The 72,089-nt window shown below is 35.5% G+C and overlaps 1 long non-coding RNA gene across 1 annotated transcript; it reads left to right on the forward strand.

Annotated features, from left to right (window-relative positions):
- The first annotated feature begins 21,099 nt into the window (after positions 1–21,099).
- LOC125173173 (uncharacterized) lies at positions 21,100–33,594 on the forward strand. Its single transcript, XR_007154945.1, has 4 exons — positions 21,100–21,169; positions 26,453–26,617; positions 31,323–31,391; positions 33,490–33,594. It is a non-coding gene; the product is annotated as an uncharacterized LOC125173173 (long non-coding RNA).
- The last annotated feature ends 38,495 nt before the right edge of the window (positions 33,595–72,089 follow it).

A 72,089-nucleotide genomic window follows, 5' to 3' on the forward strand; every position in this document is an offset into this window, starting at 1 on the left:
CTGAAAAAAAGCACAAGGTGGGATTCATTTCTGTTGAGTCTGTAATCCTCCTACAAAGACTATCCTTTACCTTAAGACAAATTCATTTGGTTTTGCAGTGTTGATGTGTTTCTTACAAAGTCATAACAAAAAATTAAAACTGGTTTAATACTAAGATTTACAATTAACTTCCTAGTAGCCAGGCCTTGCACATTCACTTAAAAAAGACTATTATTATTATTATTATTATTATTATTATTCCTTTATTACTTTAAACTTGGTAGAAAATTATTTTTTTTCAAGTTTTTAAGTTTATTTATTTTGAGAAAGAGGGAGCGAGCAGGGGAGGGCAGAGAGAGAGAGGGAGAGAGAGAGAATTCTAAGCAGGCTCCACACTGTCAGCACCGAGCCCACTGCGGGACTCGAACTCACAAACCACAAGTTCATAACCTGAGCCGAAACCAAGAGCCTGTTGCTCAACTGATTGAGCCACCAGGTGCCCCTAAACTTGGCACACAATTAATAAATATTTTCTGATTAATTCATAAGGACTCTGAGTATCATACTAGTAATTATATGGTTTTCCTATATTCCTTATGTATTTTATTTTATACAGTTGTGCTTTCTTATCCCTGGGTTGGATGTAGCATGATTTATTAAGCACTTTATTGTAGCTTTTTGATAAACTATAAGCTGTTTCACATAAAAGATGAGCTTTATTTTTTAAAGACACAGACTTATTTGTACTTGATTGTGAAGGAATCCTAAGTCACCAAGAGTCATGATGCTGAGAGCCCAGGATGAGGTGGTTTATTTTGCTCTCATTAAAGATTCTCTGGATGGCTTGCTTACAGGGTGAGGCTTTCTTTTCCAACATCAAAAATAACTCTTAGCTTCCACTGTATTATTTCACCCCCAAAAAACACTGAAGAAAAAAGAATGCATATGTTTTTGGAATAGATTTCAGAAAAACATGTGGTTAGGGATCGACTGATATCACAGTTTATACTTTTATTTTTTTTTTTAACGTTTATTTATTTTTGGGACAAAGAGAGACAGAGCATGAACGGGGGAGGGGCAGAGAGAGAGGGAGACACAGAATCGGAAACAGGCTCCAGGCTCTGAGCCGTCAGCCCAGAGCCCGACGCGGGGCTCGAACCCAGGGACCGCGAGATCGTGACCTGGCTGAAGTCGGACGCTCAACTGACTGCGCCACCCAGGCGCCCCTATACTTTTAATTTTTAAGAATAACCTCACATAGTTTGAAGTATAACAAATCCAACCATCCCACAAATGTTTGGTCAAAGTCTACAAAGACACTTTGCTGAATGGTTGAAGATGTAAAGATGAGGAAAATATGTTCTAATTTCAAGGACTAACTAGAATGTAATCCTTTCTCACATTTATCCCAAACATACAGAAAATGAAGAAGAAAGCAGAATATTTCACACACTATTAGCAAAACACCAAATGTGAGTCAATACAACACACACACACACACACACACACACACACACACCCCAAATCCAGGTATTTTACCTACATTTCACCATTAACCTTGAATCCCCTGAAACCAATAAATGTTTTAAACTCTTGACACTTCCCGCTGCCCCCATTTATACCTTTGTTTAAAGGTAGAAAGGGAAAAATAGGTATAAAGATTCCTTAGATCTCTGGGCAACAAGAAAGAGAAATATATAAATATTAGATATAGATATAGATATAGATATAGATATATAGATATAAATATATAAATATATATTAGAAATATATAAATAAGGACTGAAAAATCAGAATTCAGTCTTAGAAATAACTGGACCCTTAACACATGTCTGTTCAACCACTCAGTTAACACGTTAATCCTAAAGTAGATTAATCAAGGAAAAGGTAAGTATGGAGAAAAAAGATAAGGTATAAAGCAGGTATGCATGCAAGGTATATGTGTTTAAGTTGAAATAAAATAATGTGGTTTATCTAGCTATACATTTTTTTAAAGATACACTATTTTTTTCCCAAGAAGGTGGAATTTATGGTTATGCTAATAACATGAGTTCATCTCAAATAGTATGGTAGGATCATGCTCATTTCCTACACGGTAGTAGTTGTGGGGATAAGGGCAGGTAAGGCAAAATAGCTAGTAATAAAATATCAATGTTTTGAAGTCCAGCAGATTTGGAACTAAATTCCAGCCCTATTACTTTCCAGGCCTCTGACCTTAGAAAGTCATTTGACTTCTCTGAACTTATGTGCTGTCATCTGTAAAATGAGAAAAATGATCTTCTCACAAGATTTATGAGTCAATATGTGTTAAACTTAGGACAGTGTCTGGAAGATAGTAAGAGCTCAGTAAATGATGGAAGCAGGGTAGTAAGACTAGTGGTAATAATATGGGTCATTGGAATTGTGGACTGTTAAACTGATTTGGGATAATGACTAATGACATAAGAATTGATTTCAGTTTCTACAGGAATTTTATGGATTTACATTAAATTCAGAAAGATGCTGGCAAGTGGGGGGAAAACAACCTATTTAAAATTATTCTAGGAAAAAAAATCATTGTTGATACTGTCACTTTGCCCCACATTACCTCCTTTCTTCTACGTCTTTCTGGTCATTGTCCCCACGTACTGACTCAGCTCCATTTCTGGTCTTCCTGAGAATCCCTGCCTTGGAAATCCTATGGATCAAATATGTTTTATTGAACAATGCCTCTTCATAGTTTTGTGGTTCTCAACAATCTGGGGTTAATACCACCCAATTTTAGAATACAATCGAGAGCAGATATCACTGTGGCTGTTAGGCTGTACCTGATTTGAAGATGCCATTTCTTTGTCTGTACATTTATTTTTAAACATAGAAGTAATTCTCAAAACATTAAAATTTGCAGTTTTTATTGGAAAAGGAAACCAAAATATCTTACCCCTGAGTCCCTAAAAATAATAATTGGCTGGGCCTGAGTAAGGGTATAGGAGATACCATGGACCATCATCCATTCCCTCCTCTCTCTTTCCTGATAGAACTATATTGGTTCAGATGTACAAATGCACATAACTTTTTTTTAATGTTTACTTATTTGAGAGAGAGAGAGAGAGAGAGAGAGAGAGAGAGAGAGAGAGAGAGAGAATCCCAAGTAGGCTTCATACTGTCAGCACACAGCCCGACACACGACTATAAGATCATGACCTGAGCCAAAATCAAGAGTTGGATACTCAACAGACTGAGCTACCCAGACACCCCACAACTGCACATGACTTTTTTAACTCCAGGAAAAGTGACTCTCTCACAATATCTGAATTTTCCTTTTTTTTCCCCATAAATGTGTTTCTTCAAGGATCTGTAACCAAATATGGACTAATGAGATCTTAGGAGTCATTTTCTGGGACTTCTGGAAAAGTTTATTTCTCCTAAATCTTCTGTGAACTTCCCAAACCATCCCTGTCCTTTCTTTTGGATGCTATGTATTCATGATTATGAGGCTTGGAATGGCTGAAGCTCTCTTGCTACCATCTTGAAGATAAAGCCCTACAAAAGGAAAATAAAGCTACGGGTATTGGATGAAGAAAAAGAAAATAGTCCTGAAAATAAATCAATTCAAAATCCCACATTACCTCTGGACTTCCTGTATGCAAGCCAATAGTTCCTTTACTTCATCCATTTTTTGTTAATTGAAATGTAACTAGCATGTTACATTGGTATCAGGTGTACAACATAATGATTCAACAATTCTTGTACACTACTCGGTGCCTGGGAGGATAAATGCAGATCCCAACTTTCACCAAACAACATTGTTACAATCTTATTGACTCTATTCACTATGCTGTACTTTTCATCCTGATGACTTATTTATTTTATAACTTGAATTTCCGTTTATGTATTTCACCCACCTACTCACCACCTCCCCTCTGGCAACCACCAGAGTATGGTTTTTGTGTCTTGTTTCTTTGTCTGTTTGTCTCTTTTGTGTCTTAGATCCCAAACACGAGTTAAATCATATGGTATTTAACTTTCTCTAACTTATTTCACCAAGCATTATGCCCTCTAGGTCCATCCATGTTGCTGCAAAAGCCAAGGTCTCATTTTTTTTTTATGGCTAAGTAATATTCACATCACATCTTCTTGAGATGTATCACATCTTCTTTATTCATTCATATATCAATGAACACTTAAGTTATTTCCGTATCTTTACTACTGTAAATAATGCTGGAATAAATGCAGGGATATATATGTATCTTTTTGAATTAGTGTTTTTATTTTCTTTGTGTAAATAACCAGTAATGGAATTAGTTGATTACTATGGTATTTCTATTTTTAATTGTTTGAGGAACCTACAGACTGTTTGCCATAGTGGCTGCACTAATTTACATTCCCACCAGTAGTGCACAAGTGTTCTCTTTTCTCTATACCCTTGCTAACACTCGTTATGTCTTGTTTTTGTTTTTTGTTTTTTGTTTTGTTTTGTTGGGTTTGTGGGTTTTTTTTTTATTCTCCCTATTCTTACAGGTGCAAGGTGCTATCTCATTGTGGTAAAGACTCCACCAAAAAACTGCTAGAACTAATAAAGTAATTCAATAAAGTCAAAGGATAAAAACATACAGAAATATGTTGCATTTCTTTTTTTTAATGTTTATTTATCTTTGAGAGACAGAGAATAAGTGGAAGAGGGGAAGAGAGAGAGGGAGACATAGAATCTGGACCAGGATCCAGGCTCTGACCTGTCAGCACAGAGTCTGGTGCTGGGCTTGCACTCATAAACCATGAGATCATGACCTGAGCCAACGTGGGATGCTTAACTGACAGAGCCCCAAAATATATTGCATTTCTAGATACAAATAATTAAATATCAAAAAGAGAAATTAAGAAAACAATCTCATTTAAAATGGGACAAAAAATAATAAAATACCTAGTAGTAAATGTAACTAGGGAGATTAAACACCTGAACTATGAAAACTATAAAACACTGATGAAAGAAATTGAAGACAACACAAACGGAAAGACATTCCATGCTCATGGACTGGAAGAAATAATATTATTAAAATGTCCAATGAAATAAAATGTCCATATTACCCAAAGCAATTTATAGGTTTAATGCACTTTCTATCAAAATACCAACAGCATTTATCACAGGACAGAACAAATAATCCTAAAATTTATATGGAACCACAAAAGACCCAAAGCAATCTTGAGAAAGAACAAAAATCTAGAAGTAACACAACCCCATATTTCAAGATATACTACAAAGCTGTACTAATCAAAACATATTGGTACCGGCACAAAAATAGACACATAAATTAATGGAACAGAAAAGAGAACCCAGAAATAAACCTACACTTACATGTCAGTTAATCTTTAAGAAAGAAGGCAAAAATATACAACAAGAAGACAGTCTCTTCAATAAATGGTGCTGGGAAAGCTAGACAGCTACATGCAAAAATGAAAATGAACCACTTTCTTATACCATACACAAAAAAATAAGTACAAAATGGATTACACACCTAAATGTGAGACCTGAAACCATAAAACTCCTGGGAGAAAACATAGGCGGTAATCTCTCTGACATTGGCCATAGATACATTTTTCTAGATACATTTCCTAAGGCAATGGAAACAAAAGCAAAAAAAAAATTATTGACACTACATCAAAACAAAACAAAACAAAACAAAACAAAAAAAAACCTTCTGCACAAAGAAATCATGAACAAAATGAGAAGGCAATCTATTGAACAGGAGAAGATGCTTGTGAATGATATATCTGATAAGGGGTTAATGTCCAAAATGTATAAAGAACTTATACAACTCAACACCAAAAAACAAATAATCTACTTAAAAATGGACAGAACTTAAACAGACATGTTTTTCCTGAAGAAGGCCTACAGATAGATGGACAACAGATATGAAAAGATGCTTAATATCACTAATCATATTACCCATTTTGAGTGGTTGCTGCCAGTCTCTGAATTAACAAAAGTGACTAAGGGAGTGGATGCATCCTGTGCATGGCTACATCTCCATAGCAACATCACTTCATATATGTGCTCTGGCCTGCTTACTGCTATTAATTACTTATCAAGCCCAGGTCAGCATTTAAATTTGTGCTTCTTATTACAGACATGTATTGAAACAAATCCTGACCAGAAAAATATCAGGGTTCATGGTATTTTAGGAGTCAGAGTGAAATGTGCTAACTGGTGACTTCTTTTAAAATAGGTGTGATGGAAAAAGATTATCCCAGGAAATACTTCCTACTTTTCTAGGTATATACAATGTTTCTTCTCAGGAATAGTATAAAATAGCACTTCTAGACAATGGCTCTGAGATCAAACTGCTTAGATATAAATCCCAATCCTTCAGCTTACCATCTGTTTAACTTGCAGTAAATGGCAACTTTTTAAACCCTCAATTTCTTATGTGAAATAGTGGAATAGTAACTGTACTAAAATTATTGGACAGCTGTAAGAAGAAAGACAGTATACGTAAAGAAGTCGACTTCCTAATTCACATGGAACATGCAACACATTAGGTTTTAAAAACACAAAAAATGACAAATTGACACAAGACAATCAATTATATGGTTTGTAGCCAACACATCTCAACAAGCAAATGGCTCCTTAAGATTCAATTTAAATCAGGGCACCTAGGTGGCTCAATTGGGTTAAGCTTCGACTTTGGCTCAGGTTATGATCTCACTGTTTATGAATTCAAGGCCCACGTCAGGCTCTGTTCTGACAGCTCAGAGCCTAGAGCCTGCTTTGGATTCTGTGTCTCCCTCTCTCTCTGCCCCTCCTCAGATTATGCTCTGTCTCTGTCAAAAATAAATAAACATTATTTTTTTTAATATTCAATTTAAATTATGGTGTATAGAACAAATAGCTACTGAAATGTAAGTGCATATTTTTCTTTATATTTTTTAACCTAATACCTTTGACCAACATTATTAGAGCTAACTTTTTGTATGAAAAAAAAAGGAAAACACACAGCATTTATATATCTTCATCTTTGTGTGCAAGTATTATATTTATTATGTTGCAGAAACAGCCATTTATGAGCTCGTCTGCTATGCATCAGAATATATATTCAAGATTTTTATCTGAGATTGGATACCTTGGACAGGTTTTGTATGTATTATATATTTCCTAGAGTGGCATTTCTTTTTTTTTTTTAACGTTTATTTATTTCTGAGACAAGAGAGACAGAGCATGAACGGGGGAGGGGCAGAGAGAGAGGGAGACACAGAATCGGAAGCAGGGTCCAGGCTCTGAGCCATCAGCCCAGAGCCCGACGCAGGGCTCAAATTCACCGCGAGATGGCGACCTAAGCTGAAGTCGGACACTTAACCGACTGAGCCACCCAGGCGCCCCCCTAGAATTACATTTCAACTAGAATAAATAAACACATAAAAATTAAACATATATGAGATTTTGATTCAAGTAATTAAAAAGAATGATATTCTTTCCAAAAGGCAGGGAATAAATTGTTAGTCACCACTAATCCACTGAACTTTGTTGCTGTGATCATTCAAGAGCTTAGCATAGGGAATTTTGCATACTTTTATTCAATAAAATTTCTTCAGACATTAAATTAATGTACACACCTTGAGCAGAATATAAATTAAATTAACCTTTTTTGTCACTGCTGCATTTGTTCTCAAAGTTTTAACGAAGAAGAGATGTGGATTGAGTCAGATGGAATGAGCACTTCTAGGGGCACCTGGGTTGCAATCAGCTAAGCGTCTGACTTTGGCTGAAGTCGCGATCTCATGGTTTGTGGGTTCAAGCCCTGCATCGGGGCTCTGGACTGACAGCTCGGAGCCGGTAGCCTGCTTCAGATTTTGGGTCTCCCTCTCTCTCTGCCCCTCTCCTGCTTGTGCGCTGTCTCTCTCTCTCTCAAAAATAAACATCATTTCTTTTTTAAAAAGAATCATTTATAAAGAGCACTTCTGTACATTCCTACTGTTTACTCGTACATGAAGTATATACATTTTAGCAGATTCAGCTTAAAGTGTAAATCAGAGATCTAGGAATTATAATTTAATCTCTAGTTCTGTTAGAAATGTATGATATAAGCAATCATATCTGGCTCTCTTAAGATAGTTTCTTGCATAAATATAGAGATAATGCTCATGACTTCTTAACCACCAGATAAAATGATACAGTAGATGGGATTATGCTATTAAAAAAAGGAATTAGAGGAAGACAAATTACGGTGACTAAAAATTAGCTGTTAATAAGTCATTATTTTGTCTAAAGCACTTGGTTATTTTTTATTTAGGTATAATTTACACAGAAAAAATTCATAAACCTTAAGAATACAGCTCAATCAGTTTTAAACAATATATACATTTAGTAAACTACATGCCACTCAAGATATACAGCAGTCCTGTCATCCTAATAAGATACCTCATGCTCTTTCCCAGTCTCCTCCACTTACTCAAACCAACCACTTTTTTTGTTAATTTTTAATTTTTTAATTTTTTTACAGTTTATAGAGGTAAAACTGATATACAAAGAATGGCTCATAATGTGCATGATTTGATGTTTGAACATACGCATCCGCCCATAATACCATCACCACAATCAAAGGAGGAGACATATCCTACACTTCCCAGAGTTTCCTTGTGTCCCATTTTGTTTTGTTTTGTTTTGTTTTGTAATAAGAACATTTAACCTAAGATATACTCTCTCAACAATTTTGAAAGTGCAAAATACCATTTTGTTTAGCTACAGGCACTATCATGTAGAGCAGATATCTAGAATTTATTCATTTAATATAACTAAAACTTTATAGCTGTTGAATAACAACTACCCAGCCTCATTTGGCCCCTGGAAACTACCACTGTATTCTCTGCTTCAATGGGTTTGGTTATATCAGGGACTTCACATAAGTGGAATCATGTAGTATTTGTCCTTCTGTGACAAATGTCATCTAGGTTCATCCATGTTGTCACAAGTGGCAGTATTTACTTCTTTTTTAAGGCTAACATTCTCTTTTATGTATTACTACACTTCATTTATCCATTCATCTGTTTCCACTTCAGTTGTTTTTATACCTTAGCTATTATGCCTAATATTGCAATGTAGATGGTGGTATCGATATCTCTTCAAGGTCCTGATTTCAATTTTTTTGGATATATATCCAGAAGTGAGATTTCTGGATCCTATGGTAAAGTTTTATTTTAAATTTTTAGATGTGTCTCCATACTGTTTTTCATAGGTGTTGCACTATTTTATATTCCCACCAAGAGTATACAAGCGTACACAATGTACGTGTCTTCACATTTTTTGCCAACACTTGTTTTTTTTATAATAGCCATCCTGTGAAGTATGAAGTGTGAAGTGATATCTCATTATAACTTAGACTTGCATTTCCCTGCCTAATTATTAATGATTTTGAGCATCTTTTTATATACCTGCTGGCCATTTGTCTTCTTTGGAGAACGTCTGTTCAAATCTTTTGCCTATCCAGGGAAGTTAGGCAAGAAAAAGAAATAAAAGGAAACCAAATAAAAAAGGAAGAAATAAATTTATATTTGTTTTAAGATGACATAATCCTATATATAGAAAAACATAAAGAGTCTACACGCACACACGCACACACACACACTCACACAAGCCTGTTAGAACTAATAAATTCAGTAAAGGTACAGGATACAAAATCAGAATACAAAATTCAATTGTGTTTCTAACATTAACAATGAACCATCTTAAAATAATATTAATAAAATAATCTGTTTTATGATAGCATAAAAAATAATAAAATACTTAGTAATAAACTTAACCAAGGAGGTAAAACACTATACATTGAAAACCATAAGACCATGAAAGAAAGGAGACACAAATAAATCAAAAGACATACCATGTTCATATATTAGAAGAACTGATATTGCTAAAATGTCCATACTACACAAAGCAACCTACAGACTCAATGTTATTCTCATCAAAATCCCAATGGCATAGTTTACATAAATTTTTAAAATCCTGGGGTGCCTCAGTTGTTTAAGCATCCAACTTTGGCTCAGGTCATGATCTCATGGTTTGTGGGTTTGAGCCCCACGTTGGGCTCAGTGCTGACAGCTCAGAGCTTGGAGCCTACTTCAGATTCTCCCTCTCTCTCGGTCCCTCCCATGCTCATGCTCTGTCTCTGTTTCTCAGTAATAAATAATGTTAAAAAAAAATTTAAAAATTTATGTGCAATCGCAAATGTTCCAGAATAACCAAGGTAATCTTGAGAAGGACGAACAAAGCATTGCACTTTCTGATTTCAAGACATATTACAAAGCTAAAGTGATTAAAGTAGTATGGTAATGACATAAAGACAGACATACAGATGAATGGAATAGGATAGAAGGCCCAGAAGTAACTCAACACATTATGATCAACAACAGATCTTTGACAAAGATGCCAAGAACACAGAATGGAGAAATGCTGGTCTTGTCAACAAGTGATTTGGAAAACTGGATATCCACATACTAAAAAAAAAAGGAATTTTCCCCTACCTTACACTATATACAAAAATCAATTCAAAATGGATAGAAGATCTAAATGTATGACCTTAAACTGTAAAATTCCTCAAAGGAAACAGGGGAAAAAGCTTCATTTATCTTTACAGGGATTTCTTGGATATGACACCAAAACACAGGCAACGAATGCAAACATAGACAAGCAGGGCTAAATCAAAATAAACAGCTCTTGAATAGAGGAGGGAACAATCAACAGAATAAAAAGGTAAATTATGGAATGGGAGACACTGTTTATAAATCATGCATCTGCTAAGAGATATATGTGAAATTTTAATATGAAAAATAAAGAAGAAACTCCTACAACTCAATAATAAAAAAAAGAAACAGATAAAGTAACCATTCTTCTGATTTCCATTACCAGAGATTTGCTCTGCTTGTGTTATAGCTTCATAGTAATGGAAACATAAAATACATAGTATTTTAGGTCTGAATTCCTTCACATAATGTTTCGGAAGTTAACCCATATAATTTGTTCCTTTTTTATTCCCAAGTAGTGTTTCATGGTATAAAAATACTATAGTTAGACAGACAGAAGTATTGTTTACAAATTTTGGCTTTCATGAGTAAAGCCACTACTAATATCTTTGTACAAGATTTTGTTGACATGTGTTTTCATTTCTCTTGGATAAGGTACTAGGAGTACCATGCTAGTTTTTAATAATCTAATTTGAACATAGACCCCAAGAGTCATGGGTATTTTAGTACCCACTTAGAGAAATTTAAATATTATTTTCTAAAACCCTTCATTCCACATTGAAGATAGCTTCTTCTGCCAAAGGGGAACATATGTCAAAGGACATGAGTATAAGCTTCATTCAGTAGCAGCTTTCCTTCCTCTGAGCTCCCTCCACATGAGGAAAACAATGGGAAAGGGCCTGTAAGTCATGACCAGCACATTAAATGGATAGTACACTCCAAACATGAGCAGAATATAGACCTGACAGAGTTGATTAAAATGTATCTTCAGAGCCAAGGGTGAAAATGGGTATGTGTTTGTATGTATGTGTTTATGTCTGTACATAATTTCCCATTTATTTATTCGTATAAATCCTCAAATTAATGGAAATTAAACCATGGAAACAAATTTGATGCTCTCCCTTAAATACCATTATTGAATTTCAGTCTATAAAAAACACAGTAACACAAGTTATCCATGATATAAAAGTACCATCACTTTTATTCCTACTTTGGCTTAAAAATAGACAAAAAATACGCGACTGGACTTTTCCCTAATCATTTTATTCAGCAACTTTTCAAGTGGTCTGTGATATCCAGTTAACAATTCTGAAAAATAATGTCTTTCTCAGCTTCATTTTCCAGATCACGGGTTTGACTGTGCAACTTGTTGGCAGAGTATATTATTTTTGTTTCTCCAATTAGCACTTTTCTTATTAATTTTCAAGTTAACATCACATTGTCAAATGTTAAGTATAAGGTATATACTTTTATTTACCCCAGGAGATAGAGCATTTTCATTTTGTGCATCACAATGTTTATAGGGGATATAATTTCATACCAAGTATTTCTGACTAACTTGGTCCTGATATCTAGGGCTTTCCTACTGCTATTAATGAACAACAAGAAGATCAACATACAGCACAAGACAGGGGTCTCTCATTTTGAAGACAGTGCAGACTGTCTGTTATAGGCAACATTTATGCAACCGCAAGTGTTTCAATAAATGCTCAAACTAAGCTGGGAGGACAACCTGGAAGATGATGACAATGAACACATAATAATTTTGGTTAAGTACAGGAATGGAGAAAAAGGACCAGTGTCCAATTACTTAGTATACCAAAGGGCTTTCCTATAAGGAGATAAACCGTAGATTTGAATCCCCCATGACTGCTGGCAGAATATGAAATAGTGCTCTTGACCTTGTGGAGTAAGAAAGAAACCAGAAATCTGTCAGACGAATGTACAGTCAGCAAATATCAACTTCTCTCACTACTGCATGGAAAGGGACACAAAGGTGAGAGGAAGGTCTTGAATCCTTTATTTAATTAATAATAAATAACTTTAATTTTTACTCAACTGACCTTCAGATCTAATGCATTTTTATGGTTAATGTGATCCTATTAGTAAACATAGTCTCCCATTACTAAATGTTTAGCAGCTCACTTTTCAGGCTTACTATAATAAGACACAGAATGTACATTACTTTGGCATAGGAGGGGACAGTTGCAACACACAGTACTACTGGGGCACCTGGGTGGCTCAGTTGGTTAAGTGACCAACTTCAGCTCAGGTCATGATCTCACGGTCTGTGAGTTCAAGACCCACGTCAGGCTCTGTGCTGACAGTTTAGAGTCTGGAGCCTGCTTCAGATTCTGTGTCTCCCATTCTCTCTGTCCCTCCCCAGCTCATTCTCTCTCTCTCTCTCTCTCTCTCTCTCTCTCTCTCTCTCTGTCTCTCAAAAATAAACATTATTTTTTTTTAAAAAAACAGTACTACTAAAATTAAGTGATTACATATGGACATATGAAATATAAGTTACTAAGATGCAGGATATTGAGCAACAATTTGGAGAAAACATGATTTGGAAATATATAAGATAATTACTCAATGAATAATTTATATTAGAAATTTCTAAACTTCTTTTTATTTTCTAAGTGAAGGCTGATAATGGACCCCACCTCATTTCTTCTGCTTCATTTTGCCGTTCAAGACTGAGCCAACTGATATTCACACCCATCGTTCAGTCCCATACAGTAACTGAACCAGTCTTGACTGGAACAAGGCATACATCAGAAGTTGAGGCAACACTATCAGGAGGATTTCAAAATCAAATCTCATCCATCAGGCCCAGGACTTGAGTTCTCTTAAGTTCATTTCAGGCAAATCAAATCTTTTTGGATCTTAACTTTTGCTAAAGTTTCAACAGCAAGATTTAACTCATTCATTTCCTGAAATCTCTCCATACTGTGTCCCACTTTTATAAACTAGCTTTCTGGAAACATGGAAGGATGTAAACAAACCTAGGCTCTGAATCTACTCTCTACCCCAGAGGAGGATGTAGCCTTGCCATTACTGTTTGTTTGTTTATTTGTTTGTTTGTTTGTTTGTCTTTAAAGAATGATGTACTGAAACAGACCCAAGCTGGCCCCTGATTTTGTTAAATTTTCAGAAATTTCATGAAATTTTTGTTGAACAAAGCCATCATTAATAATTGAGTTATATAAATGTACAATAAAGTTGATTCTATGAAAAACAAAGATAGTAAATACTCAAAACTTCGCACTTCTGTATTAGTGTCTGAGAATGGCCATAACAAATTACCACAAAGTTACCATAATTTCTGGAGGCTAGCAGCCTAGTCAAGTTATTCTCATGCTCACTGTGAAAGTTCAGGGGAAGACTCCTTCCTTGCTTTTTCTAAATTCTAGTGGCCATTGGTAACTTGTGTTCCTTGGTTTGTGGGTACATAAGTAGTCTCTGCCTCCATCATCACAGGGCCTTCTTCTCTGTGTTCCCTCTATGTCTTCATGTTTGTCTCTCCTCATAGGAACATGAGTCATCAGATTTTAGGGCCCATCCTAATTTAGCATGGCCTTATTTTAAATGCAAACACCCTACTTCCAAAAAAGGTACATCCATAGGAAGCAGGGGTTTTAGAACTTCAACATACCTTTCCTTGGGGACACAATTCAACCCACAACTTCCTAATTACAACATTTTACTGGTATATTACTGGGCTTAAAATGTACATGTTCACTTGGTAGCATACACTATAAAAAATTGGTAAACACTACAAATCAGGGCTTGATTTAACATTTCTTTACTGCAAATGTTTTCTCTACAGGGCTAGACAGTAAATATTTAAGCTTTGTACACACTATACATTCTTTGTAGCAACTATTTAACTGCTATTATACTGTGAAAGCAGATATAGGCAATATATGAACAAATAGGTTTGATAGTGTTACAAGCAAACTTTATTTATAAAGTAGGAAGTGGGCCAGATTTATCCTGTGGGCAATAGTTGGCTGAACCCTAGCTTAGACTTAAGAAAGTAATTATAAAATATTAATAATGCAGACAAATTTCAAAGTGTGTCACATATGTGGCTATTACCTTATTAATAGCACACAAAAAACTGAGGAAATATTACCTTAGTGTTTGAAAACTAGTATTCAATTCTGTAAAGAAATTGCCTACATCATTGGTGACTGAATGAAGTTCCAAAATACATGTTTTTAGTCTTGCTCGTTAATGTAAGTAAGAATGAAAACCAATATTCGAGTCAGAGCTACTACATTAATCAATTGATTACAACCATTTGATAGAACAGTTAGGTAGTTATAAGTTAGTTAGATATAAGAGTTTGGCAAAAATCAGGGGAAGAATTTTCAAGCATCAATTGGCCATGTGGAATTTACAATAATGAGTATTGCATTTTTTTTTGTTTTTGGCAAATTGGGCCCTATATATTATTAAAACTTATAATAAACTTATATAGGCATATATATGCATACCTTTTTTTTCTGGAGAGCCAGCTGTTAAACTTTTGCCAATATACCACTATCCAAACACCTAAGGTTTGTAAATACTCCTGCAAATGGCAGTATATATATTGGAAATGTAAGCCCTGATAGCATGGTGATATAACTAAAAATATACAGAGAGTGAAGTAGTAAAAAACTTTACTACTTCCTAAGATTGGTCATAACTATACTGCTCATAGTTCCATTAGCATAAATGTACATGATTAAGAAACTAGAGCCCCATAGAAAGCTACACAAAAGAATAAATCTGCATTGCTTTAATGATTAAAATTAGGACTCCCATTAGATTGCTTATCTCTTTCTGCAGATTTTTATAAGACATACTACACTACACAAGAGAAATGACTTAAAGTTGTAGTGACTATCTGAATCATACCTTAACTTGCAACATCTTTGGTATACAATGACTTGGACCTCTTGAAACTGGATCCTCTTTCTTTATCTGCTGTTCACTGGGTATCGATTCATTTGTATAGTTAGCCTTTCTAAGTTTCATTTCCTCTTTAAAGATTATTGACATACCACCTCACTGTCAATGCTCTGAGAATTAAAGGAGGTGAAACACAAAATTGCTCTTCACAAAATAAGCACCAAATAAATGCATGTTACACTCATTGCTCCCACTAATTCTGCTATTAGTAATACAATTATTAATTTTTACAGTGGGTCTTAATTTTCTGAGAATGCAGGTAGCCTTTGTCAGACTCCAGAGATGGATATAAATGATGTCTATAAAATAAAATATATATAACTCAATTTCTGTTCATTTTTTCCTAAAGTAATTTTTAGTGTATGAGCAAAAGGGCTGGCCCTTTTCGTTTGATGGCATAAAATACCTCATGGCAGAAAATGTTTTGGTCTCAAATAATTGCATCTATGAATTCAGGCAGCTACTCCAGCTAATGCCAGTGGATGGAAATGCATGTTGAATTCTATCTAATGTCGAACACTGCATGTAAAATCAAGCCATCAACTAAGAAGTGGTTATGGCATGATCATTTCTATATTGTGTGACATGTTCCTGTTGTACTGTCAACAAACATAAACTTTAATCTCCACAAAGAGAGTTTCTGTAAACTGTATGTCACACTAATGCTTTTATTTTGCATGCCACTTTTCCCCAGAGAAATTCCTTTTACCTTGATTTCTTTACCACAATTGTAATTCATTTTTGACTGACATGCTGACAAATCTATCCAATTTCTTTATATTATTGTACAGCCATTGATTATTTCAACATATTTTTTCTCTCTCTTTTTCCTTTTTAAAATAAATACTTATCCTATTTTCTGCACAGATAGCTTTGAAAATATGTTCAAGTTCAAGGGGGGAAGTACATGTCCTCAATATTAGGCTTGCCATGTCTAATTTGAAATTCTGTGTCTTGACTTTGGACAGCAGATTGAAATCATTTCTTCATCACCAAAAATGTCCTTTAGAATTTAAAATCTATCAGAATCAATATAGCATGGTTTAAAAAACTGATGTGGCCTGTCTGTCTATACATAATAAATGAGCAAAATATTGAGATAACAATGGAGTTTTAAATTCAATTTTATGTCAAATTAGGCCAATCCCAAAATGGTGAAATAGGAATTGATATTTTACTAGACATTTGGATAACATGCTACTCCCTTTCTATTCCCTTCCCTAACACGCTATTCCCTTTCTCCAAATACTTTTTCCCCCTCCTGAAGACATTCTGCACCATGTTCCTCAAGGCCACATTATAGTTCTCTGTTCATCTTCACTTCTGATTAATTTATTAGCATCGTTCTCTATACCACTTGCCTGTCTGCAGGCATTCATATTATAACCCATCAATGCTTAGCTTTCCTTCCTTTTTAAATGGGATCATAAAGAGTAGGGAGACATGGGGACTTTTAGAAATGCTTTCCATTTGGGACAATGGGTCTGTCTCTTTCTTGTTACCCTTGAAGGCAAGGACCTTAGTCACCTAAGTCTCTGCACAGTTCTATGCACATAATTTCTACAAAATGTATATTTGTTGGCTGACAAAATTAATAAAATCTCATGAAGATGTTGATTTATACTCTGGTTTCTTATGTTCTATCACACTGATTAAAAGAATGTTCTTGAGAAGATCAACTTGGTTCCTATTTTACAAAGACCCTATATTTGTCCCTACATTTTCTCCTAAAATTGATTCTTTTGTTGAAGTGTTACCCATTGTGATTATAAGCCTCCATATAGGTCATCCGTAGATGATCATTTTTAATACTGAAAAAGTGAGAGCTCTTATTCAGGCCATCACTTCACCAGTGCATTAAAACTCCCAGGTCAGTATTTATTTAAAATAAAATGAAAGTAAAATAATTTAAATAGCCCTTGTTTTATACACATATTTAAGTCAGGTTTGATAAAACAAAGATACTTTTACAGTAAGTCTCACAAATTATTTTTTTTTTAAAAATTGCCTGGATTTGACTCATTCTATTCTGGTATTTTTAAATTGAGATCATTTCTCACTTATTGTGAATTTGATATCAACTCATGAGAAAAGTGATATGCTGTCTATTACATTTATAATTTTAGAGCCCTGAAAAATAGACATATTTTCGTTGAGTTCAAAAATAAAATGGTTTATTGATTTCAACTATCCAGAGATGTTTTTGATTGTCAGGTACTCACAATTTGGTGGTAGATGTGTTGCTCCTTTTCTATGCATTTGAAATCTTAGATCAAAACTACAAAGTATCATGAAAAGGCAATAAACCACAATGGACAATTGTGCTGATGACCATTCTATGGCTGAAGAAATAAAGTATTACAGCACTAAGCTATAACTTCTAACATGATGCTTAGTTATATCTAGGCTTAACAATGTCTTTTATGTTTTTTTTTCCCTTGTGTGGCAGAAAGGGAAACAAATACAAACATTCTAGATTTAGTAGTCACATATGCTGCTCTCTTCCTCTTCATTTTCCCTTCCTTAATAAAACTTAGGATCAAGAGTTAAAGTTATATTAACAATTTTCTGGCAATCCAACAAATTCTAATTTTCTCTTTTACTCAGATTCCCTTAATTAAAAAAATAGTCATTGAATTATTAGCTCATCTTTTTGTTACTGTTATTTTGTTTTATCTTTCAGGGCTGACTTCTCTTGAAAACCAACAACTTTTAGCTAAGATGATAGAGGTACTACAAAACAGATATTTTATTTTGGCTGGAATCCACCAATGTTGCAAATTATTTTCCAAATTAGGGCATAGGTAAGCTTGCCACTCATATTTTACAATATCATAAGGTAGCATCATATTTGTTGAGTCTTTAATGTCTTATGACTCTACGGTAAACTAATGGAGATTCTCTTCTCGGAAACTGAGTGGGGAAGTCATTCCTGTAGAGTATGCCATTTCCAGACAATGTTCTCTTAATTTTTTAATGTAACTATTATCGTGATTTATAATTGCATTGAACGTTCTCTGTAATATTTTTCAGTATATGTTCATTGTTATTAGGGAAATTCTTAACTCTTTGGATAGGAGCATTCATGAACCTATTTAATAATGTAATACTTTCTTGAAAAAGGGTGCAAGCCTAACTTTTTTTAATGGATCAGATTTATACCTGCAAATATTGAAAAGCCTCCTATGTCTAAATAACTCTAACTCAGAGGGGTGTCGAATTTGAGAGCAGCTTTTCATCACTTGGCTTAGGAAGAAATACAAAGTACCTATTAATTTTATATGTCATAATTTTTAACTGTTTTCTATTTTAGAATATCCACAGCTAATGTCTGAAGTGTGACTTAAAAACATTTGTAAAAAGTTCAAGTTCTTTCTTTTATAATTGTAATTAGATTAAAAATTCTGCTAATTGGTGGATTCTAACAGAGTAGTCAGAAAGCCAATATAAGTCAGTCAGAAATGACTGAGCAGAGGAGAGCAGGTCAAAATGTGTTTTCTATACTTACTGCACTGGCTTGACTTAATAGTGACTAGTAGACTTTTTTTTTTTTTTTAATGAGAAAAATGTGTTGAAGCTGCACTGGAGCACTAGCATTTCAAAATCTTTTCTACTGAGAATTCAAGAGAAGTGGAATCACTATTGGGCTATGTCTATCGTATCTATTACCCTTGATACTGGAGGGAGGTTGCTATAAATATGTTTCAGTCTTGTATTGCGAAGCATGAGCATAGGTGAATAGTGGCGCTCCAGCATATGAGTTATATATGCCTCTTGATAATGTATTAACACAGTAATTGCAAGACAGAATTTTAATAAATTCTTCCCCTTATTCTTTATCAAATGTCTCAAAATCAGGTTTGGTTATAGTAAAGTTTTGGACATCATTTCCCATTTATCCAAATAGTTAAGGAGAAAAGAACAATCTAATGCTAGGAAATACATTTACAAAAGTTAAATATTAGTTTGGAATTAAATATTAATTTCCTTATCTTTTTAATTTATTACATACTGGAGGTATTTAATAAAAAAAGTTTAATTAGAAATTACAATCTGCCTCTCTTACCAATATTTATTCAATATATACAAAATAAATTAAAAAATAACATGAAAGTCAACAATGGGGGGAAGTCTACTGAATTACTTATAGAATAATACTAAGAAAAAGTAGAGGGATCAACTAAATAACTGTCATTGGGCATAGAGTTGTTATAATTTGGGGGCAACACAATTATGCATTTTTTAAATGAAACATGTGAGAGTTATCCTTATGGTAATAGAAATTCAAAAGATGGGGCAATGAATCCAGGTGAACTAATCAAACACATCAATTATTAAGGAACCTTTCAGACACTAGTTTACATTCATTTTGTTATAGGAAAGTGATAACAGGGCAAACAAGTTTTTGCAAGATGTTTAGTGCTAGAAGCAATACCAGAAATTTTGATGGTTGAACACAATTTCTAATTTTACCACAAGTCAGCAATGTATTCATTTCAGCTAAGTGTGAAATAACAACACACTACTTGTGCCCACAACCTAGCAAAAAGTCATTTTGGCAAAGCAAAAATGTCTACAGGAGATGAAAAATTATCTTTTGATGAAAGAATATAAAAAAAAATCCAGTACACAGCAGCAAGTTTTTGTTTTTGTTTTTAAAGACAGAGTGAGAATTAATCATGGAATTTTGAAAGGCAGGAGGAAGGAAAGTAGAAACAAAGGTAGGAGGCAGGAAAGGAAAGAAAACATCAACATGAGCTATGATGTATGCCATAACTTCTGAAGTCTTAGTTATCCTCTCAAATTTGCTATGAGATTGATAGATTTGTAGGATGGGCTCTGTCTTCAGTTGCTATTTGGGGGGCATACTAAAAAAAACCTATGATATATACTAATTAGGTATTTTATAAAACTGCTATGAAATTCAGAAGATAGATTAAAACACCAGGAAATTTATATTCTAGTAAACTATTAATTGTCTTTAGACAATAGGATGCAAATTTTCAGGTTAAACACATGAATTTGAACTATAAAAATATACTTAAAAAAAAAAACCTCTTCCTCTCATCTCTGGCCCCTAAAGTTTCTGAATTGAGATTGTCGATGCACTTAGTGTTTACTCCAGGTTAATTATGTGTGGTGGCCATGCCTCATTTTGGCATTGCATGCTACATAATTTATAATACATTACTTAATTTACAATCTGGCTAGATTGTTTTGTTCTGTAGGGAGGCTCAAATGGAACATATTTCATTATCTTAGCTCCTAGAAGAACACTGTGGAGAATGAAATGGGCTTAAATTGGCATTCCTCACATTATGCTAGGTTTCAGAAAGACAGAGTCCAGTTGCTTTTAGCTAAATCAGACAAATGGTCTTTCCAAAATCCACCAGTATAAAACCCCTGGCCTACACATAGATATCATTATATACAAAGGCTGCCTTCATTGCTGGTAAAAAAATGAACATTTTTTAGTGATGCATATTAAGAAGTCACAATCATTGCTACAAATACAGAATTAAAAAAATTTATCTGCAAAATGTCACAAGTTGAAATATTCAAGTCTAACATTCATTTCTGTATTCCTCATGTTTCAAATTCTCTCCTACATAGCATGCTTCTAGGATCTATGTCTTCTTCAGATGTTTTGTGATTTTCCTTTACAGAAACACCAAAGGGAAAAGAGAACAACCACCCGTGGCTCCCTGTATGTGGCCATGACTTTTCTGACTCTCCTTAGTGTGTAAGTTGAGGTTTCTCCTGTGTGGGTCCCCTTAGCAGGGATTCGAAACTTTCTTCAAATTTCACCACACATGATGGTGGCTGTTGACATACATAATCTGTAAGTAGAACTGTCACATAGTAAAGGCAAGCTATGGCTTTGTGTTTTATGGGGTAAAGAGAGAGAGAGAGAAAAACACATGTATCATCTTAAGAGCTGCTTCCAGTATTCATCAGAGAAGGCCTCATTTTGCTTGGAGAACATGAATAAATGCACAGAATGATAACAATCACAGCAAACTTGATATTTGGAAATAGAATATGAAACTCTGAGAACCCTAGGGCTGATGGTGAGAGGAAGGAAAAACCACTCCATATGGTTGAAAGGCCTGAAGAAAAGTGTGTGTGTGTGTGTGTGTGTGTGTGTGTGTGTGTGTCTATATGCACTTTTTTTTTTAAGAGGAAGAAGGCACATAAGAGAGTGAAAGGAAGAGAAAAGAGGAGCATAGAGAGAGAGAAGACAGGGGAGAATACTGAACTTTTATGGCAAGGATGCCAACCATGAAGCCCTTTAGGGCAACAAAAAAAGTTTTTGGAGAACTTTAAAGTCTAACATAATAATATTTTGTTATGTAGGACCTAATGTGATACTTCTCTTATTAGCAACACTGTTCTAAAGATGACTGTGCTTGTATGAGTGGGCTGATTTGTGGAAATGAGTTTCATGTCTGTGTCAACATGGTAAAGAAGAGAGACCGAATGAAGACATATCCTGAAAACCTTGATCTTGGAGATTTGCAGACATTACATTGAGGAATTTGGTATTTCGGAGAATGTGGAATTGCAGTTAGGGTCATATCACTTCTTTCTGGCATGCAGTGTAAAGCATGCATTTCCAAGAAGTCCACCTGGCATCTGACCTATGGTGTACAATTCCTTACTTGCAGGGCTCAGTGGATTGAGTGAAATGAGGTATGGAGGAGATATAAGGGGATGATAGGGACTGAGGGGACTCTGCTGTTTCCAACTCTGATGTTTCTGCGGCTCTTTAGTTTCACAGTATGTGGGCCATGTGAGAACATGGGCTCAGTGTTCCTAGAGTTACCTTTTGTTTTTCAAGAGAAGATCCAATTCTAAATATTTAGGTAAAATATCTACACCCTTTTTATCCAATAATGTCTTTGAGTCACATTGATGTGAGGGCTACCAGTTTGCAAACCCTGCATACATATTCACTGAAATCTCGCTCCTTTATGAAACCAATTAATACTGGTGATGTTAGTTCTTTTTCAGCTTATAAAAATACAAACCCAAATATTCATCTATCCCCTCCCAAATGGATGGCTCACATTTAACAGTCCAAGACTGAATTCCAAATATCACATCCACATTTCATGAAGCAATGGGAAGAAACTTGACAATGTCAGAGACAGTGTGGTATTCTCTACATTGGACCTAGAACTTTCTTCTCGCCAAGGGCAAAATAATGAAGCAGCCATCTCTTGAGGAAGAATTCCATAAGCTATCACTCGACATTCCAAATACAGACCACTGGCTTAAGCTCAGTCACATGGGTAAACGTGCCTTGGAAATGTAGTCCTTTTCTGACTGCTCACTTCCATCTAAAAATTCTATTCACTTGAAATAAGAGTGGAGAATAAATTAGGAGATGTCCAGGACAAACAGACAGCCAACCTCTATTAGCTGGTGCAAGAGGGAAACTATAATATCAACACTTTCCCATCTCTGTGACATACACTAAGACTTCTCATTATAAGGAAAGCAATCTACTTGGTTAAAGTGTTGACCTAAAGTTTCATTCAGTCTCAGTTAACATGCTGGTGACATGACAGAGCAATAAAGTTCAAAGACATTTTTTGAACATGTGCAGATATTTCAAAAAATAATGTTTTGAATTGTTAATGTTTAATTTAAAAACATCTCAAAAACAGAGAAAAGAAAAATAATCAATGTTATAGACACTCAGGTCCCCACCAGCTAGATTTAACTGATATCAGCATACTGCCATATAAGTTCTTTCTTAAAACACATTTTTATAGAAAATCACAATATGCAAAGCCCATGTGGAACTGAATTATCTGAAAATGAAGGAAGGCTCAGAATTCCACCCTTTGCACAACTCCCATTATCCCCAAACCTTTAGTGTTCTGCTGAATATTGAATTGGCAAGATTTAACAAGGCACTGACAATCAAAGATAAATGAGTACCATTATCAGATTTAGACTTCTGAATATACAACTAGGAAAAATTAATCTACAATACAACCGTACTTTTCTTCCTTCCCTCCCTCTCTCCTTTCTTCCCTTCCCTGCCCTTTCTCTCCCCTGCTTTCTCTTTTTTTTCCATTTCTTTCTTCCTTTTTCTCTTCTCTTCCTCTTTCCTTTCAAAGCAGATCTTGGTTTTATTGTTATTTATTATACATGAAAAGGCTATTTGTTCTGACTTTGTTACTCATTTACATTCTGAATAACTTCAGGAAATTTCTCAAGACATTTTGTTCTAATTCTCTACTTGAAGAAAATGATTTTTTGCAGATCTATCTATTACACACTAGAAGTGAAGTAAATCATATAAGTCATTGGTAAGAAGTCCATGGCTTTCAATTTTACATGATTATTTATAATACAACAGATGCTTTATCCTTTCATAAAGTCAAATACATTTAAACTTCATAGAAAAACAACTAAGTGGTACTAAAAAGACTAAACAGATACTAACAGAAACATGATTATGTTATAATCAACTCCAGTCTGTGACCTTCTGCACTTGGACTTCAACATGGGTCACATTTGGAAGCCTAGCTTAGTACTGCCCTGCGATTTTAAGCACTATCTATGCCATACCAGACTAACAGAGAACAAAACAAAACAAAGAAGCTACACAGAGAGATGAGACTCACAATTCTAAAATGGGAATTCATCCAGAGATTCTTTTGCCACTTTGGCCACGATACACTTAACAATGTGGAACAGTAAGATGGCTGGCATGCAGAAAGCAGGGTCTCAAAATGTCAGGGATAAGTGGCATATTTCTGTGTAGCATAGCTATAGCAAACATTTCATTTCCCCTGAAAAACTCAATTTGTCTAATTTATCTGAGACACAAGCCCCCGAGAGTTCCTGAACAAGTTTTACACAATGCATTCTGTACACTTCAAAAGTAAGACATAAATATGATATGACTTACCCTGACCTCCCTTCCAGTAATTTCTGCCTTCATGCACTCATTTCTAAAGAAAAAAATAAAAAAAAGGCAAGAAGCACTTACCGTTAGTGTGCCTAGTAGTTATATAATTTAATCCAGAATATAATTCAGAAATTAACTACTGAAAGGAAGCTTTGCTTTTTTATTTTTGACAAGTTGATGAAACTGTTTTTATATAAAAAAACCTTATTGAGGTATGATTGACATACAAAATGCTGTATTTGTTTAATGTGTACAACTTGATGAGTTTGAAGAGAAGTGTGTACCTGTGAAGTCATCACCACAATCTATATCATAAGCTCATCTATCACTTCTAAAGTTGCTTGTGAAAATTGTTTTAACATTTTCTATCATTAACTATCCACTTTACTTGTTATAAGCCAAAGTACATCAGTACACATCTGTTCAGGAAACCCAGATTGCTCCCTTTTTCTTTCAGAATTCATCTGTCTTTAAACTTTTTAGTTAAATGTAGCTCGCTGATCTACACTTCACTTTGGAATTAAAAAAAAATTCTTTAACTACATTGGAAAGAGAATACATGAACAATTTGTCCCTTTCCTGTTATTTACTTAGGTCAACACTCCTCTCCCATTTATGCTTAGTTTTGTAATTATCTCATCTCTGAATATGTCTGCATTAATTTAGAAGAAACAATCAGGCAGTCAAATTCAATATGCATTAAGAAAAATGAGATTATGAGAATTTCACACGTTAACTATATATTTTCACTTTTCAAAATTAAGGGATGAGGTGGATACGAAAGAGAAATAATGCATAAATGCTCAGATGGTGAAAAGTTAATTTTCAAAATTTAAGCTTTTATATTTGATAAATGGCTTGTATTAATTTTAAATATCAAAATTAAGCAGAAAAAATGATTGCTACCTAGTGCAGTTTGATATAAGCCTGAGAAACAAGTAAAGATCAACATTTGTTAAAAACTGGAGAGTCACCTCTTTTTCTAATTTCAATTTTATTTAAGCCAAAGTTGAGCACCCCCATGGGTCCCCACTGTTGTTGGAATACCAAGTTATGGCTGGCATAGACACACTAGCTCTTGAGCCATTGGGCACAACTGGCAATAAAATAGTATAATAAGAAGTTGGCACAACCACGTCCTTCTATCATATGGTGACAGGGAAAAGTAATGAAACCCACACCAACAACTATACCTAGGACGAAAATGCATTTACACAAAATATTTTATTTTTTTAAGGTTTTCATTTACAGCAGCCTGTTACCTGAGTGGTGCCAACAGTCCAGATCCTCATTGAGGAAAGTGAGAATTCACCTCCTGTTTCTTGGGAATTTCAGTTTTCTAATCATTTTGAAATGGTGGGTGACAAGCATGGTCACCTCCCCACTCTGTAATACACCAGCAGCCCATCTTAGAGACAGGCTCTGAGGAAGCGAACATCTCTACCCTCCATGGTAATGGATTTCATTTTGTACTTCCCCCACCACTCTGGCCGGGGTTCTTTTAAGGTGACTTGGCTCTGAACTTTTAGAAAGATGTGTTGTTTTACATTAACACCAGAAGCTCTATACATCAAGGAAAAAAACTTCAAGTGATGGGAGCTTCAAACAGATTTCTAATCTTTACAGTCCTTCAGTACTTGTATTTTAAGAATGAAGGCATAATTTATTGGGGATGAAACCGAATTGCTCGGCTCTCTGCTAATAGGATCCTCAGGGCAAAAAGGGTAGAGAAAGCACCATCATAAAAAGCAGAAAGCTTCACAATATTTTAAAATTTAAGCTAGAAACAATAAATTAATAATTATGTTTGCCATGATTATTGCCCATTAATGATAAATTGTTCTCATTGAGTAAATGGCACGATGAACTCAAGTGGCCCAGAGGATTAATAAAAGACTGCTTATATTGGCCTATGAAGCATTGGTGATTGTTCCTATTTTGTTAAGAAAGCCATCAAGCCTTTTGCAGGGACCCTCTTGTCCTTAAGTTTTTCTCTTCCTAGATTCAAGTCAATTGTCAAGATCTTTCTGTGTTTGCTACAGAACTGTAGTGGAGTCCCCATCTGGTAAAGTGAAACGCTTTTTTTTTTTTTTGTAGCCCAATCATGAAGATTTATTTTTCAATCAGGCCACATAATCACAGAAATGCTTAAACACCTTATACTGTCATTGTGGAGGGACGGAACAGCATTGTACAAAAGAATCATCACTGAAGCAATGGAGAGCCATCTGCCTAATTAGCCAGTGACGAAGATCGCCTTTGGTAAGCACAATATTAAAACTGTTTTCGGTTCTTCAAAGTGTGCTGTCCCGTCATCTTCCCTTGAAAATAATGAAAGGGAAGATACAATAACAGAGCACTAAAGTGGATGACATGTAGCAAGGGCTCCAGGCAAGCATTGTGTTTCCTCCTGTGAAAAGTACCACCATTTATTATCACTCATTAAAATTTAATTTCATATGCCATCTTTAAAAGGTCATTTTTTAAATTGGAATTTTGTAGGCAACGTTACTGACTGGTTAACTACTGTGAAAAAACAAACCTTCATAGATTTATTGTTTTAAGCTATTATTAAAGAGGCACCTTAAAAAAACAAATTATTTCCCTCTCACAGACAAGATTATTCCACTTTCTCAGTAATTTCGTTTACATAGTATTTTCAGTTGGTTTTTGCACTAGAAGCACCTTGGAAACCTAATTAGCAAAGAACAATCATTAGCATCTAAAAGGTTTAAACCTAGGGGCTCCTGGGTGGCGCAGTCGGTTAAGCGTCCGACTTCAGCTCGGGTCACGATCTCGCGGTCCATGAGTTTGAGCCCCGCGTTGGGCTCTGGGCTGATGGCTCAGAGCCTGGAGCCTGCTTCCGATTCTGTGTCTCCCTCTCTCTCTGCTCCTCCCCCGTTCATGCTCTGTCTCTCTCTCTCTCTCTCTCTCTCTCTCTCTCTCAAAAATAAATAAACGTTAAAAAAAAAATTAAAAAAAAATAAATAAAAGGTTTAAACCTATAACTTAAATATGACAAATTTAAACCAAGACGAAGATGGTTAAGATAGAAAAAGCACTAAAATGGAAAGTGGAGTTTAACATGTCCTTTATTTGCATTTACTGCAATTAAAATCTATTTTTCTCCTACTGGACTTTATTTTATTACAGACTATGATTATTTTGACTCCTGATATAAAATGGTTTTATGTAGTTGTAAAGTTGTAATAAGTGTTAATATGTATAATACCAATATAAGATAATATCTTTATTCTCCAAAAGGAAAGCATAACAAGTTTTTATGGAGCACCAACAATTGCAAACATGTATATACATTTTATTATTGAACCCTGTAAGAACACATCAGGATAGGCATTGGGCCCATTTTGGAATCAAGGAAACTGATGCACAGGAAAGATAAGTGGCATGCTAAAACCACGCAAGACAGTGGTAGAATGGGAAAATTGGAATACTAATCCAAGTTTCCCTGATTCCAATGGATTTCCTATAACCTAGGCTATCACCTGAATAAATAGATAGTATGTCTACCTGCAACAGAACAGGGGTCAGCAAACTTGCCTTGAGGAGTATAACAGTAAATATATTCTGCTTTCTAGGGCATATGATCTCTTTAACAACTATTCAGTGTCGCTGTTGCAGCATGAAGCAACTTTAGACAAATTATAAAGAAATGAGCTAGCTATATTCCAATAAAACTTTATTAATGCTTATGTATTTATTTTTGAGAGAGAGAATGTGTGTGCACACCAGCAGGGAAGGGAGAGAGAAAGAGGAAGAGAGAGAGAATCCCAAGCAGGCTCATGCTGTCAGCACAGAGCCCTACATGGGGCTTGATCTCACAAATGGTGAGACCATGACCAGAGCTGTAATCAAGAGCCAGACCCTCAACCTATTGAGCCACCCAGGCACGTCTCCAATAAAACATGATGTACAAAACTGGTGAGTGGGCCAAATTTAGTCACAGTTTTCCCTGTACTTGAATGTAAACTATGTGAAGACATACACTGTATTTTGTTCAACATTATGTAATACAATATCCAAAAAAGTAATGATTAATTAATGATGATGTTTAAAATAATGCTAGCTAATAATTGTATGGAGTTCATTATGTGTTAGTCACTTCTGCATGTAATAACTCATTATATAAATTAGTTACTGTTTTTACCCATTTCAGGAGATAAAGAAACTGAGAAATGATTAATTTATTTGTCACAGCAACTCAGCAAGTAAATGGGGGGTCTGAGGTTCAGACTATAAAAGTCCAAAATACACAATAAGTTAGTTAAATGAATAAATGATTAAATGAATGAATAAAGGAAAGATTGAATGAATCAATATAGAGAGTTAGTCCTGGGTATTTTAAGACAGAATCATTTATCTTGCTCATCCACACACTATCTCTCTTCCAAAATGTCTAGGTACAAAGCCAAATTTGAGACTGAGTGACAGAGAGAGAGAGAGAGAGAGAGAGAGAGAGAGAAAGGAAATGAAAATCTGCTATTGGGTATATGTTTCTTTATCTGAATTAAACTAGTTGTCTCACTCAAATAAGAATAAACTTTATAAGTAGGTAGGGATTTTTAGTTTTAACTGGCAAGTCCATGTTTTCCATGAAGGAATGAAGAGAAGTAAAAAATAAAGGAACAAAGAAGGAAAGGATAAAGAGACAAAAGGACAGAGTTAGGAATCAATCTGAGAGAAGTAGCAAAAGGAGATGGAAACTAGAAAAATGTCTAGTAAGAAGAAAACTTGTAAGGAATACCTTTTATTCAACAGATATTTACTAAGGGCCTAATATGTATTAGGCTCTGAGCTACACCCTGGTGATATAATCATTTAAAAAAGAAAGGAACACTATCAAGGATACTGCATTCATAAGGCTTACAGTATATTAAGGAGGTAACATGAAATAACATTCATATAAAAGCAGAATTATGACTCAAGGTAACTGCTTGAGTCATTTAATTACTTATTTAAATTAAGAGTGGTAGATCAGGGGCACCTGGGTGTCTCAGTCCGTTAAGTGTCTGACTCTCGGTTTTGGCTCAGGTCATGATCTTTCTGTTTGTGAGTTAGAGCCCCAAGTTGAGCCCTGTCCTGACAGTGAAGAGTCTGCTTGGGATTCTCTCTGTCCCTCTCTGTGCCCCTCCCCCACTCATGCTACCTCTTTCTCTCTGTGTGTCTCTCTCTTTCTCTCTCTCTGTCTCTCTCAAATAAATAAACAAACTTAAAAAAAAAAGACCTGCAGATAAATAGGAATTCTCTGTAATAAAGAGTGGGGGGAACAGCATTTCAGGAAGTTGACTAAAAGGGGTAAAGTTTCAGAGACAACAATGATGATGAATCAGACAAGAGAATGAACAGTGTAGCTGAGGATGCATGGATAGGGTGGAGATAGATGTTGGCATGAATTTGTGGGTCAGTTATAGCAGATGAGAGAGAGAAAACATCAGGTGTTGAAGTGAGAAGGTGAGAATTCAGGAGTAGAATTTTGGACATTTCAAGTTAGAGATACCTGAGAGCTATTTAAGTAGAGTTCCCCAGAAGACAATGAATCCATAAACCTATCTGTTAGATGAGAGGCATGGATGCATGATAGGAAGTAGTGAATATTAGCATTTGAATGATGTGTGTGTAAGATCACTCAGGGAAAGACAGTAGAGGAAGAAGAGTAGAACTTTAATGTTTAGGAGTGAGACAAAGACAGTACCTTGTAAAGGAGACTGAAAAGGAGTGTTCAGGGAGGAAGGCACAAAGCCACAGAGTGTCAGTAGTATATGGAAGCCAAAAGAAAAGAACCTTCAAGAAGGAAGCACATCAATTGTGTGAAATGTAGTGAGTGGTTAAGTAAGGTGGGGACTGAGAAGTGTTCTTTCGATTCCGAACATGGATATTATTGATGTCCTTAGCAAGGCTGTTTGTGAGTCATGGGTATAAAATAAGACAAGAGTAGTAAGGTAATTATGACAGTAAAAGTGTGACAGCCTTTATAGACAACCTTTTTTAAAAGCTTCATGGCAGATTAGAACAAACAGTATCTGGAGAGGAATGAAAAGACAGGAGTGGTGTCTTAATTATTCATGTTTGAATGCTGATCAGAGTATTCAGTAAGAAGGAGAGGTGAGAAAAGAGGAATAAGAGTGGCTCTGTGGAAAGATACAAAGGAAAAGAAAGCAAAAGCAAAGTACATTTGAGAAAGTAACAGCATGAGACTTAAGGAAAAAAAAAAAAAGAACAAGTGAGTAAAACTGAGAATGGACAGGGAAATCTAAAATCCAAATACCTCATGGCTTAACCTCCAAGAGATTCTCCAGGAAGCCTACAAGTTCGTACCACATGATAATTTAAGAGTAGTATAGATTACACACTCTCACTTTCTCCCACTACTTATGGGTGCAGTCAATTAAGCTTAGCAACATTACACAGTAGTAGCAGAGCTATTGCGTTTCCCATCCTGTGGGGCTGTCAGTGCGTAGAGTCATTTTCCAACTGTCAGGGCAGAGGATTCGGTCTCTGGATAGTGATTACAATCCTTTGAATGTTTATGTAGAAACTCTTACTACCCAGAAGAGAAACTATTACAACAAGTGCTATCAGCAAATGATACACTGCTTCCTTTTGCATTAACACAAGCATGACTAAGCTACCAAATAAATCAGAGAAGCATAGATATTCCTTAGGAATTATTTTCTTGAATTTAAATAGTCATTGATTGGTAGGGACCAGGTCTCTATTTGTTTTTTTTTTTTTTGTTTGTTTGTTTAATTTTAATCAAGCCCTGGGTTTTACCTGTTATTTACTAATTTATTCAAAAAATTATAAAGCACTTACTATTTATCAAAAAACTAGAGATAGTGAAATGAACAAGATTGCTCCAGCTTTCATGGAGCTTATGCGCTAGTGAAGGAGACAAGGTTTATATTTATTTTGTAGCTGTATTTTGTTGTTGTTGTTGTCGTTGCAGATGATTTGAAACAGCAATCTTGAGACTTGAGAGGAAGACAGAGTAAATACTCTTCATCTCATTTTAAAGGTAAGCTGAAAGGACTTGGGGAAGATATTAAAAAAAGATAATGGCAAAGCATAATGGTTCTCAAGGTGTGGTCCCCCACCAGCATCAACTAGGTACTTGCTAGAAATACAAATTTGTTGGCTCCAATCCAGACCTGGTAAATAGAAAACAGACAAACAAACAACTCTGGGGTAGGGGCTAACTATCTGTTTACCAAGATCTCCAGGTATCTCTGAGACACACTGAAGAATGGGAAACACTGTGGAAGAGAAAGATACTGAATTGAATTAAAAGACTGGGCTTTGAGTAACATGACTTTGGGAAGATTACTTAACTATTTGCCCTCAATTTTCTAGAAATAAATCCTATCTTGCTTGTGGCTATAAATAAATCTATGCCAGGGGTCATAAACACAAATCTCTTCAGAGATCAAGCAGGCAGCAGAGTGAATGAAGATGGACAAACATAAGAGAAAACAATAGCATAAGTAAGCTGAAAAATAGCATCTAGGTGTTAGGAGAAAAGAGTAGTAGGAACTGTATCAAACTTGTATAAACAAAACTCTTTTAGAAAAATTTCTCAAGAAAATAGAAACCCAAATTTGGATGTGTACATAGTAAATTATTAAATATGAACAAACACCATAATTTAAAATTCTACATGTGTAAAAAAAAAGTAGAAACGGATGGATGGAGGGAGGCAGAAAGAACAAGAGAGACAGGGAAAAAGAGGTTGATTTTGAGGCTGGAGGGCTAAATTTTGTGTGAAGACTATCAGAATGAACTATGCTATGTTTTAGAGGTCCACACAAGAAAAGCAATATCTCTCGGGGCGAAGGTAAGAAAGGTAAGGGTTGTGGGGGATAAGGATTGATTAGATGGCAAGATATAAACAGTAGACTTCCATAATGGACTCCTGCCATGATGATCTTGATCAAGGTCATATAGCTGGTAATTAGTGGAATCACATGTCTGACTGTGAATTAAGATATCCAATTAAGACTGTGAAGAAATGGTAGACAGTTGAAGTTTCAGTGCTCTTGAATTGACCTGCTTGGTCCCAAGTGTCAAAGAGACAGAGTTGACCAGGTAAGGCCAGGTCTGGAACTCTGGTTAAAAGAGAGGTTTCACAATTTAACCGGGCAAATGTTACATATTAAAATGAAAAGGGAAATTTTAAATACTGGGTAAATACACTATACAGGTATAGGAAGATAAGATTAAAAAGAAGGAAATGTGCTTATTGTAAATCTAGGTAAGAGGACAGTATTTAATCAGGAAGGCAAAATTAACTAGCAAAAAAGGCCCAATGAAGTCCAGGGTCATTTCTTCTTGCCCCTTAAAAATATATAGCCTAATACCTTTCTTCTTTGGCCAACCAAGACAATAAATGCAAGTAGGTGAAGAAGGGAGACACACAGGCAATTCCCATCTTTCTCCTAGGAACTGGACAAGATAACAGACAAAATCATGGCTATAACCCTCTACTTTTTTTAGTGGAAACATAACAATATGACAGAGAATACGGAGAATTTTAAGGGGATCTTTTACTATAAATGAGAACTTGAATTCTCAATTGGAATATAAATGAGTTCTTGAAGACTACTTAGGAAGCTCCCATAAACAATATCTCCAATGAAATAAATGCCTTGTTTAAGGGCAAGAAAGAGTGTGTTCCTTTCCATTTCCCTCCCTAATCCACAAACTATACAATGACACGAGATACAGTTCAAAGCAAAACTGGCAAATATGCAAATACCACCTACTTACACATGCTTCAAGATATCATTACCTGTGTCAATTGTAACAAATTTTATAAACATTATTACACAATGAACTCAACCAAGATAAGAATGACCACTTTTCTGAAAGAAAGGTTTATTAGTAGGGAAATTTTTTTATATCCAGTTCAGGTTCTGTTCTATTCTACTTGACTTATTTCATAGCCTTATTTAGGGTACAGATAGGAGGAGACAGTTTCTACTAAAATAACTCCCCATGACTGTGTTTTAAATCATATCTCAATTACAGGTTACCATCAGCAGGCATCATGTGGGGAATGTCTCAGTGAATTTGCAAAGGTCCTTTTTCCTTGGTACATCTTCCATTTTTCTCTGTAGGAGGCAGACTTCTGCTTATACTTCAAGATCCAGCACAAGTACACCTGCTCTGTGGAGCCTTTCTGGACTACTAGTGACAAAGCTGATTGCTTTCTTCCAGCTTCCATAGTGGTCTGTTACTTTGTTTTGATATTTTTTCATCATTTAATACTTGTTTATAGGGGTATCTTCTTTAGACTATGAGTTTCTCAACAGTTGTGCCCTTGCCCCATCAATCTCCTAATCTTTGGTATGTATCTGAACATCTGGCCTGTAAAATACTCACTAAATAAGCACAGATTTGAAAGAATAAGTAGATGCATGCATGAAAGTAGGATATGAAAGGCAGTATCCATTTCATAAGGTCAAGGCCAAACATCTTCCCTATGTCATGTGAATGATTTGGGCAGGTGGTAGTAATTTCCAATTGAGCTTTTTAGCTCATGGACCAGTCTACATTAGGTATATCCCAATATGCTAAAATTCCCATGGTTTATGTATGCAAAGAGAAACAGAGACAGGAAGTGTGTGAATTATTTCTACATAATAATGGAAAAGCAGTCAAGTCAGAAGATTCATTCTGCTTCCTAGTATGCCTTGGATTTCTACAATCATAATCAGATTTTTCAGAAACAAATATGATAGTTTTTTATTATTTATTTTTTTAAGGTTTTTTTTTATTTTAAGAGAGACAGAGACAGTGTGAGTGGGGGAGGGGCAGAGAGAGAGGAGAGAGAAAATCTCAGGTAGGCCCCACACTGCCAGCATAGAGCCTGATGAGGGGCTTGAACCCAGGAAGCTGTGAAATCACGACCTGAGCTGAAACCAAGAGTTGGACACTTAACTGACTGAGCCACTCAGGTGCCTCTTTATGTATGTATGTATGTATGTATCTGTGTATTTTTCACAGCTTTAAAAAAAATGATCCTATGAATTCTAGCCCTTAAATTTGTATCTGCCTTTCTACTAGGAATACAAGAACAGATTTAATGTATTCTTGCCCTGAGAAGTAAGGAAAGTGATGGGATACTATGGTCTTACATTCACCATATTTTGATAAATCTAATTCTATTTTACAGCAACTCTACCTTTGATGGACAAGGATGGGAAACTGAGGAACTCTTTCTCTTGTGAAAGTTATTGATCCTGTTTTTATACTTATCAAAATTCATTTTTAAGATCATACACATTGTTCCTTCTGTTAAACTTGGTATAAAGTACATTTTGTTAAGATAATGTTCATATTTTTCTCCTGTCTGTGTGTATACATAAGTGTACACATATTTATATGTATATAAAACAGTAAATGCCTGAGAGACTAGAAAATGACCCACAATTTGGGCCAAGGGGTGAGAAATTGCAAGTGTATGTCATTTCATGTAAGGGAAAATAAAGAAAATTGTTTGAAAAACACAGAAAAGTTGCAGGGAAATGTTCAGCTATTGTACAAGGATAGCTACTTCATTGGACATTTTTCCCCATTACTTTTATCTTTAGGTAGAATATGAAGTGTTTTGTTTATGTACAAGTTTATGTCTCAGCTTTGCTCTCTGATCCTCGTTTGGACCCAGCCATTGACACAGCTATACAGATGCTCTTGGGCAGACTCAAGGAAGGATGCAGCATACCGAACACAGTACCTGCAAGGAGTACAGAGCCTGGATGTGAACAATCCATTTCTGTCTCTCAAAGACTGAAACACTGGTATAATTCCTCCTGCACTCTTCTGCATCACTCATTCCATAAGCTTAAGAAGCTTTAAGAGAAACATATACAAGATAATGCTTTTGGTACGAAGTAAAAGGAAATCTTTATTTTCCCTGGTTTAATTTTCTAGATTTACTACCTTTCTATTTTTTATAAATATCTTTCAGTTTTTACTGTTCAAGGCCAGTCACATTTACTTCATGTTTCATTTTCTGATATCCAAATTCTCTCTGGTGCTTCCTCTAATGACAAGCCCAGTCTTCTACTGGGATACAATTTTGTTTGTGTGGCTAATTTCGTAATCCTCCTGTCCATACCCTCTTTCTTTATTGCAAAGTATCACTTGAGTCTAAGTGAGTTTTATTTATTTATTTTTTTAAGCCTTCACCTTTCCTGCTGCTCGATTTCCAGCTGAAGTTATAATCTTCTGTTTGGGATACGACAGTTGATTACTCTCGAAATGGCTGTAATATTATCTGCATTTGTTGGAATGGCAGAAGAAAACTGTGATTAAATAAAAATTGGCTTGGATTTTGCCTCAAACTTCTACTACATTAATTTAAGGGCTTAATCAAAATTTTGCTGTTGGTGTTTCTAAATGTTTTTCTCTATCACTTGCTTGGTTAGTACAAATGTGATAGACTGAATAATTGACTCCATTATTTACCAAAATCCATGCCCTTTTTCATAGAACTTTGCAGTTATTCCTACTGGAGATGGAGTGTACAACTTCTACTATGACTTGCTTTAGCCAATAAGGCATGTGATGTGCTTATACTCCTTCCTTCCATCTTTGTAAAAAGAGCCTGCCACATCAAACATGCTGGACCAAGAAAGATGAGAGATACAGAAACGTGTTTGAATTCAACCACTACCCCGGGGCCCACAGCAGCTGAGAAAGTCAACTCTGTGCCTACCTACACACAACAAACCAGGAATAAATGGTTATCTTAAATCATTGAGCTTTGGGAATTTTTATTATGAGTAATGGCTGACTAATACAACTGCCCACTTTTATGACTCTGAGGAAAAAATACATTATTACCTTCAGTCATATCATCAATTAACATTCATATAGTACTCATTGTGCACAGAAATATGCATTCTGAGAGCCATATAAGATATAGAGATTTTAGACATTGTTCTGGAAGGTTCTGGGGGAAGGGCATGACATTCATCCCATTCACTACTTTAATACCATTTACGGAGAGCTTCCTCTGTGCCAGAAACACTGTGCTACAACCTGGAAGAAAAAAATAGACAAGATGGACACCTGACCTCAATAAACATGAGGCCTAGTGGGAGGAGACAGATTTTCAAACAAAGGAGTGCTTTATGAAATTATGCACATTGACTGAATTTGAATTGTACATAGTGCATCAACTGAAGTCCAGCATATTGTGTCATCATGCTTGGGTCAGAATCTAGGCTCAACCTCTGTCTTACCTTTATAGACCTCAGTTACCTCATTTTTAAAAGGAAGTGAACTAGCCATTAGGCCCCTGCCTAATATGTAACATAAACTCAATTCTAGCTATTATTATCACTATTATCATTATTATCAATATGAGCAGTATCTTTAATATTATTCTTTATTAACAGTCAACATTTTCCTGAGCAGAGCTTGCCTAGAGACATGGAAGGCGCTGTGCCAAAGGCTAAGAAAGACTTGAAGAGTAATGAAGCAACCTTCCACTCTCAAGGAGCTCACCAGGAAAATCCCCAAGAAAAGGCCAGTAGTTATAGTGAGTAAAAAATATACTCACTAGAAGAATCATGTAATATATACCTTGTCAAGTCAAAGAAATTAACACAAATTATTTTATGTTCATATAAGCAGCCAGACCTAACCAGTTAAGAGTTTTCACCTATAGTATGAATTTGTTCAAACTTGCTGAGGATAACCCTATGTAAACTTTTGAGTGTTACAATTAAAATCAAATAGTAAGAATTTGTATTTCTTCCTTGATAAATTGACTCAGTCTAACCTGCATTCTCAGAAACAGGGCCTCAGACAATAAATCCTTATATAATTCTATTCAAGTTGTATAAACAGGTATATAGCCACAACTCTGCCATTAGCAAAGAAAAAAAATATAAAATATAATCTGGATTCCTGAGCTGGTCTTACTTACCACACTTCTAATTCAGACTAAGAGGCCATAAAACAGCCTTTACATTGATCCAAATTTCCAGATTAACCACAATATCTAATTTCTATCCAAAATATACATGCAGAAAAAAAACAAATAAGCTGTTACTAAAGTTTAGTATAAAAGATAAAAATAATCCTAAAAAGATAACACGTTGAAGAAGGTCATATGTGACTGGAACAAAGGGAAAGCCAGTTTCCTGGATTTGGCCTAGGTCATAGATAACGGTGGTTGATGGAAGGTGCTGAGTTGGGATGGGAAATGGGTAATGGCTTGGTTTTAATTAATTGATTAATTAACTAATATATACATGTAAATAAAAGATTCAGATATTTTCCCTTCCAAAACCATACATTTTGTTGATTATAAAACTTTAAAAACGTGCAAACACATACACAGACTCAGACATACACACACACACACACACCATTCACAAAACAATAAGAGATATCTTTATAAAAATAGGCAAAGGGTTAAAAAATGTAGTTCACGGTAAAGAAAATATAAAGAGTTAACACATAAAAATATGTTTGACCTTCCCAGTAACTACAGAACTTAAAATAAAATTAAAACAATATTAAACCAGTATACACTTATTTGATTACATTTTAAAATATTACATATTAACAATAGTTGATAAGCAAATGAGGAAGATGTTCTTTCATATACACAATTTTGTTGTGAAGGATTCTAGAGGGCAACTTGACACTATCAAATTTTAAAAGGTGCTTACCCTTAGCTTAGATATTCTATTTGTATTATCTGTCTTAGAGAAATATTTGTACAACTGCATAAAGAGGAGTATATAAGGCTGTTCAATGCACCTATCATTTCAGTAGAGAAAAAATGAAAAAAAATACCGTAATCAATACAGAAATGATTAAACAGACTATTTTACCAATACTGAAGAAATTGAAAAGAATGAGTGAGACTTCTATGTATGGGGATGGAAATGTCTCACATCATTGCATGAAAATAGTAGGTTTCTGAACTATATGAAAGATGTGGCATTTGTTTGGAAAATGCACACACGAAATATATTATGCTATGTGAAGATATATACGTATAAATGTATGGAAAATAGTCTTGAAAGATACTCACAAAACAGTGGTTACATCTGAGAAAGGGACTGACATTGCAGACAACTAAAAGGAGACTTCTGTATTAATCCACACTATTTTAATTTTTACAAAAAATTCCTCATAGTTTACTATGTAATTACAAATAAATAGAATTTTCACTTCTGAGCAAGATGGAATAACAAGGAATAACAATCTTTACTGAAACAACCAAAAATGGACAAAATATGGGAAACAAAAGTTTTAAGACACTAGAAATCAGGCAATCAAGGTGAGTAATCCTTGAGAGATGGGAAACAAATGAGGTGAGGCTTGTGACTAATGTCTTAACCTTTAAGACTGCTCTAACCCAATATTATAAACTGGGAAGTTTATAAACAACAGAAATTTATTTTTCACAGTTTTGGAGGCTAAAAGTCCAAGATCAGGATGCCAGCCATGGTCAGGTGAAGACCCTATTCTGTTTAGCAGATTTTTCATTATACTCTCACATGGGGGAAGGGACAAGAGAACTCTCTTGAGCCTCTTGTATGAGACACTAATCAGATTCATGAAGGCTCTGTCCTCATGACCTAATCACCTCTCAAAGGCCCACTTCCTAATACTATCAATTTGGGCATTAAGATTTTAACATAAATTTTGGAGGATACCAACATCCTCAAAAGCCTAAGCCTATTAACTTGAGAGAATTTCTGGGATGCAGTAGAAGGAGTGGGAATCCAGTAAATGCTCAGAGGACTCTCTGACTTGGATAGAGAGCTAAGATTCTAGGAGAGGCAAGATGGTGACTTGGATTCACAAGACAGTGTAACAGACAGAGGTCAACACAATGAAAACTCCAGAAATCTACAGAGTTCCTTTCAAGTATTCAGCTGAGCGCTTATCAGTGAATTCAGGAGAGGAAACTACTTGAGGCTGTAGAAAGAACCATCTGAAAGGAATCATCACACAGGACTAGGAGTAGTGCTGTTTCCATAATTCATGGGGAATCGAGTAGAGCAAAAAGAATGATCTTGCCACAGTAGTGCAGAATAATTACCACAAGGATGAGCACTGCTGTGGTCTATCTAAAGACTCTTAAAACCGGGCACCCGGGTGGCTCAGTCGTTTAAGCATCCAACTTCAGTTCATGTCATTGTCTGGCAGTTCACAAGTTTGAGCCCCACATAGGGCTGTGTGCTGACAGCTCAGAGACTGAAGCCTGCTTCAGATTCCATGTCTCATTCTCTCTCTTTGCCCCTCCTAACTTGTGTTCTCTATATCTCAAAACTAAATAAACATTTTCAAAATCACTTTATGAAGCCATCATTACTTTGATATCAAAACTGAACAAAGACACTACAAGAAAAGACAACTACAGACCCATATCACTAATAATTATAGGTGAAAAAATTATTAATATAATTTTATAATATCAAATCCAAAAATTTTTACAAGGATTTATTCCAGAAAAACAAGCCTGATAAAAAGGACCGTACTATATATAAAATCTCACTAGATGTAGAAAAAGCATTTGACAAAATCCGACATCCATTCTTAATAATAACTCTTACTGGGGCGCCTGGGAGGCTCAGTCGGTTAAGTGTCCGACTTCGGCTCAGGTCATGATCTCGCAGTCCGTGGGTTCGAGCCCTGCATCAGGCTCTGTGCTGACAGCTCAGAGTCTGGATCCTGTTTCAGATTCTGTGTCTCCCTCTTTCTCTGACCCTCCCCTGTTCTTGCTCTCTCTCTCTGTGTCTCAAAAATAAATAAATGTTAAAAAAATTAAAAAAATAATAATAACTCTTACTAAATCAGAAATAGCAGGAAATTTCCTCAACCTGGAAAAGTATTTCTATGAAAAACACATAGTTAATACAATAGTAATGATGGAAGACTGAATGCGTCCAACCTAAGATTAGTAACAAGACAAAGGTGTCCAATCTCACCATCTCCATTAAATATTTCACTAGAAGCTCTAGGCAGAATTATGAAACAGAAAAAAAATTAAGTAAAAACAATTTTTATTTTCAGATATGGTAATTTATTTGAAAATTTGATAGAAAAAAGTTAAAGAATGTACAAGTGATTTTGGCAATATTTCAGGATACAAAATCAATATCTTTAAAAAACCACAGTGCTATGCACCAGCAAAAATAAAAAACTGAAATAAAAAATACATTTGCATTACCATAAAAACATGAAATTCTTATGGGTAAATCTGACAAAAGAAACAAAAGATTTGCACACAGAAAACTAAAAACTATATTGCTGTAAGAAATGAAAGAATAGGGGCGCCTGGGTGGCGCAGTCGGTTAAGCGTCCGACTTCAGCCAGGTCACGATCTCGCGGTCTGTGAGTTCGAGCCCCACGTCAGGCTCTGGGCTGATGGCTCAGAGCCTGGAGCCTGTTTCCGATTCTGTGTCTCCCTCTCTCTCTGCCCCTCCCCCGTTCATGCTCTGTCTCTCTCTGTCCCAAAAATAAATAAAACGTTGAAAAAAAAATTAAAAAAAAAAAAGAAATGAAAGAATAACTAAATAATGAGAATGATATTTATGTTTATCTTTTGAAGATTCAATATTGTTAAGATGTCAATTATTCCCTTTTTGACCTATAGATTCAACACATAACAAACAAAATGTCATCAGGATTTTCTCACAGAAACTTACAACTTATTCCAAAATTCACTGGGAAAGGCAAAGGACCTAGAATAACCAAAACAACTTAAAAAAAGAAAAGAAAAAGAATTGTAGGGCTAACATTCTTTGATTTCAAGATTTAGTACAGAACAAAACACCCAACAATCTATGTTTTATACTATATATAAAAAATAAGTCAAAAAGTATTATAAACATAAATGTAAAACCTAAAACTATAAATTTGTTAAAGAGAAAATTTTCTGTGGGCACCTGTGTGTCTCAGTCGGTTTAGCATCTGACTCTTGGTTTCTGCTCAGGTCATTATCTCATTGTTCGTGAGTTTGAGTCCTGCATCAGGCTCTGGGCTGACGGCATGGAATCTGCTTGGGATTCTCTGTCTCCCTCTTTCTCTTTACCCCTCCCCTGCTTGCACTTTCTCTCTCTAAAAATAAATAAATAAACATTTAATTTTTTTTTCTGGATGCAGCTTAGGCAAAGGTCTCCTAAGTATGATATCAACAGCAAAAAATGATATAAAAATTAATTATACTTCACAAACAACAAAAATTTCTGTTCCTCAAAAGACACTGATAAGAGAATGTAAAGATAAATTTCATCTTGGAAGAAAATATGGCAAGTTATATTTTTGATAAATGACTTATATCTGGAATATATAGTCTTCAATACTCACTGGCCAAAAACCAAATAGCCCAATACTAAAATAGACAAAAAGATACACATAACACACACACACACACACACACACACCACATATGACAAAGAGGCATATGGAAATAGTAAATATCATTTCATTGCAGAAATGCAAAACTATAATGTGGTTGAGGTACAAACTTCCAGTTATAAAATAAATAAGTCATGAGGATAAGAAGTACAGCTCAGAGAATATAGTCATAATATTATAACACTGCATGGTGACAGATGTTAACTACACTTGTGGTGGGCACTGCAGAGTGTATATATTGTACATATTGTACACCTAAAACTAATATAACATCATATGTCAACTATACTTTAATAATAAAATTTAATAAAAAAAACTACCATATGACCCACTACATACCTATTAGAATGGTTCATATAAACAAAAACTGACAAGACTTAGTACTGTGAGGATATGTGTGAATTACCATGGAAAATATTCACTTTATGCAGAGGAAGGCAGTAAAGGAAAAATAGAGGAATCACACACAGGAGGCACAAAAAATAAAACACAATATTGTGGAAATCTTTCTATATAAATGGATGAGGTATTAGCTACCCTTTTCCTTTTGCATGCCTGTATCATATTCTTTTAATGTTGTTTCACACTTTAATTTACCACCAGCTATGATTCTTTAGATGGGATTCATGTCATTGAAATGATAAATACTGCTATAACAAACATCCATACAGATGTGCCTTTGCAATTCAGAGCTTGGTTGTTTGTTTTAAAGCACCAGATGACATACATTTTCTTCTCTCACAGAGCAGTGGCTAGCTACGGAAGAACAGTGTGGAGTGATCACAATATACAATTATGGTACTGTTCCATACTTTCAAAACCACTCAGGTTCCTTCCAAATATGAGCTAATCAAAAAAAAATTACTTGGGTAGCATTGGCAATATAGATGATCCTTCTGTTAAGGATTAAATTGTGGTTAAGTTCACATAAGCCTCAGATGTGTTGTGTTAGAGAAAATTTCTTAGCCTCAACTACTATGCACCGTGTTCATACAAGAGCTCTATGCAATAACACAAACCACCGCCAATATCATAAAAAAATGCTTTCAATACCGCCATTTATTCTGGGCTTATACACTTAATAGTGAAATATGAACTAAGCACTTCCTATCATCTCACTATGTCCTCAAGGTAGTAAATGAGAAAGACATTATTGTTACATTCTAATAGATCACAAAAGATCTGCCTAAGTTATGTAAGGAATCTCGTCCAGTCATACAGGTGGCAAGGAAAGGGGTCATAGATTCAAATATATATCTTTCTGACAGAAAAGTCACACTCTTAGTTCCAACTTTACTGTTATACTTTACATAAAAAATAATGTGGTGGGGCGCCTGGCTGGCTTGGTTGGTTAAGCATTTGATTCTTGATTTCAGCTCAGGTCATGATCTCACAATTCATGAGTTTGAGCCCCGTGTTGGGCTCCACACTGGCAATGCAGAGCCTGCTTGGGATTCTCTCTTTCCCTCTCTCTCTGACCCTCTCCTGTGGTCTCTGTCTCAAAATAAATAAATAAACTTTTTTTTTAACGTGGAATTTCAATATACAAAACTAGAAAAATACTTTGTGTAAAGGGTACAATGTTTACATGATGAAATATTCTGCACACATTGGAAACATATATTCATAATTCATTAATTCAAATAAAGCTAAACTGTAAAACATAATGATTCAAATTTTGTCCAAAACTGGGAGTGTGGGAGGAGACAGAAACAAGTCTGTATTGTTCCAAATCTTTATTTCATTTTACTTCTCCTGGGCACTTAGAAAGACTATATTTGTCAATTTATTTTGCAGTAAATTTGAGACCATGTGGAAGAAGTAATATAAACCACTTATATGCCTGGATCTTATAAACATCCTGCATGAGCCTTCTCTTAATCAACCACAGCAAACTTGTAGGCCATGTGTTTCAAATACTTTAGCTACACTATACTGGAGGCTCCAACAGACTGGGACTCAGAGTGACTCTGGGAAGCAGAAGGCCTGCCAACCTGCATTAGACATATGATGCGAATTAGAAACAGACCTTTGTTCTGTTCAGCCCTTGAAATTTGGGAATTTGTCACTGCCATGTAACCTAGACAATCTGACTAATAATTTCTCTGTTTGCAAACTATACAAAACTCTCAGGGAAGTATGTTACCATATTTTTCTCTTTTGAGAGTATGTTGTTTCTTCTTTGTCTTTTCTCTGTATTTTACACTTTCCTTTTAAAAATACCTATTTATGGAGTTCCTGGGTGGGTCAGTCAGTTAAGCATCCAATTCGATCTCAGCTCAGGTCTTGATCTCAGGGACTTGAATTCAAGCCCCATGTTGGGCTCCATGCTGAGGATGAAGCCTAGTTAAAAAAAAGAGTCAGGGAGGGGGGCACCTGGTTGGCTCAGTTGGTTGGGCATCTGACTTCGGCCCAGGTCATGATCTCACGGTTCATGGGTTCCATCGGTTCGAGTCGTGCATCAGGCTCTGTGCTGACAGCTCAGAGCCTGGAGCCTGCCTTGAATTCTGTGTCTCCCTCCCTCTCTGCCCCTTCCCTGCTCACACTCTGAGTCTCTCTGTCTCTCAAAAATAAATAATACTTCGAAAAAAACTTTTAAAAAAAGTTGGGTGGTGCCTGGGTGGTTAATTTGGTTAAGTGTCTGACTCTCGATTTCAACTCAGGTCATGATCCCACCGTTCATGAGTTTGAACCCTAAACTGGGCTCCATGCTGACGGTGTGGCACCTGCTTGGGATTCTCTTTCTCTTCCTCTCCCTTTGCCTCTCCCACACTCACTTTCCCTCTCTCTCTCTCTCTCTCTCTCTCTCTCTCTCTCTCCACTCCCCCCCAAATATAAATAAACTTTAAAGAACAAAAACAAAAACCTATTTATTATGTAACTAAATTATTTTTTAAAATTGCCTAGATATCTTTTCAGTTATTAATCAAGATGGACTCACTTGTTCAGACACAGTTTCTTTATTGCTTTTTGGGAAATATTTCAAATTTATTTATCTTTTGCAGCTTAGCATATGTTTTAATCTCAGCTCATTTGTCTTATATATTTGAAGTCTTTTAAAACTATACTAACCATTTTTTCTTTTTTTTTTTTTTAATTTTTTTTTTCAACGTTTATTTATTTTTGGGACAGAGAGAGACAGAGCATGAACAGGGGAGGGGCAGAGAGAGAGGGAGACACAGAATCGGAAACAGGCTCCAGGCTCTGAGCCATCAGCCCAGAGCCCGACGCGGGGCTCGAACTCACAGACCGCGAGATCGTGACCTGGCTTAAGTCAGACGCTTAACCGACTGCGCCACCCAGGCGCCCCCTAACCTTTTTTTCAAAGTCACCTCCACACCCAACATGGGGCTCAAACTCATGACTCCAAGATCAAGAGTCACATGTTCTCCAACTTAGCCAGTCAGGTGTCTGCTGACTCAGTTGGGAGAGCATACAGTTCTGGATTTTGAGGTTCTAAGTTAGAGCCCTGTCTTGGATATAGAGATTACTTAAAAAATAAAATCTTTAAAAAAGTGAATAAACTCTACTAATCTTCATTTATATCTATGTTCTTGGAACAAATAATTTTCCACTAAATTCCACGTGACTTTACTGTTTTCCCTATATGTTTCAGAATATTTTCATTCCATATTTTGTTTGAAAACTCTGCATTTTTTCAGTGCTTTTAGCTCCATATAGAGCTTTTATATTACAGGAAGAAACCTTTCTTAATTTTTGTGTTATTTCACCTAAGCTGTGACACTAAAAATATTCACAATTTATACCTATGAACATAGAAATGTGCATTATAATTCTCACATTCTATTTAATTAAGGAAGTCTGTAAGTACTATATATTTACATTCTAACCAAGAGGGACCAAATGAGGAGGGAGGAAGTGATGGTTGACAAGAAGGTGAGTCAATGTCAAATCAAACAGTGGCTTCCAAGAGACTCTCAGATTGTACATTGATTATTGATATCTTTCTGAATCAATAAGCTGATCAATTGTGAGGACTTCTCAAAAAATAACCCTTAAATAATTTACCTCACTGGTCCACAAAGCAGCTGTTCCAATTGTTTCCTGTGGGTTTTTTTGTTTGTTGTTTGCTTGTTTGTTTGCATACATGTGTTCATATATCTGTGCTCATGGAAGGTGGCAAGATCAGGAAGGAAAGAAGCAAAAAGGAGGAAAGGAGCTCACAAACAACCAGATCAAGAAGTCATGTGCCAGCTGGATTTCTTTTCTCAAGAGCAGCCACAGAAAAAAAAAAACAACTCATCTGATATAATCCTGCATTCAACGAAAAGAAACACCAGCTGAAAAACATCATCAAAACTCAAACAGCAGCAGAAATTATGGGCTCTTCCTTTACCTACATTACTCTGTTGCCCTCAGAACACAAAACGCTTTTGGGCAGAGTTCTTCAAAAAACCATTATTACCAAATTTGCAAAAATTCCCATTGTTTTGCAATTAGGAAATATAACATGTGTTAGAGGAAACAACTAATGATGAACTCTTTCAAAAGTGGGCTGCCTTTTAAGCAAGAGCTATTTGAAGCCATGGGTCAGGAAGAGGGATGCCCAGTGCTGATTGACTTTTTAGTCATTTTTTTTTTGAGAGAGAGAGAGAGAAAGAGAAAGAAGGAGCGCCAGCAGGAAAGGGGCAGAGGGAGAAGGAGAAAGAGAATCTCAAGCAGGCTCCATGCCCAGCACAGAGCCTGATGTGGGGCTGGATCTCAGAACTGTGAGATCGTGACCTGAGACAAAATCAAGAGTCAGACGCTTAACCAAATGAGCTACTCAGATGCCCTGACTTTTTAGTAATATTTAACCACAAGGTTTCTATGCCGAGTAAATATTCCTTGTTTCAAAATGGCAGCTGTTCTCACCCTCAGAATCATTTGCATAGTTTTACGAAATTGAAAATCAACATGGAAAATGTGGCATTCTTATATCCCCTAGTCCCAGAATGCCATGGTCACTTTATTTGCAATATCCTCATTTTAAAACCTTTGATTATCTCTGTTCTGCACCTTCTCCATTTTTAATGTGTGCTCCTCTACAGGTAGCCATGCACATCACCAAAGCCCTTAAGTGGGATGCTAGAAATGACAAGACAGAAACAAAATGTCCTTTAAGATGTAGTTTGCAAACTCTTCCTTGTTTGCTGCCTACTGTCTGTTTTTAAATAATGCACAAATCAACTTCAGTACCATGGAAATAATCAACACAGGATCAAAACCTGGAGTTTCTAGTAGAGCACAAATCAAAAGCTGTAGGAATCCAACAGCTGGAGCCTGTCTCATTATTTCCCTGTTCTTTGATGTGCTTTTCAGGAAAGTATCTTAGAGAATTACTTGCAGATATGTCTATCTACAAATTCTACATTGCTTACATGTTATAGTTTCCAACAGAGATAAATACTGTAACTGAGTTCTCATTTTCAAAATAGAACCCCCATCTTTTTTTATCTTCTATTATGCACACAATCTTGTAAATGGCAGTACTGAAAATCAGCTGCATCTAATAAGAGAATCAAGTTTGTTATTGACTCTGAGATGCTAGTTTCCATTAGATCATCCATCATAGCTTTATTATGTGATCAACTGCCTAATTAATTTTGTACTGGGGTATTTAGACAGAACACTGAATGTTTCACTGGGGTTTTGCTATAATCCTGCACCTGCGGCCTCAGAGATTTAGATATCCTCCTATCATAAGTTTATACTGTGCCTATAATCACTTCTGCTTCACTAGGATTCCAGCAATTCAGTCCAGTGAAATTCAACAATATTAATTTCAGAAACACCAGAACATTTGCATTTGTGGTTATGTTTCTTTGGATTTTAATCAGATCAAAGTCACCGCAAGATATTAAGAGCGCTAGATACAATATTTTGTTCAGACAGTTTTAGTGGTTAAATCAGACACTGTTTTGATTTTCTGTGCTTATCTGTTAATATGAACAGATGCAATCATGCTATTGTATAATGACTCTTGATTGCCAGCAGTATTTGATTTTTCAACCATTCGGCGGTGATAATTAAAGATAACGGGATATCCTATACAGTAATAATTAAAGATAGCTTTTTGGGCTTTATCACATGAATGAATGCCATAGAGGAAGAATTGGTTTCTGACATTCATTATTTGGTGAATATTTTTGGAAGTCCAAGTTTGAAATGTCTCAAAAAGAGATATTTAGGTGCAATAGATTTGGTTACATTTTAGCTGATATGAAAATGTTCACTTGTCCTGGGTGCCATACATTGAGGGTTTGTTCTGTATTTGTTCAGGAAAACACCAGCATGATTGTGCTGCTCATAAGATAGAAACATAGAAGAGTCAAATAATATGGAATCTTTTATTTCCCATATAAATAGGGATTCATAAAGGTCCTCATAAAAAATCTTTGAATATATATTCAATTTGAGAAAGGAAATAAAAGCTCTTAAAGCCCTGCCTTTATCTACTCTGTGAAAACGAGGCAAGAATTTAAGATGCTGACAACCCTTTTGATAGGATATTATGAGTCCTAAGTGGCTGAGGCTGAAGCAAAAATTTTACTAATTTTTTTTCAATTAATTTAAAGAAATGACCATGGATTATCAAAAAAGGCAATCTTTAAAGCAAGGCTGTCTGAGGGCCTTGCTGAGAACACCTGCCTCTTGGAATATATTACTTATAAGCATAGGGATGCCACATAAACTACAGGATCCCGAATTAAATTTGAATTTGAGATTTAAAAAATGAATTATTTAGTATAAGTATGTCCTATGAAATATTTGGAATATACTTATAACCTAAAAGGTTGTGTATCTAAAATTCATATTTAACTCTATGTCCTATATTTTTATTTACAAAATCTGGTAACCATATATAAACATCTATATTTTCTGACAAACACTCTCAGAGCACCTGCTGTGTTCTTCCAAGTGATATTTGATGGGTGGAGAAAGACTTAGATTAACAGCTGACATGAAGCCTTAAAAAGAGCAAAATAAGTCCTCATAGCTGGCAATTAGCAGTAGCCAGGTAACTTCCTGGGCAGAGAACCAACTTTTCCTCTGGCCAAATCTACAATTGCTTTCCTCCCTCCTGCCACCCCTCAGTGTTTAAGCAGGCAACACTTGAAGATAATACTGTTGCATGAAGGAGGGAAACGGGGGATACATTATTTTAAGGGGCTTTAATCAAGTGTCTATTGCATTTACCAGAAGAGAGAGTTCATAGTTTTTATCAGCTTCTTAAAGGATGGGTAACAAGTAAAGATTCCATATTTTTTTTTAAATGTTTTTTTTCAACGTTTATTTATTTTTGGGACAGAGAGAGACAGAGCATGAACGGGGGAGGGGCAGAGAGAGAGGGAGACACAGAATCGGAAACAGGCTCCAGGCTCCGAGCCATCAGCCCAGAGCCTGACGCCGGGCTCGAACTCACGGACCGCGAGATCGTGACCTGGCTGAAGTCGGACGCTTAACCGACTGCGCCACCCAGGCGCCCCAAAGATTCCATATTTGACCACAACTTTACCAATCTGGAAGAGAATATATATTTTGCAATGCTCTTCCCACTCCACACCCATGCTAATTAGGTTCTTGACCCAAGGGACATCTTTTCCCTTGAATTAAAGGAACAGAAAAGATTAAGCAGCTCTACATTCAGTCTAAGTTCTCTGATAAGGCAAACTAAAACCACGCCAAAGATGTAAGGGTAATACATTTGTTAATAGGCATAATGCTCTACTATAAAGAACTTATCAGTCAACGGAATGGAAATTTTATAGGCCCTTCCTCTCAAATCTCCATGCCAAGAACTTAAAAATTACCTCTAAGTGAGTGGTTCTAAAGAACCTGAATCAGAATACTAAAGTAATTAGCCTTGCACTTATCTGCTATATGAACTTCAAGAAATTACTTACCCACTCTACGCTGTAGTCACCAGTTCTATAAAATGAGTATATTAGCAAACCAACAAAACAAACATGGGGGCTCTAAGTGAACAACATATGATATGATGCAGTTAGAATTTGTAGCATTGTTCCTGGCCCATAGTATGTATTTAATTAAAATTAACTCTTTTCTTTATTCCTTGATGATTAAGAGATTCTAATTCGAAAAAAAAATCTTTAGAAAGTAATTTTGTAAAGATTTGACAAAGATTGTTATCCTTCAAATAGGACAGATTGAAAGTGGATTTGAGAAAGCCAAAAGTGCAAAATACCCCAAATCTTTACCTTGTAAAGATGTTCAGCATAAGGAAAATTGTGTTCAATACTGTATTTCTGAATATTCAATTTTTTTCATGACAGGTTTATGACATAATGGGCATATACTTTATAACTAAAATTTGCACAGATTCCAATTGAGTCAGCTGTGCTATAATGCTTGTGTTTTTTTTTAATTTTTTAAAATTTAATGTTTGTTTATTTTTGAGAGAGAGAGAGAGAGAACACAAGCTGCAGAGGGGCAGAGAGAGAGGGAGACACAGAGTCTGAAACAGGATTCAGGCTCCGAGCTGACAGCATAAAGCCTGACACAGGGCTCGAACCCATGAACTATGAGTTCATGACCTGAGCTGAAGTCAGACACTTAACTGACTGGGGCACTCAGGTGCCCCTATAAATCTTGTTTTAAATACATAAATTTGGCCCAATGCAATTGTTATACTAGGTAATAATGAGTGTAATGTGAATTGTGTTTACCTACATGCTATTTCATTTGGGTGACATGCTAGGTGAACACTGAAAAACTGCACCCAGCTGACCCATGTTGCACTGGAATACACAAGATACACACCCAAACATCTACCAGTTAGATGCTACCAGGTAGCTCATTGCCTGTGTTGTGAGACGCACCCATCCCTCTATAGCATTATAGCTTTCCTTGTGAGATAACCCTCCTTTCAAATAAACTGAAATTTTCCGATAGCCACTTCTACAAGCAGGTTTTTTCAAGTATCACACTTCTTGTAGTCTTTATGTATTCCTTAACCATTTAATATATGTAAAACTGTCCTACCATTTTTATTTGGTTCCTATTTTTTAAATTTTTTTTTTCTTCTTCAACGTTTATTTTTATTTTTGGGACAGAGAGAGACAGAGCATGAACGGGGGAGGGGCAGAGAGAGAGGGAGACACAGAATCGGAAACAGGCTCCAGGCTCTGAGCCATCAGCCCAGAGCCCGACGCGGGGCTCGAACTCACGGACCGCGAGATCGTGACCTGGCCGAAGTCGGACGCCTAACCGACTGCGCCACCCAGGCGCCCCTGGTTCCTATTTTTTAATGTTAATCACAATCATACTTATAAAATGATGTCAATAATAAAGTTATTGAGTGCTGTACCCTAACCGCATTTCCCCTATAAGTTCCCTGTTTTATTGGGTGGTTTTGCACAGCAGAGTAATTTTTAGAAATGTATATGTTGCATTACAGCAGAACTGACTGTACAGTGAAAGCACACATTTCCCATTTTGAACTAAGTTTATGCTTACAAAAAAAAGATAAATGCATTATTTTGTTTCTGATGTGTAATTTGTCTGCAGCATAAGCATTTAATTTATTGTCAAGTATATAACTTATACGTTGATTTAAGATTGGAGGATGAAAGGGTAGAGCAGAAGGTTAGTTTAAATTCCTTCCCTGTTACTGGTTTAACACCTCATTTTTATTAATTACCCAAATCTTGCGTAACATACACAGTAGGCTGCCGTCTAAGTGTCTCTATGGATACTTTAGAAGTTGAACGAAATGTAGGTAAGTATTTATAATCAGTAAACTCATTGGTTGAGTTGACAATTTCACTTTCTTCTTTCAAACAGGAACAACAACTTAAACCATTTAATTTCAATAATACGATTTAACAATTTCTAAAACGACTTCAGTTTTAACACTCATTTTCTTCATCATTTAATCACATATATACTTATTCTACTTTCAGATGAAAACAGTTCCTATCTTAGTGCTGTTATACATCAATGTTGATGGGCTCATGGTATTAAGCAGATGCTGCCATTTTCAATGTGGCATTCGAACGCTTGTCACTAAATCCCAGACTGCATGATTAATTTTGATCATGGTTCAGGATCCAGCTTAGCCAGCATCCCAGTTAGTCCACTGGTATTTCATCTGAGAAGTGATAACAAATAAAATAAAAAGCACTTGCATATAGGAGCTTTATTCTGTTTAAAAAGTGATGTGTGTCATGTATCCAAAAAGGCCAGTTAAAGCATTTCTTTGGTTTCTTGAAGCTGCTGACTGTATACTACAATGTGCCGGTTTTTAAAAATCATATATGTCCTCCTGTTATTCTTACCCATCAGGCCTGAGAAATGTCTGTGTATACTTTCCTATAAGAAACTACATAGATAATGGTGGTTTAGGTGTCCTGTTCTTCATTTTGGTCCTGTGTCTTAGGAAGAGATCAGTTCCTTTAAGGAAAAGAACTCTAGAAGCATTTGTGCTGACATTGTGCTAATACCTTTTTATTCCAACTTACACATAACAGGGTGAAACAATTTTATGACTCCATGTGTGCCCTATTGGGGTGACAGTATAAGCCTTGATTAGCTCATCAGAGATCAAACTCTTTAGCAAGTTACCGACAGATGCAGTTTTAAATCTAGGAAGTAGGTCAGGTTTATTACCTACATCAATCCTTTTATATAGTAGGACAGAGACATAAAGGGGAAGAAAGAGCATTTGTGTGCAAGAACAAGTTGACAGATACAATACAAAAATAAGTCTTATCCTTCAGAACATCACTCATTTTTTTTAATTGAACACATCTCAAGTCAGGCACTGTGCACATGCCAGGCTGCCCAGTGTAAATGTGATTGTGTCGCTTCTCATGATTATAAAGACAATTTCGCAGGACACATGGTTGGAAACCTTAAACGTAATTCTTTTTATGCTAATATGGCCCTGATAACTAAGTAAATACCAGTGTGAAATGGATTTTTAATATGGCCTGTGATTTATAATACACATATATTTGCCAGCTGAAAGGTAGGAACATCACAGCGATATGTAAACCAAAATCATTCTTAGAAGTTCCCACAGGTTTTGATGCCTGTCTAAAATTCTCAAGTGAGCATTTCTGTTAGATCATCACTTCCAGATTCAATCTCCCTCTCTCAGGCCCTTTTAGCACTTCGTTTTCCACTGCTGTTAGTGAAAAGAAATTTAGTCCCCAAACAAAACTTAGCAAAATCAACAACAACAACAACAACAACAACAACAAAGTCCTCTAACTTTCATTTTTCGTAGTATATTTGCTTGGATTTTGGAAGAAAGACAATTACAACTCAGTCTGTGTCCCTTACTCGTTAAATAATTGGTGGTAGAAATAAAATATATAGCGATTATTTCCATCAAAAATCAGGAGTTTGCTATTTATTTTGATAAATTGTGTGACACAACCACAAAACCTTTTTTTTCTCAATCCCCTTTTGCATTTAATTTATGATAAACCCCTAAAAATATAAAAAAATAATAAAATAAATTGCTCCAGATTAAAACACCTGATATCTAAATGTGCTAATCATTAGAGTTTTAAAGAACTAAAATAATAAGCAGAACTAAAACTGAGATCCATGGAGAATCACATTTCATAACTAAAACATATGAATTCTAATATGCTTTCTTGGCCAATCATGTAATTTCTATGGATATATCATAAGGAGCACCTGGGTGGCTCAGTTGGTTAAGCATCTAACTTTGGCTCAGGTCATGGCTTCACAGTTCATGAGTTTGAGCACCATTTCAGGCTCCATGCTGACAGCACAGAGCCTGCTTGAGATTCTCTTTCTCTCCCTCTCCCTCTACCCCTCCCCCACGTGCTCTCTCTCTCTCTCTCTCTCTCTTTCTCTCTGTCTGTCTCTCAAAATAAATAAATTAAAAACAAAGCAGAGCACACCCACATACTCCAATTAATGTTTCCATAATAGCCAACTTGGTGGATCCAGAAAGCCAGAATATGCTAACAACTTCACATATATAGCATATGAGTTGGGCCCATATTTTAACATGTTATTCTTTCCAAATACTGACACATGTTTCTAATTCAAAATGACAGGTATAGTTTGAATGTAATGCTGTAAAAATCTGGGGGAAAAAGATAGCAAAAATGACATTGCATATTCATACTTGTAATTGTAAATACTTTTTCTTTTTAGGTGTATGGGTTGTATTATGTTAGCCCATACTTACAAAAGCTTGTGTATTTTTTGTTCTGACCAAATGAGTCCCATCAAGGTCATGGACTTGAGAAGCCATCTGTTAGAAAGTACTGACATGCCCCATTACAAACAAATCAAAAGACATTTTCAAAGCACTAAGTAAAGCTATTTATTTGGTTAGACAATATTTCTGAAATAAATTAATAAATTCCTTTGAGTCGATCAAAATCTCAATATTTCATCCATCTAGTCCACAAACAAGTTCATGGTCTGTCAAATCCCAGTTGCCAGATTATAATCTTTGTTAGGTATCATCATTTAGAAGAATAGCAGGCAGACAATAGGGTGAAAGGAATTATTAGAAGAAAAACATTTGTAGGGATTGGGGTAGATTTTAGCCCAGAGAAATACCTTTCAGGATAACATATGTTCTTAATTTAAGTTTGTGTCTCCTTCTGACTTGTTGTTTTTCTTAAGTAATATTTAATTGGTTTCTAAGGCAATTGATAAATTCTCTTCCACCACTACTATTGCCTGGTATTTACGCCCCTTTGGTTTCTGGTAGATATGGAAAGATGTAGTTTCATTTTACTCACTATGTCAAATGTATAGAGTTGAGATAGCTCTATTCAGCTTTCTAGAGCTTAGCATCTTGTTACTTAGGCTTTACCTTTGTGCCCAATAGTTTGCATATTTTTAGGCCAATGGCTGATGGAAACTAGAGCCTATTAATACAATCTCTTAAAAAATTTTTTCTTGAAACAAAATTACATAAGGCACTTAATAAAATGCTTATTCCTGGGCTCCGACACTGCCCTACTGAACCAGATACTTAGGGTCAGAAATCTGCAATGTTAACAATTTTTTGAGTTGATTCTTATGTCTACTGCTGTTTGGAGATGATCACTTTCAGCATTTTCACAGCTCAATAACATCTCCACTACAGGCTAACAAGCAAAACCCAAATGGAGAGAATAAAGCATCATTCTATTTGTTAGTCACACTTTAGTGGAAGCAAGATAAAATACCAACTAAATGAGGTTTTGGAATTGTGCCTGGCTTTTATTAATTCCTGCCATTTTCCCCTACTATCATGAAAAATGAAAATGTGATGACCTGAACTTTGGGTCCATTATATAAACTGAATTTCTGAAGCCATTTGTGGAAAACTATTTCATAACTAGTGAAATAGAGACACATTATATGTATTCATGCATTCATTTATGCATTTACTCTTGTATCAATCACATATTAATTGTACACGGATGACATATTATGAATACATCAATTATTATTTTAAATTCTGGGCAAAAAAAGATAAACTAAAGATGATCTCTTCCTCCAGGAAGAAAAACATGTGACCAGTAATTTAGAAAACAAATGACTATAATTGATGTATGGACAAAGTGAGGTATAGACAGAATAAGCAGGAATGATGTATTAAGTCAGTTTTTGTGGGCCATGAACAATCAATGGAATATCTTTGAGGCATGAGATTTAGGCAAAGAGATTATTATGAGCAAAAGCATGAAGGTAGGAGGTATGAAGTAGGGTAGTTTCAGGAAACAGGTTAGTGTGGTTTACTGAGAAACTACATGAGAAATCATGTTAGAAAGTGAGGAGGGAATGATCAGTTCTGCAGTGTTTTTGTGTCCATGTTTGAGATGGGTTTAGCACCTTCATTCACATAAGAGCTGACATTAAAGCTGTCTAGAAAGATGAATAGGATTTGACCACCAAACATTGAAAGCATACTCTGACAGTAGAAACAGCTTAAGAAAAGGCATAAGAACATTAGATTGTCCCCTGTCACTGGGGAACAATGTAGTTTCATAGCCTTAGAATAATAATGCATGTGGTAGGGATGACATTATACAAAGTTGGAAGATAAGATTAAAGTTACATTACAGAAAGCTACAAATTATGAGCTAAGGTATTTAAACGTTATCCTCAATGGAATGGAATGGAATAGAATGGAATGGATGAAATGAAAGGTCTGTTCTAAAATTATAATTATAGTAGCAGTATAAAAAATGAATTGAACCAAATAAGGAATTTACACTTTCATAAATGAATATTACTTTGGAGAAGTCCTCCACTGAAGTAAAAAAACTACACATATATTTATAGTATTTAACATCTGTGTGTATATTTAAAAACTGCTCAAGCAAATGCAAGGCCTAATAAAATAATAAATAATTACTGGGCCAGGAAGATAAAGGTTCAGGGAGGTTATGTTGGAATTTGAGGCCACCTTTTTTTTTTTTTCTAACTTGTTTGCTGATCATTGTTTTTGCAGCCTTGTTGGGTTAAGTGGATGGATGGATATTAATATCTAAGCTGCCAGGTAAAGGAAACCTAAGGAATCTCCCTTGTTTTGAGGAGGATACTGAAATAATACATCTTGGGAATAGGTTTATTTATTTTTTTTAAATTTTTTTTTAAACATTTATTTATTTTTGAGACAGAGAGAGACAGAGCATGAACGGGGGAGGGTCAGAGAGAGGGAGACACAGAATCTGAAACAGGCTCCAGGCTCTGAGCTGTCAGCACAGAGCCCGATGCGGGGCTCGAACTCACGGACCGCGAGATCATGACCTGAGCCGAAGTCGGCCGCTTAACCGACTGAGCCACCCAGGCGCCCCGGGAATAGGTTTAAAAGAGAAATAGGCAGGGATACCTGGGTAGTTCAGTTGGTTGAGCATCCGACTCTTGGTTTCGGCTCAGGTCATGATCTCACAGTTTTGTGGGTTCGAGCCCCACATCTGGCTCTGTGTTGGCAGTGTGGAGTCTGCTTGGGATTCTCTCTATCTCTCTTCCCCCCCCACCACCTTTCGGCACCTCCCCCTGCTTGTGCCATCTCAGTCTGTCTCAAAATAAATTAATAAACTTAATAAAAAAATTGACCCCTTCAGGGACTTGTAGCTCATCTCCAAATAAGCTAAAGCCAACATATCCCAGGTTAGGAAGAAAACCTATATCCTATCTGAAAGAAGATAATATCAGAGACCTCAAATTATTTCTACAAATAATTTTATAAAAACAATGCCCAATAAAATTAAAAAAAAAATAACCAGGTATATGATCCAAAATTACATGACCCAAATCAGCAGAAATATTAAAAAATAAAAGCAGATCTACTCATGGTCCAGATACTAGAGTAGCCACTCAGAATTTAAAAGTAACCACTCTATATGTTCAAACAGAATAAAAGACTGTTAGCAGAATATTGACATAGATAGAAATTTAAAAAAATAGTGGAAATTTTAGAACATAAAAATAAAATAATTGAAATTAAGAACTCAGCAGATGGGATTAGCACAGGCTAAACATAAGTGACAAAAGAATTAGTGAACTGAATGATAACTCAGAATAATGAATGAAGCAGAGAGACAAAGAAGGAAAGTACAAAGAGGAGAACAACAACCATGAAATTTACAGTAAGAAGATCTAGAAAAATAAGAATGAGAAAAAGACAGCCATCATATTTGAGCAGATAATAGCTTTGAACCTTCCAAAAATAATGAAAATTATCAACCAAAGACATAGGAAATTAGACTTGAACTGGCATTTCACAAAAGAGGATATAAAAGTGGGAATAAACTTAAAAAAAAAGGTACTCAACCTCTTATTAATTAGGGAGGTGCAAATTAAAATCGCAATGAAAAAACACTTCACAAGCATAAAAATAGCTAAAATTAAAAATACTAACTATATGCAAGTGTCAAATAAGCATATCAATGAAAACTCTCATTCAGTGATGGTTGGAGTATAACTTGCTAAAATATCTTTAGAAAATATATTATCTCCTAAAGTTGAACATACATGCAACATACATATAACCCATAGTTATATAGTTTTAACCCATAGTTATGTTATATGGAAATCCACCCTTTAAAAATTTCCCAGTAGAAATGCAAGTACATGAGCTTAAAAGAAACGTGTATGTGGATGTTGATAGTACTATGATTTAGAGTCAATAGGGTAAACAGCTCCAACACCCATTAATATAATAATAGATAAATTTCAGCATATCCATGATGTAATACTATACTGCACCTGAATTGATTGAGATACAGCTTCCCACAACAACACAGATGTATCTCACAATGATAACCTTAAGTGAAAGAAGTCAAGCACAGTAAAAGACTTTCCATATATTTCTGTTAGTACAACCCCCCCCCCCAAAATAGGCAAAAATAAGTTATGATTATATGCAAAAACATGGTACAACCAAAGGAGTGATTACAATAAACGTCAGGATGATGTCTCCCTTGGAGATGAGGAAGAAGAAGGTAGAAAGAGCTTCCAGGGTATAGCTCATGACCTGTTTGTTGATCTGAGTGATAGTCACATGGATGTTGGTTTTATAATAATTCATTGTTTTGTTTTTTCTGTGGGTTTTTTCTGCATATTTCATACACATGCATTTTTTAAACGTATTGGTGAGAGGCTTCGAGATCAGATGTATGCTTGAATTTTAAAAACTTTCCTTTCAGATGCCTGGGTGGCTCAGTTGGTTAAGTGTCTGACTCCATTTCAGCTCAGGTCATGATCTAATGATTCGTAAGTTTGAGCCCCACATTGGACTCTGTGCTGACAGTGAAGAACCTGTTTGGGAATCTCTCTCTCTCTCTCTCTCTGCTCCTCTCCCACTCAGGCTGCCTCTGTCTCTCTCAAAATAAATAATCTTACAATAAATAAATAAATGAATAAATATCTTTTCAACATTCCAACACAGTCAGTTATAAGCTCAATTTAAAATTGTTTCAAATAATCAAAATAAATTTACTTTTGCTTATTAGGCAGTTGTTAATTTAAGTGATAAATATCCTCTTAGAGAATTTGTTAAAGTTTCTTGCTGTTTTTTTCATTTTCACTAGTATTGCTTTTCCTAAATGAATTTTCCTTACCCCAGATAAAACTTGTACCTAATATGTTAGATCGGGATTTCCCTTCACTGACTGGCCTTGGACTTTAACTACTAATCCCAAGTAGTTTTCTTGCTGTAAAGGTCAGCATTTCACAAACCGGTCTTAAAACTAATAAGTAAAGAATAATTCAGGTATTCTATTTCATTTTTGACTACACAAATGTCTTTTTTTTAATTGATCCTAAAATGTGGTTTTTACTATGTCATCCTTCTGCTCAGAAACTTCCAACATTTCACCATGGCTTAAAGAATAAAAATACATAGTTACAGGGGTGTCTGGGTGGCTCAGTAGGTTGAGCGTCTGACTTCAGCCCAGGTCATGATCTCCTGGTTGGTGAGTTCGAGCCCCGCATCGGGCTCTGTGCTGACAGCTCAGAGCCTGGAGCCTGTTTCAGATTCTGTGTTCTCCCTCTCTCTCTGACCCTCCCCTGTTCATGCTCTGTCTCTCTCTGTCTCAAAAATAAATAAACATTAAAAAAAATTAAAAAATACATAGTTACACAATTATAGAGCTAAACAGAATCTTCAGATAACCCATCCCATTTGCATGACCTCAGAGATAAGATAAGTGAAACTCACAGATATCAAGGTATAACGCCATAGATGTCATGGACACAGTCTAGAAATTGGGTTTTCCCTTTTTTCTGTTCTTTTGTACTATATCACAGCAAATTACAGAGTCTAGAATTTAAGGTCTCCCAAATTCAAGGTCCACACTAATTGTTTTCAATGCCCCAAGCCCCCCAACACATGCTATTCCCTTATAACACAGATATATTTACTATATTCTTAATGTCTTTGGCCAAGTAATTATTTCTTTAGCTTATCTGGTTGAATGAAGGTTTTGATATCATAGTATCAGTTCATGTTCTTAGACTACAACCCAAAGAATTACTTTTGCTTAAACATGAATGTATTATAAAGAAATAGAATAGCTTCCAAAATGAAGGAATCCATTACAACCAGATCTTAGTAAGTACAGGTTACATACAGGGCAGCTTCAGTAATGTAAGGAAGAAGAAACTAATAAGAATTATTTAATTTTCTATATAGGGATGAATCAGAGACAACCATTTTCCCTCTCTTATACATCCCTTCTAAATATAGATGTAAGAGAATAATTTCTTGGTGTAATTTGGGTCACATGTTTATCCACCCTTCGCTCTGGAAGGTGAGTTATCTCCAATGACAATTCTGGGCTGATGGCTCGGAGCCTGGAGCCTGTTTCCGATTCTGTGTCTCCCCCTCTCTCCAATGACAATTCTACAAAACTGCACACAAGTGGGAATGAGGAAAGGATGTAATTGCCTAAAGGAAAATCAAATTGAAGAACTCCTACAAGAAGGAAGCAATGCTTGGGACCTCTGGGTGGCTCAGTCGGTTAAGAGTCTAACTTTATCTCAGGTCATCATCTCATGGTTCATGGGTTTGAGCCCCATGTTGGACTCTGTGCTGACAGCTCGGAGCCTGGGTCCTGCTTTGGATTCATTCTCTCTCTCTCTCTCTCTCTCTCTCTCTCTCTCTCTCCCTCCCTCCCTCCCTCCCTCCCTCTCTCTCTCTCTCTCCCACTCCCTTGCTTGCTTTTCTCTCTTTCTTTCAAAAATAAATAAACATTAAAAAAAATTAAAAAGAAGGAAGCAATGCTGGGAGTCAAAAACAATAGAGGTGTACAAAGTAATCTAATCCAAACTAATTAATGAGTCCTTTTCACCATATCTTTCTTCCTTAAAAATTCCCAGTTTTGGGGCGCCTGGGTGGCGCAGTCGGTTAAGCGTCCGACTTCAGCCAGGTCACGATCTCGCGGTCTGTGAGTTTGAGCCCCGCGTCGGGCTCTGGGCTGATGGCTCAGAGCCTGGAGCCTGTTTCCGATTCTGTGTCTCCCTCTCTCTCTGCCCCTCCCCCGTTCACGCTCTGTCTCTCTCTGTCCCAAAAATAAATAAACGTTGAAAAAAAAATTTTAAAAAATTCCCAGTTTTGAAATTATAATTTGTCAAGCCCTCTAATTTATACCTTTAGGAGTCTTATTGTGAGTAAAGTGCACAAAGTCTGTATATGTAATGGAGTTACAGAAACGAGGCAAAGAAAGGGAAAAGTTAATTAAAAAATAAGTTCCTAAGTGATAATATATGTTCTCATAGTCTAATAAAGATGTAAGCTTTAAAAAAATTGTAAAAGAGAACGAAAAGAAACCCTTAACTTTTCAGGGTAACAGAACAAGGGAGATTCTTCTCAGGTTATTCGTTCCCAAAGTTTCTCTTTAAATTTTCACTGCAAGTGCTTGACTAATTCCTTCAAGTCTTGTTTGGTGGATGAGAATCCCACATAAATCAAAACTGTCTTGTCCAGCCCCTTCTGCTTTCGACACTGGGCTTTGAACACTATGCTGTGCAGTCCACAACTCTCTGGATAGGTCTGGGAACTCTGCCATGAGCCTCACTCACTAACCCAATCTTATTTTATGGCTTTAGGTTGGAGCATTATACAGCACTATAGAGCCTAGATGACATTTTTCAGTCACAATACTACTGACATATGGCATTGTCTTCATAACCCTTCCATTTGTGACAAAATAATTTTCTACTTATTTTCTTAAAACATGGGGGTTGAGTGGCTGTTGCAGCTTCTGAAATGGACACTCAACACTAATGAGCACTAGCCTATGGTGACCTATTCAGAATGGAAGACTCACAGTGTGACATTCTATTTAAGTGGGCTAAATGATTGGACATCAGTCACAGGAGTTTAAAGGTCTGGAGAGATGGCAAAATATTATTAATTCAATATCTCTTTAATGCTAAAAAAAAAACTATGGCCAGAAGGACCCTTGGACAATTTCTTGGGCTATCAGAATACCTAATTGAAGATTAATCTCTAATAACCTCTCAATGCCATTCAGAAGTTTAAATAAAGCCCAAACAAGGAAGAAATTGTCAGTTCAGTAGTGTCGTTTACAGCTAATGCTATGGAAAACTATTTAATTCATTACAGAGGCAGAGAGGCCCATTTCAATTTTTGCCCTATTTCTATCTGGCCAATTAAATATAATGCTGGATAACCACTAAAATTAGAAAATGGAAACTTCTGCACCCAGCATTAACTTCTTCAAAGACTTTCTGAGCTGGTACTTTGGGTTTCAGGCTAACCATCAATCCCAAGGGCGGCCTTCCTTTGCACTCAGGCTAGGTTAGGCACTCAATATCCTTCACAGAACTTAATAGGTCTGAAGTTGTAGGTTTTGTTTTGTTGTTGTTTTTTGTTTGTTTTGTTTTGTTTTTCTTTTTTTAAAAAGAAATTGTGTCACCACCCATAAAAAACAAACTCTATAAGGACAGTTGATTTCTCTGGCTTACTAACAGACCCCAGCACCTGAAAAAGGACTTGGTTTGATACATAGATAGGAACTTACTCATTGAAAAAAAAGAAGGAAGGAAGGAAAATAAAAAAAGAAAAACATACTTGGAGGCCTGAATTTGAAATCTATTGTAGTGTTTATATTTGTTTCTGTCCTACAAATATTATCACTCTATTAGCAGAATCTTAGAAGAATAATCTTAGGATAAAAGAACTTTTTATACTCTATAATTTCTAGCCCTTTAGAAAATATATATTGGAGGGTCACAAGGTTCTAGCATGCCACTGCTCTTATATAATCCCACGTTTGCCTCAGGAAATAGGTACAAAAGGAAAGAAGGAACCAGACCTTGGCATTCTTAATTTTTGTTTCCCTAATTGGTTTAGTCAGCCTGCTCTCTTAGCAATTTTTGCTTTATCTTCATTTGTTCTGGGAGGAAGCTGCCTTTGGTTGCTAGAGTTAGGGGAACCAGGGCATTCTCATACAGCACGGAAAAACCAGTGCAGTAGAGTTTGAACCCATTTTTTGATGTTGAATCACTAACATCTTATAAGCCTTAGTTTCTCCTTCCCTCCTAGCCTCAGATCTAACGTTTATTTGAGACAGAGAGAGACAGAGCATGAACAGGGGAGGGGCAGAGAGAGAGGGAGACACAGAATCGGAAGCAGGCTCCAGGCTGTGAGCCATCAGCCCAGAGCCCTACGCGGGGCTCGAACCCACGGACCACGAGATTGTGACCTGAGTTGAAGTGGGACGCTTAACCGACTGAGCCACCCAGGTGCCCCAAGCCTCGGATCTAAACAAGCTGATAGGAAAGCTGGTGCATGCCCCTTCCTTTGGCCCCTGTGGAACATTAAAAGAGACCTTGAAAATTGCCAACCTAAGTCTAGCAAATTCCCTAGTCTTACAACAAAGGCGCAACCCACTCCTTCTGCCATACTCACCACATCCCAGGTCTATTTGTGCCAATTCTATTCTTCACAGGAATCCCTTGTCTGAGTAATGAACTTCCTTTCAAATTCTCCCAAATTCTCTTCATCTTACCTGTTAATTGTGACATGGCCCAACCCACATCCATGGGAGTGATCACACAGTAGCCAGCCTGACACAAATAGTTTTCACCACTGACTTGCTTTGTACCTCAAAATAACTTGGGTACATTTGTGATAAGAGTTTATTTTTAGAGGACCTTGCTGAAATCTACATTTGACTCATGGCTATAAATTGGTTGGCTCTACAGAGAAAGATTCTAAAGAATAAGGTTTTCAACATCTGAAGCTGGAACTAAACACATGGGACACTGTGCAAAAAAGGAAGTGTGTTTTTAAGAAAGAAGTAGAGATAGGAGACATCTTCCTCTATTTTTTTTTTACCCTGGCTATCCCCAAATTTAATGATGTTTTGGGGGATGGGGTTTATGTTAAAGTCTTTGTAAAAAGGTCTATTTTTTATCACAAGTGAATGTTAGTCCCTCCTTCCTTCCTCCCTTTTTATAAGCTTTCATCAATAAATTCCTAATTTCTAAGTTACATTTAGTCTCAAGTCTTACAATGACAAAGAAAGTATATAATAACAACACAATGTGAAGTGGTGGCCAAGTTGCTATTTGGCCTTTTGGCATCAGCAAAAGGCCTAAACCTTCAGAAGGCTATATCAATCCCCCAAAAGAAGTTTCTGTGGTGGGGCCAGAAAAAAATAGTGTCAGTTTGTGATTTGTTAGTGTACAAAGGCTGAAATCCAGGCAGCACAAAGAAAAAGAAAAAAAAAATTGTGAAAATATTTGCCAAGATGGTTACCTCAGCTATGACTCCTCTAAGACTGTAGGATCACTGACACTAGGCAGGATCTGGGCCTATATGCCCTAGTAGGCACCCAACCCTGCTGTGAGTTTTTAGAACCAAGATAGTTTGGGAGGATAGAGCATGCCTAAACAAATTAGCCCCAGCCCATGTAACATGGCAGGGGGGCTGCTATTTGTTTTCCTCTGGAACCAAACATGGTGACACTGTGACACTAAGAGCTGGTAGATAGGGAACAATTTCAGATGTGATGCTAAGATGTCAAAAAAGACAACAATATGTCACTGTGAATAGAACATAGGTTGAAACAAGGAAGCTGAGCAAATACTGATATGACTCCAGAAAATCAGGTGCATCTAGAGGCAATGCTGGTAAGAGTAGAGCACAGTAAATACAGTATTTATTAGTTTAATTATAAAATAGCTTGAGGCGACATGGAGCACACTAATACTATATATGTTTGACCATCAAGAAGAATGGAAGCTCAAGATAGAAAGTCATAGAAAACAAGAATTACATTATTTTCCTGCATATCTAAGTTAGTGGCTGAGAAATATCACCTCCAATATTTTCAATTAACATATTATGTTAAAAACTAGCTTGTTAACTTTGTCTTAGAGAACTCTTTCAACTAAGAATTTGCTGAAATATCACTGACTATTTTACTAACTAATAATCTGAAAGCAAAATGAGCAAGTCACCAAGGACAAATCTTGTCCTCTGGTAGATTCTGCATAAATGATTTTTGTTAGCTTCCTTTCATCAAGATTTTTGCCAATTAATTCATAAATATTAGCATTTCATTAATTGCACCAATATTAACATTTCATGTCAGTGGGGATTTTTAAGCAAATTTCTAATTACTTTAAAAAGTAAAACAAGGAAAAGGTTTTCTAATAATGCTGGTATTAGCAAGCACTAGAATTAGTTTTGTCTTGAGTACACATACATTCTAGTATGAAATTCTATTGCTCTGAGTTTTAATGATCAATTTTATGGGTATATTATGTATAACACATACTGAATGTCATTAATGGGCTAATGAATTTCAATGCTTATGATGAATTTAAGAACCAGTCCATGAATCTTAAGAATCTCTCTCTCTCTCTTTTCTTTTCTTTCTTTCTTTCTTTTTTTTTTTAGGTCAACAGAAAATCAATTCCCAGGAAGTAAAATATTTTCTACATGCTTACTTAAGTATTGGTATTTCAAATGAATGATAAACATAATATATTTTTGTTTTAATCATTTTTTTTCAAGAAGAAAATTGTTTCTATGGTATGGTATAATAAAATAAAGCATGGAAGTTCTTTGAGGAAGTCATCTTATTCATCTTCTTGATTTTAATAATAATCCAGAGATACTTCCATTATTCTGAGATTTGCTGGCTATTAAAATACTAAACCTTATGCTAATTTACCATAACTTATTTTGCTTTACATATAAACTGTTTTCACATCAGCAATGTGCTACAGGAACTAAAATAACAATTCATTTGTTTAATAATTCCTTTATAGAAATTCCTGAGGTCTAATGAGGTGGGAATCTGAGAAACAATGACTTGGGGGCTTAAACTGGCATAAATCATTTTGTTTGTTTTATCCCTTGTCAGACTCATTTTAATTTCTATAGGGAATCCTCAATTAACTTAAGGGAAAATTTGATGATGAATAACAAACATAAAGGTAACCTGTGGATTATATCTGCATTTGACCTAAATCCTCATTAATGCTTAAGAATACTTAGTTCTTTTTGTATCAAATTGTCCTGAACTCTGTAGCTTTCCCCCCCTAAATTTTAAAATAATTTATTGGGAAGTAATTAGAAGTTCTTTCCCTTAAAACATTTAGAGAGCGTGATATCCTTCTGAAACCCCACTCCCATAATATGCTATAGCAATTTGAACCTTTCATCCAGGCTTTGGGTTTTCTGAGGTCTTTCCCACCTTAAGCCCTTTGTACAAGCTATTCCTTTTCTCCAGCTAATTCCTAATTTTAAAAATATCATTGGAAAAACTTTACTTCCTCAGAATCTTTCCCTAACTCTTTAACCTAATTAGATAACTCTGCTCCTCTCTGTAATGACATCCTGTTCTTTATCTTCTTGGCATTTATTATATTTGAATTACATATTTTTTGCATGTATTTATTCTATCTATACCCACTTCAGTCTAGACTAAATTCAAGAAGACAAAGATAGTGTCTATTTTGGTTTATTGATGTTTATTGAACATAGCATTTGGCAAATAATTGGAACTTGATAACCATATGTAGAGATTTAATTAATTAAAGATAGAAAGAAATTAATTTGCCTATAGGAAGACCTGATTTACTACATTATATAGAATCCAACACAGCATCACTATCCCATAACACAATAATGCATATTTATAATGATGTTCTGAGCTCTCTAGAATAAGGTTAAATTATGTTCAATGTATTATGTTTAAAAAGGCAGGAAATATATAATATATCTGGAATAATTCCCACAAAAAATTTTAAAAGAGCAATGAAAGGGAAGCTCCTGGTTATGCAGAAATGTACATATTATACTATAAAATATGTATTTTTAAATAGTCCCATATGCATTTAACATTATTAGAGTCGTTTTCCCTCTCAAAATCTAAATACTACCTCCTTAAGAAGATCCAGTTAACAGTGTACAGTTTGAAAAGCTTTTCCAGAACTTTAAATTTTAGCAGCAGTTTTATTTTAATATATATATAACAGCTAGAGAGAAGGCTAGAAATTTACAAATGTTAATTGAAACTCATAGCCCGGCCAAATACTTCAAACCTAATGCTTTTCAGTAGTTTCCAATTAATTATTCCAGCTTTCTTATGTAGGAAGAAGAAAAGATGCCAAATGTGGAAATTCCATGCAGTGACTGCCTCCTTTGGATCAGTGTGTTGGTAACTGCCATACTGATTGACTGAGAGCAACAGAAAACCCCTGAGGCCTTCTGGTTCAGTTGGGATTGTAATGATAGACTAGCAAGATAAAAGTCTGACAGAACATTAGCTTCAACTGTATGACTATGCCCTCCCCAAGAAGATATGATGCTGTGTGGATGAATATAGATTGAAAATGTGGATCCTGTCAGCAGCACTGATTTCACTCAGAAAACCTATATGCTGGGAGAATGCTGTGTCTGCTCAGGGTTAGGATTCCAACAATGTGTGAAAAATTCGTTTTCTCAGCTGGAAACACTCATGTGTCTAGTCGTACAAGTACTAAGTTTGGGGTCCATACTAACATTGAAGCCGAGAGAAAGGAGAGAGAGAGAGAAAGGAGAGAGAGTGAGAGAGAGAGAGGTGTGTGGATGTTTGCCCCTATTAGGAATGAGTGGGTACTTTTTGGCCTCATGTTGGGCCATGAGAGAGGATCCCACATTGCTCAAAAATAAAGCTTCTTCCTAGGATTACTCAAAGTCCTACTTTCCAAATGCACCCTGATGCCATGAAGTGATTCATTTTCCTCTCCTCCATAGAACTGGCACAGTTGTCATCATTTTTATTATTTCTCTGACTGATTCTCTCCTTCTGACTCCACAGAGCAGAAAATTTACCCTCCAGAGGTGCAGAGGGGATAGATTTTCCTCTTTTTTATTATTTCTCCAAATAGGAGAAGTGAAAGAAAAAGATGAAGATAAATTTCTATCCCTTTAAGTTGGAGTGGTTAATAACATTGACTTTGGAATTAGCCAGCAATCCTGAGTAGGATTTCTCTAACTATGAGAACTTAAGAAAGTCACTATAACTTTCAAAATGCCATAGGATTGTTGTATGAATTTGATGAAATAATGATCATGATGTGAGGTACAGAGAAGTTCTCTATAATTGTTATCTTATGGCATTATTATAACCTAAACACAATGGAGAAACCACCATCTTTCTGTCATGCTTATGGATATTTTATGCTGTGAATTTAGCTGAGAATCAAGCTAAAGTATGGTGTTAATTATCTCCCCCCTCCACACTTTTGACAGAGCTATCAGTGGTATAAAATGTCACTTGAAAATTCTTTCTTGGTCAAAGTAGAATGCATGAATTTGGATCTTCACCGAAGAGAAATGGGGAGGAAAATTCCTTTGTGTGACATGATTATCAAGATGTTCTGACATTTGAGATAAAATGAAGTATTTTCACTAAAAATTTAACTGTCATCAGACTCAGTACCTATGGGATATGTGCAATTCAATACTAGCAATTCAATATTAATTTATAGTCTTTACATAATATAAATCAAACCTTTTGCATTTACTCCTCTCATCTAACAGCTTGTTTTCTGGGTGCCTGGGAGTAACTGAATAAAAACATAACTTTTATTTTTAGTTTTTGTTGTTGGATATGTTTTGATAGGATAAAAATACTGTTGATATTCTGAAATCATACAACAGGCATTTGCAAAATCCATTGCATTTTATATTCCTCCCTGTAAATGAATTGATGTATTAGCTGCATAAAGGAAAAGGTGTTTAAGTGTTGACGTCAAAAATTATTTAAGATGAAAGATCATAAATAATCATCTTTCTTCTAGGAAATTAATATATGTTATCCCCATTTATTTTTATTATTTTTACTATAATTATTAATTTTTCTGCCATTTATTCTTTTCTTTCCATAATAACTCAGTCTGTACCTTCCAAGCCACATGGAATTAAGAACTGAGTAGTGCAACACCATTTTAGTTTTATGTAAGATGTCTTTATTTAAACAAATATTATAGTAATTAGTATTATAAGATAAAAATTATTTGATCACCTCTCCATTAACTGAAATATAGAAATAAAAGAAGGGAAAGATAATGAGTTTATTTTTGAACATATTGTGTTTTACATACCTACTTAAATATCAGCCATCTGGAGATACTCAACACGCTGAGATATAAATCTGGACCACATTATAATGGCATGTACTAAATATGTAAGAACTATCAGCAGAGGAGACAGTTGAAACCATAGATATAAGTTACAATACTACTTCTCAAGCTTTAATATGTGTATATAGGAATCACCTGGGGATCTTGTTAAAATGCAGATTTGATGTAGTGGGTCAGTTGTAGAGGTTCTGCAAGTCTAAAGAGCTCACAGATGCTGGTGCAGCAGGTTGACAGATCACACTGTGAGTAGCAAGAATTTGGATCACTGAGGGAAAAAAAATTAGACTGGCTTCTTTTTCCCAAAAAGTAAAATTATAATAATAAAAAAGATCTTGGATAACACATCAGAAGAAAATTCCAAAAGAAGCAGTTAAAATGACCAAAATAGATGAAGTAGTGAGAACAAAATGAACAAATAAGGAAAACAACAACTAAGATGAATAAATTTTCAAGAAGTGGGTGGTCAAACCAGACCAAATGATGTGAAAAAATAAGCCATAAAAGAAATGAAAAGCCCATATATTTAATAATTAAAAGATCATTAGTTATTTATATATTCTTCCTACAAGAACTTGTCAGATATATGCATTGTGAATATTTTCTCTCAGTCTGTGGTTTGCCTATTCATTTTCTTAATGGTGACTATTGATGAGCATAAGGTTTTAATTTTTATGAAATCTAATATAGCAATATTTTATTATATGGATAGTTCTTTCTCTGTCCCTTCTAAGAAATCTCTGCCTATGTTGTGAAGGTCCTTCCCTAAGTTTTCTTCCAAAAGTTTGCAGTTTGGGGAACTTGGATGTTTCACTTTACACTCCATTGTGGTTTAATTTATGTATGTGGTATGAGGTAGGGGTTTCCTACAAGCAAATAATAATAATAATAATAATAATAATAATAATAATAAGTCAACTCAATAAAAATGGGAAAATACTTGAATAAACACTTCACAATTGAACAATAAAATCAAGAAAAAAGGGCTCGACATCCTTAGTCATTAGGAAAATGCCAATTAAAATCACATGGAGATATTATACCTACATGCTGGAAGAGTCAAAATTACAAAGACTGAAAATGCCTAATGTTGGTAAGTATATGGAGTAAGTAGGCTCTTATTCATTGTTGGTAGGAATGTAAAATGTACATGTACTTGGAAAATTGGAGGTTTCTCATAAAATTAAACATAGATTTACCCTATGAATTAGCAATCCTGCTTCTAGGCATTTAACCAAGAGAAATGAAAACATGTTCACAAATAAATGTGCAAGAATGCTCAAAACAACTTTACTCATAATGGGCCCAAACTGGAAACAATCCAAATATACAAAAACAAGGGAATGGATTTTGAGGTATGCTCATTTGATAAAAAAGAACCTAATAGTAAAACAGAATGAACTTCTGCTGCCACTTTAATTCCAAAATATTTATAAATGAAAGAAACCAGATACAAAAGAGTACACACTGTATGATCCCATTTATTTTAAGTTCTATAACAGGAAAAAGTAGTCTATAGTGAAAGAAATTAAAATTCATTGTTTATCCCCCCAGAGAGAATAACCATTCTGATTTATTTCATTGCATCTGTAAGGTGGTATAGCGAATGTTCTGGAATTATGCACGTTTACTATATCTATATAGATGTGTGATTTATATATTGTACACATCTTTAAAAAATATTTAGATGTCTCTGCTTTTTCACTCAAATAAATTATATCTCAATTTAGGAAAAATAAAAGGCAAAAAAAGGAATCACTAATTGTATTTGCAAGAGATATTTCAGTTGAGTGATAGGGCAGACCTCTATACCAGGGACTAAAGGAATGTATTGCAAATAGGAAATGCAGACCCTTTTCCTGAGAATTTTAGTTTTGAAGGCAGAAAGACTCTACAGTTACATGGAATGAGACATGGTAGTTTTATTGTTACAGTTAAATTTAGGAAAGATCTGATGAACTTTTTAATTATGAGACAGAAGTAATAAACAGGATGGAGAAACAAGAAGAATGAGACCAAGAAAGATCTAAAAATTGATAGTAGTGCTTGCGAATAAGTTTCGATCACCCTAGGCCTTTCACATTTGAATCTCTATCAGTTGAAGCAAAACATACTTTGGACCCTTCCATTCTGTTTAGCCTTTTTTCTTTCCTTATATTAATTCTAGCCTACATTATTACAGTTAAAAGTTAAATGTATATCTGCTTAAAATCATTTTAGGATTTTAGAAAATCATGTGAAAATAGAGCATTTAAAAAAATGTGTTGTGTTCTCCATTCCTATTTGTTTATTTGGTGAACCACTTGTTAGGAGTTGAGAAGACAAGAAGAAAAATTGTTATTCAAGCTCAAGGAACAAAGATATCATGCAAGCTTACATTTAGTAAGAAAATAAGCTACTTAAATGTCCTTGGCATTTTGCTCTCCTGTTCTTAAACTAGTAGTCTCATTTCCTTTAGGATTTTCATAATAATCGCATAGCAGAAGTTTCCCATGCCAGGTGGTTTTCATCTCCTCCAATCTGAAACAAAAGGTGCTCTAGTATTGTATTTTAAAATAAATATCTGTATTTTAAAATAAAAGATCACCAGGGCGCCTGGGTGTCTCAGTCGTTTGAGTGTCCGACTTCAGCTCAGGTCATGATCTCACACTCTGTGAGTTCGAGCCTGCATTGGGCTCTGTGCTGACAGCTCAGAGCCTGGAGCCCGCTTCAGATTCTGTGTCTCCCCCTCTCTCTGTCCTTCCCCTGCTCATGCTCTGTCTCACTCTGTCCCAAAAATAAATAAAAACATTTAAAAATTTTAAAATAAATATCACCTAAAATAATTCACAATCAAGAATTTTTTGAAGGCTCCTTGGATAAAGAGATAGCTTGGGTGTGACAAAGACACAAAAAATAGAAAGATAAGGGATCTTTGCATAGTAAGAAACACCTGTGATATTGCTACATTTGGGATAGACAATAGGAAAGCTACTTAAGGTCTTCATTTAGCTACAATTTATTTGGATATGAAACTGGTGAATGTAGGCTGCCATAGCTACTTTGGGGCCTTCTGTAATGAAGCTAAGATATTTGCAAATATTTTCTAGAAGCTCAAACTTTATTACATGGTCTATTTACCAGTTTTACTCTGTTCTTTCATGGGGGCTGAGTGGATTCATAATATTGTTTCTAATCTCTTAATATTTAATCTAGA

Source organism: Prionailurus viverrinus, chromosome A1 (genome assembly GCF_022837055.1).
Source record: "Prionailurus viverrinus isolate Anna chromosome A1, UM_Priviv_1.0, whole genome shotgun sequence".
In the NCBI taxonomy this organism is placed as follows: Eukaryota; Metazoa; Chordata; class Mammalia; order Carnivora; family Felidae; genus Prionailurus; species Prionailurus viverrinus.